Source organism: Adiantum capillus-veneris, chromosome 11 (genome assembly GCF_014529385.1).
Source record: "Adiantum capillus-veneris isolate H3 chromosome 11, ASM1452938v2, whole genome shotgun sequence".
Lineage (NCBI taxonomy): Eukaryota > Viridiplantae > Streptophyta > Polypodiopsida > Polypodiales > Pteridaceae > Adiantum > Adiantum capillus-veneris.
Window position 1 is genome coordinate 116,630,089 of NC_140941.1, and position 72,089 is coordinate 116,702,177.

At 43.4% G+C, this 72,089-nt stretch overlaps 1 protein-coding gene across 5 annotated transcripts; it reads left to right on the forward strand.

Moving 5' to 3' along the window:
• Window positions 1-5,066: 5,066 nt before the first annotated feature.
• LOC147447889 (uncharacterized) lies at window positions 5,067-50,395 on the forward strand. 5 transcript variants are annotated; one of them, XM_086523794.1, is made up of 11 exons: window positions 5,068-5,345; window positions 5,584-6,649; window positions 7,426-7,708; window positions 8,288-8,473; window positions 8,564-8,710; window positions 8,793-9,302; window positions 10,177-12,728; window positions 12,811-12,966; window positions 47,932-48,175; window positions 48,893-49,209; window positions 49,302-50,395. In XM_086523794.1, the coding sequence occupies exons 2-11, from the start codon at window positions 5,628-5,630 to the stop codon at window positions 49,588-49,590; spliced, it is 5,706 nt and encodes a 1,901-aa protein (XP_086379920.1). In that variant the 5' UTR covers window positions 5,068-5,345; window positions 5,584-5,627; the 3' UTR covers window positions 49,591-50,395. The 5 variants fall into 5 exon arrangements, 4 of the variants coding, with proteins under 4 accessions (XP_086379920.1, XP_086379919.1, XP_086379918.1 ...); XM_086523793.1 differs by having other exon boundaries at window positions 5,587-6,649; XM_086523792.1 differs by having other exon boundaries at window positions 5,068-6,649.
• The last annotated feature ends 21,694 nt before the right edge of the window (window positions 50,396-72,089 follow it).

Below are 72,089 nucleotides of genomic sequence, written 5' to 3' on the forward strand. Positions count from 1 at the left end.
AACTCACTCAGATACTGATAGAGATGCTCCATGGTGTAGCATCAGAGGCATACCCCCAGAGCCAGCCTACACGAAGACGATCTGGGAGCATGCCCCATAATAGTTGGTATGATGAGGAATGTAGAGAGACGAGGATAAAATTACAGAGGGAAGTGCTCATGGGTATTACCACACATAGAAAATCACAGATTATCTTTCACCGCCTAGTGCAGCGAAAGAAAAGGGCTTATCTATCTCAGCTAGAGCGGGATCTGTATCAGTTATTTATAAGTCAAGACTCAGGCAAAGCATGGAGGCTATTCCACGAGCATTCACCACCACCAGCGGTCACCTCCATTGAGACATGGGGGGAATATGTCACATCTCTCTACACAACACCTGGGCAACCACCTTTGTTGGACCCACTAAAGACATGCCCGGAGACATGTTCTTTCTTTACTACCGAGAGGGTAAGGAAAGCCATTGACAGGATGAAGACAAGGAGAGCACATGATCATGATGGTCTGGTAGCAGATCACTTCATCCATGCCAGAGATATGCTTGCAGAGCTCTTGGCTGTTGGTCACGCATTAGCTAGGCTGTATGCATCCGTTCTTGAGCAAGAGTTGAGTAGATGGGCATAGGGAGAGGGCATAAGAGCACTAGGGCAAGCAACTTTCAGGAGAGGTTTCTTATCTCTTGACCAAATCCTGACACTTAGAGCTATTATTGAGGAGGGTAGACACCATGGCAAGAGGATCTATTGTAGCTTTGTGGATTTTCGCAAAGCTTTTGACATAGTGCCGAGAGCTAGACTTATACGCAGACTACAGGACATGGGTGTGCCTAAAGAGTTGATATGGGGTATTTTGGCTCTATACAGGACAGTGATGGGGTAGGTACGCACCATTCAAGGAATGTCTGACATGGTCCACTCCACTATTGGAGTAAAGCAGGGATGCTCCCTATCCTCGACTCTTTTTGGGATGTATGTGGATGAGTTTTTGGACTATGTAGAGCGCCAGGGATACAGGGGGGCTCAGCTAGTAGGGAAATGGATTTTGTTATTACTATATGCTGATGATATTGTGCTGATTTCTGACTGTCCAGAGGGGATGCAATGTCATTTGGATGCTGTGCATACATTTGCTCGTGACAGTGGATTGTCTGTCAAACTAGGGAAAATCAAGGTTATGGTGTTTAACACCACACCACAGTGGGTCAGGAAGGTTAGTACCCACATTTACGTATGGCCAGGAGACTTTATGGAGTACATAGATGCATATACTTATCTGGGGGTAGTCTTCGATGGAGCGATGTTTTCACTAAGGAGAGCATCAAAGACTAGACTGACGAGAGCATATGCAGCTTTGGGAGGACTGGAGAGGATGTGTTCGCAGGTTTAGTTTCGGGAACCACGAACAAAGCTCTGGCTTTTTGACACTCTAGTGACTCCAACTATGCTCTATGGAGTTCAGGTAGTATGGGGACCCTCAGTAGACCACCATGGGAGATCACGGAGGACGGCTTTGTGACTAGGCCTGCACACATGGATACACATTTATCTCATGGGATAAGATGCACTATTGTGCAGATATGCACATCCTCACGTCAGCTCAAGATCGAGACTAACTATTTTCGAGGGTGCCGGCAGGGGCCAGGATATGTCACCTATGTAACTTAGAGCCAGAGACAGAGCTACACTACACATGTCATTGCCTGGCGTACTATGAGATACGCGGCCGCTTCGACTGTCTGTTTAGAGAAGGTTTCAGACCTTTTTCTAGAGTCATGAGATACAAGATTTGAGATGTCTCGGATTTTTTGTACTAGAGCTGCACAGACTTGGGGAGAGCTTGCTGAGGACAATATGGGAAAGACGGTCTCAGAGGAGAATCACATATTTCTTTACACGAGCCAGGGGAGAGCCAGAGGAGCAGTCTTTATTACAACAGATCTCAGAGCCCACCCATACTAGAGGTACGCTGCTTGATCGAGCCATTGAGCTAGGTAAATCAAGACGCCCACTACCTCAGGGGGTCTCCCACCACCGACGAAGGCTGCAACAGAAGATACTGATTACTTTAGCTCGACATGCAAGACGCCCAACCAGAGTACTGACCATGGAGGAGGTTTATGAGATCCGACAGTGACCGATGAGAGATTCTCATATGACCCCCCCCCCCCCCCCCCCCCCGTATCTCATCTCAATCCCGAATCAACTTCAGATTTATTTCCTTCCTCCTTAGTGTTTTAGTTTTAGTGTTAGTTCTTTGTAACTTTGTAATTTCCGTACTTAGACATGATATTAGATTCACCAATTGTAAATTTTTGGTCTCATAGGTCATTTTGGCCTTTTGAAGAGGTTAATATAACATTTCATGTCATTTTGTCTCTCTCTCTCTCTCTCTCTCTCTCTCTCTCTCTCTCTCTCTCTCTCTCTCTCTCTCTCTCTCTCTCTCTTCTATCTGTAAGAGAGATCCCTTTTTCAGCCTACCAGATAGCATAAGAAAGGGACGCATAGCGAGGTTGGAAGATGTCGTTATAATTTTTGAGTGAGACTAGCTGGTAGGCCTCGAGATACAACCAAAAATGGTAGTTCTAGAGCACTCATAACAATGATGAGTGGATGATTGTTTGCTTGCCTATGACTCGCGCTACGAAAGCCTCTAGGAGACCAATGGCATGCTAGCGACTACCAATGCCCAAGAAGCTGAGAGCCTGAGAGTGACTCAAATCTTTGCAGGCTAGCTACAACCCACCCCTCTCTCACCATCATTCTATGACCTACACACGAAGTCGATGTATCAAGCTGTGTGTGTGTGTGTGTGTGTGTGTGTGTAATGGTGCAAGTTGATGCTCTTTGCTTGAGCCTCGCAACCACGGGCACCATCAGCTCTCTTCTTTATCTACTAGCAACGTCAATGGGCCCACCTTCCACGCATCACACAGCTCTAGCCCCATCTACTGCTTGCTCTTGGATCCTCCACGATGACTCTATTTGTCGCTTGCTCCTTTTGTGGCTCTCTTGCTTGGGTGACCAGCTTGGTCCAGCTTTGTGAGCCTCCTTCTCTTGACAACCACTTATGTAGATAGTGGCTTCTTCATCGATTATCGGGCCTTGCCTTCCTCGCTCTCATGTTGCGCACAAGGTGGTAATCAATCGTCAGCTATAATATTTCTTAAAATTGTACATAGCTAAATTTTTGTAATGAGTCTCTACAACATCTCTCTCTCTCTCTCATAAAAGCTGGTTGTATATTGTGTAGAAAGACACCAATGGGGATGCTCAAAAGGCCTTTCACCCAGGGGACGTACGAGATGAGGAATACAAAGTGAGCGCTATGCGTACATCACGGTGGCATGTACGAGGGATCCAAAATGAACCATTGGGGTAGTGTGTATACCCATGTGATGTGTCCATATTCTAAAGTCTGAAAAGAATTGAAGAGCTATGGCCTACCTCAACAGAAACACCACCTCTCTCTATATTCAACCATTGTCAAAGGTAGAGGAATAGGAAAAATAAATTGATATGTTGATCTTGACCATGAGATCCTATTTAGCATATAGGCTCTAAAATGGTTTAAACATATGTACACACCTAGGTATGTACACACATATAAACATACTTACGTGCATGCATAGATACGTTCAAAAGAGAAAATAGAGAAATGAGAGAGAGATAATGTGAGTGTCTCTATGTGTGCTCATGAGTGAGCTTGAGAAACCTGTAACTGCTCTCTCTCACGAGCTCACTCTTAGAAAGCCTGCTCAGTATTCAAGAGGTGGGGGACCAACTCCCACTTAATATATTGTATTCATATGGTGCGGTTGTTATTGGTTGGAGGATAAAGATGGATGTGTTGAGTCACCTCCTTGAGTGAGCTCGAGAAACCTATAAGTGCTATCTCCCATGAGCTCACTCTCAAATAGCTTGCTCAATATTCAAGAGGTGGGGGACCAACTCCCACTTAATACACCGTATTCATATGGTGGTTGTTCTTGGCTGGAGGATAGAGATGTATGTGTTGAATCATCCTCCTTTATGTGAGTATTCAAGAGATGTTCGAGAATGTGATGTGTGCCATGGGGAGATGTATAAAGATACACACCTTTTGTAAATAAAGATAGACACACAAGGCGCCTCTGCAGGGTCAGGGTTCAACCCTTGCTGCACGCGTCAACCAATGCTGCCCTCCCTTCTCAACTTTGCTAAAATTGGCAGAGTTGAGAAACACCCTATTCTACCCTTGCCCTCTTCAAACGGCACAACACAATGTTGGTTGCGTTTACATCTCCAAGCCAAAATTAATGATGCACGACAGGGATAAAACCCTCACTGTACACAAGGGGTAGGTTCATACGACTCTAGATCACAGGTTTTCACCTATTTCATCTACCCTCATTCACGATGGGAAACAGAAAGATAGGCCCTCACATTGAAAATTGTCATACCACGATACCTTGTGCAACCAACATACTGCGCTGAAAAAGTACACGACAATGGAGGTGTTCCAAGATGGGGGGTTAGAGGAACCTTCTCTTATTCTTGCCCAAATGTATGTGTGTCATTGTGGACACACACCCCTTGCTACCACTCTGCTTGCACCCAACTTAAGCGACTTCTGGACTCTTAGGAACAATTGTTGACCACGAGCTCACGTGACCCACCTACGGTGGGTCTCGCTCGCTCTTACCAACAGGTCACTTCACGGCTCATTAACAAACACTTTGTGATGGCCAATCCTATCAAGTTTCCTAACTTTACTCATGAGCATATATGAGCATATATAGAAACACTGACACTTTATCTCTCTGATTTCTCTATTCTCGCTTTTGAATGTCTTAGAGAATGTATCTATGTGTGTATGTAAGTATGTGTTTAGATACCTAGAGGGAGTGTCCTTTACATGTGGCGCAAGCTGCAAGATGAAGGCTAAATTCCAAAAATAAGACTAGCTCCTGGACACGAGATGGAGAGAGAGAGAGAGAGAGAGAGAGAGAGAGAGAGAGAAAAGGCTAAATTCCAAAAATAAGACTAGCTCCTGGACACGAGATGGAGAGAGAGAGAGAGAGAGAGAGGGGGGCGTCGGAGGCGGCTGCCTGTACTTGTATATATATGTATCTGTGTGTGTGATGTATGCGAGTAGTCCAAAAAAGGGCCGGGGAAAGGGGCAAAACAAACCGTCACCATTGAAACTTGAAGTCACAGGTTTGTCTGAACGACTGTATCGCGTCACCTTGGCTTGGCCTCATGAGCCAGGATATGAAGCGTTCTACAAGCTTGTGAAAACCCTAGCTGGCTACCTCCCTTTCACTTTCGACTTTGGTGGCCTTACGGTAGCTCCGCTTCACGTGGACCAGTATGCATCTTTTGATACTCTACTTTTAAAGCTCAGGCAGCTATGGTGCTCATGTTTGTTTCTGCGATCATTGTTTCTGCACCTGTGTGTTAGTATGTGTGTCTCAAATGCAAATCGAGCATTTTAGCGAGCAGCTCCTTGCCTCGCCAGTTGGAAGGTTTTTCATGTATGTTGCGTGTATGGTGTCTGCTTGGGTTTCCATTGTGAGTAAAGTTGAATCCTTTCCCAAACCGTTCAGCAGGTCCTTATATACCAGCCTGCAATGCCGCTAATCCTTCCTCCATGGCAATCTTCACAGCACCTCCTGCGTATGCCCACCCCATACAGTTTCGCACCTCTCATGCATCCACAGGGGGGTACCATTATCCACTTGGCAAGCTATTTTGGATCTCTGGTTGTAGACTTATGCAGAATAGCAGAAGCTTGAACTCGCCATGGAGTCCTTGCCATTCAGGCAAAAGGTGCTTGTTCTCTTCTCCGAGGGCGAGCTTCATTTTTGACCCTTCGGGTGGTTACCTTTCAGAAGTTGGGCAAAGCATCATCAGATGTTTTCAAATTGACACTGCCGAGGCCGCCAAGCTGCTTCCTGAATCGGCTTCAGATCAGTCGCACTCTGAGAGCCTCCTACATCATCTTAATGCAATAACCATTGAGGTTTTTTCTGTTGCACTGCTACTAGGCACCTCCATTGGCTACCTAATTTCAAGAATTGGGCAGAAGGAAGCGCCTGGTAGTTGTGAGCCAGCTTCAGAATGGCTCCTGATCATGAATGCCACCCCTTTCAATCGTTTTTTGTTAATGCGATGCCCTTCCATCAAGTTTAAAGATATGGACGTCTACGACGGTCTTTCAAAGAAGCTTACAGCAGAAGGACATCATGTTGTCAAAATACGAAATGCTAGTCTTGGCATAAGTGATCAGGATGCCATTGGTGACTGTAATAGCCCTTCTTTAAAAAAGGAGGCTGAGTGGACTGGTCGTTTCTTGCAAAGTGCCTTCCATCATGATAATTTATCGCAAGGACAAGCTCCCAAGGAATCAAATATAGAAGAACACATGCCAACATACCAGCGGATTTTCTTGCACACTAAGGATGGTGGAGTTTTGGCCATTGATTGGCCTTCTCACTTAGAGTTGTCTGGTGAGCATGGCCTAGATACAACGGTCCTTCTTGTTCCTGGATTATCAAATGGTAGCAAAGAGAAGGGCATTCAAGAATTTGTGCAAAGGTGTGTCAAGCATGGGTACTTCCCAATAGTACTAAACCCAAGGGGCTGTGGAGGATCTCCGTTGACAACACCAAGGTATAAAAGCATCTGATTAGCCTTCAAGACAAAAAAATAAAATCATCATCGTCACATGTTTGTCTCGAGCAAAAAGATAATGTGGATGTAATTTGTTAGCATTTCAGATGAATGCATCAAGTGCGGAAATATTAAATTTTAGGTGGCTACGCTTAAGACTTTAATGTGAGTCAATAATAAAGGGGAGGGCAGTTCAAAAGAGATTGTAGATAATTAGAACCACTAGAAACCATGCACCAGCCATATTATGCTCCTCAAAATAGCATCATGACTGCATATTTCTTTCTTGGAAGAGGGATTATAGAATTTGTATCCCTTTGTGCTTTTAGTATATCCAATAAGTTTTGTCGATTGCATTGGTTTCAACATTAAGCTTCTTTTGCAATCAATTCAGTTGATATTGTGGGAAACTAGCGAATCCCTCCTAGAGTAAAGTTGTTATTCTATGGGCATCTTGGGTAAAGGAATCATTGAGTTTTGTCTCCAAGGGCTAGGGGTCCCTACCCGGCCCACTTTTATACTGGAACACACAAAAACGTCCTAAAGATTTTCTTCGAGAGTCAGGGGAGCATCATGTTTCTACCAATTGTGACTATCAGTGACAAATACATGCTTTCTCGTGGTTTGGATAAATACGTTGTGTAGAACTCACTGGCAGGACAATCCCTGAAGTCCAGTCTACTTAGGCATTAAAAGCTGGATTCAGTCAAAGCTTTGTGCTTTGAATGACATAGTGGTTGCTAATCCTTTCTTCTGTGTAATGTTTTATGATTTAGATTATTCACTGCAGGAGACAGTGATGACGTGCGAATGGCGGTTGAGTTTGTTCTGAAGTCAAGACCGTGGGCTACTGTGATGGCTGTTGGGTGGGGCTATGGTGCGGATATGTTAGTCAAATATTTTGGGGAAGAGGCAGCATCAACACCTGTAACTGCTGCTGTCTGTATTGAGAACACATTTGATCTTGAAGAAGCAACAAAGTTCTCACAGGATGATCGTGTTGAACTATTCAATCAAAAAATGGCGAGCAGCTTTGTCGAGATCTTAAAATCGAATCAGGTTTCAATGTACTGTGTTTCAAATATTACTATGTTTCTGTTTCTGATCATGCATCGCCTGGCTGGATTGTAGTTCTTATAGGTGTTATGATGAGGTCATTTGCATTAATCTGCTGTAGTTAGTGTAAAAGCTGCAAGACTTTATCATTTCAGAATATCTCTTGTCAACACTACCAGCACAAAGGATCACTGACCAAATCTTTGTTGATTAAGACTTAAGTGCCTTTGGTCTCCAATTTTCTTCTAAGGTCTTGTTAATGTCCTTGTAAAAAGAAAACTTTTTGGTTTTGCATGTAAACGCCCAGCTCTTCTCACAACCTAATGAACACTGAGCCCTTCTGAACATGCACAAATAGTAGCACCATCCATCTTAGAATGTTCATGCACTTAAAGTGGATTTGTAGTCTTTATCAAGATCTTGCATGAAAGTGCATCTGTTGTATCCATTAGCTATTTTATGCTCATGCAAATCTTTGTGCTGTTTCAAGTTGCCTATTTGTTTTCAGAGTTTTTTTGGAAAAGTGTTCTCATCAGCTCAGGGTGACTCAATTCTGAAAGTGTGTAAATGACATGAAAGCAGATGGTGTTTGAGGGGAAAGGGAGATATTTTGATGTGCAGAAAGGCTTGTCGGCAAAGACTGTCAGGGATTTCGATGAAGCAATTTCTATTGTTGCAAGGGGTTATAATAACATACAGGAATTTTACAGAGATTCTAGCTTCAAATCATGGATTGCTAAAGTGAAGATACCCATTTTCTGCATTCAGGCAAGCAACCTATCTCTGGGATGTGGTTTTGTGAACAAAAAGCTAACGAAGCAAGTCATTTGTGATCGAGTACATTTATTTGTGTTCCAGGATAATACGAGTATTGGAAAGACTCTCTCTATTCCTCGCCATGTCTTTGAAGAGAATCCTTTCACAACTCTTATTCTCCTGCTCACTAGAAGAGGAGAACCAATTACTCAGACCAATGCTTCTATACATAGCTCTTTGGTGATTGAGGTATTTAGCCAGCTCTCTATGTTCAAAGTCTGTTCTTTTTTGACTCATCAGTAAGTAAAAGAAGAGGATCTCTATGGTTTAGTGGCTTGCAGCTGTTGAGTTGGCTTTCTTAAAAGGTCGTCATCCCTTGCTCCAAGGTATCGATGTTTCATTTAAGTTATTGAAAGAGAGATGGTTCAATGGAGCATCACAAAGCTCTCAAGACAGTGATGTGATGGCAAGGACAGCAAATCAATCCACAAGCTTGGAGAGGACCAATGAAAGTTCGGTTAACTATTTGCCTAGTGTTAACCAAAGACCAGGTTATCCTAGTCGTTGGTACAGAGGTCACAGCACTGATGTAAATGAAGCTTTAAAAGACAGCAAGGCTTTAATTCAAACTTCTGAAGATGGCCATGGATTTGACAATGAAAATTTGGACAGTGGAGAATTTAGTGGAAGTAAAGAAGAACCACATGATAGTGACACAGATGCAAGTGATGGTGAAGATTCTGAGATGGAGCAAGGGCAAGTAAGACAGGCTGCAGAAAGTGTCTTGAAAGTGCTGGATGTTACAATGCCTGGAACACTCTCAGAAAAACAAAAAGAAGAGGTTGTAATTTCAGCTTTTCATATCATGCGATATTTCTGATGTTCTCTTCTTCTTCTTCTTCTCATCATGATGGTGGGCTTGAATGCTTTGTGGAGAAAAAAACCTTCAAGATCTGCAGGGATTTCCAAGCTAAGTCTAAGCATTAGTTTAGGGTAAGAGTTATATGTAAATGGGGTAAAAGAGGAAGCGTGAATACGGGGATCCTCAAAAGAACCACATAGCTTCAACGGATGCAGCACTATGAAGAAAAAAGAGCGGCCAAACCATGGGGATAGTACACAGGCTGAACCCTCATCCACAACTTGAAGAGCAGCCGACAGTGAAGATCTTGGAGAATGAAATCTTCTGACAACTACGCAAAAGAAAGAGGTCCCCCTGTGCAAGCCGACATACCAAAACAAGGAAGCAACACCGACAGGAAAACTAAAACAACCACTCATGCACACAGCACATGCACAAAGAAATCTTTGTAGACAAAGAGGAAGGAGGCACAAACAACAAAGCAATAGAAAATGGAACATGACAGCAATAGCAAAAAAAACAAGAGAGAACTCCTCCATTTCAAAGGAAACATTCCATAGTTTTTTCTGGATGCGTTCGATTGGGGAACCATACTTGCATGCGAGTCCGATTGATGTATGATTGGGTTTTTCGGACTTTACTGTCTTAAGGCTCCAACTTCTACCTTGAGGCTACCGCCTCATTTTGTTCTTTGCCTAGATTCCAAAATTTCTATGCTGTTTTCACTACAATCTATGGTTTTGTGCGCCTTTGTATTCTTTTAAGTGTCATATGTACGCTGTTTTTAGTGTGCCGTATGGAACACTTTGGTTGTTTATATTCTCCCTTAGTGGTTGTTACACGCAACTTACAGGTGCTTGAAGCAGTGGGCAGAGGAGAGACAATAGTTTCTGCTTTACAAGAAGCATGCCCAGAAGATGTGAGAGAGAAGATGGTCACAGCTGTCTCTGCAGCTGTTCAGGCTAGGGGCATTAGTATGAAACTTGCTGGCTTTGGGAAGAAAATGCCTGCTCCAAAAATTCCAGCTGGAATGGTGGAAAATATCGAACGAAAGTTAAGCTCATTAGTGCAAGATAAATCGCCTATTACTCCTGTCCATGACACAGCCAAAATAACATCAGAACCAGTTGCTTCTGGCAGCAATGCATCCGTTGGAAGTGGAGATCAAGGAAATACTTCTAGCCAGAGTGATGAAGCTCAAAATCTGTCACAAGAAGGTTTAAATAACAGGCAACCTGAGTCCTGCACATCTGTTTTACCTGGAGGTCAAACTGAAAATGGTGCAGCCACAGACTCATCTTCCAAGGCCGATTCGGATGTGGACCAGAGGGTTAATCAGGCTCCAATACCTGAAAAGCAGAGGCAAGATGATGTTTCGCCAGTGACTGACAAAGAAACAAACGAGATGGAAGCAGACCCAAATAAAACAAGTGAATCTAATCTGGTGCAAGCAGAGAAGCAAGGTGATACCTCTCCACAGGAACAACAGAAATCTCATGGGCTAGAGCAAAAGCAAGAAAGTTCAGTCGCAGCATTACAAATGAATGAGCCTCAGTTGGAAAAGAAGAATGATACAGCAACAAATTCTAATCTGAATGAGCACAATAAAACCATCCTTGAACAAACAGAAGCTTCACCTCCTCAGACCCCTCCAATCCCTCCAGCTTCTCCTCTCCCTTCTGTTGACATAAGTCGGGCCTTTGAGGCTTTGACAGGTGTTGATGATTCAACACAAATGGCTGTGACTAATGTTTTTGGAGTCATTGAGAATGTTCTAGAGCAGCTGGAAAAGGAGCAGGGCCAAAAGGATGAGCCGTTGCAGCAGGGTCAAAAGGACGAGCAGGTGGAAAAGACTGTACATGAAAGTCCTATGGATGGAAGAGACATGGATACTCAAAAGCAGATTTTCATGAAAGAGCCTCACGGAGATATGGCTGGGCAACTGGGTTTACCTGAGGGTATGCCTAGTCAACAATGCCCTGGGAAAGGTAGTGACAAGTTAAAGGAAGAATTGAGAAACTTACAGAAAGGTACAAGTAGAGACTTTGATACGAAAACAGATGGTAAATGCTTTTCCAATTTGTCTTCTGGATCACATAAAAGTTCCAGTTTAGAGCTTGATGATTCTAATTTAGCATTGGAGTATTTTGAAGATGAGAATATCTGGAAGCTTATTGATGGCTCCTCAGATAGTGAAAGCATCAACAATGGGATGACTGAAGGAACTATGGATGAGCACACAAAATTCAAGAACTCTAAACTTGACGTAGGAACATTTACAGAAGAAAACCAAGAGATTAATCCAGAGTACATCATACTGGATGATGCAGTGAATCACATTCAGGATAATGGCATCTTCTCCAACAGAACTGTCGAGTTTAATGATAAGAATCTGGAGTCTTCGTATCAAGATTTGAATTCAGCAGTAAGACCACCTAGAAATCTTAATGAGATTTCTCCCGTACAGAGGAAAATTCAAGAGCTTGTAACGGATGCTCTGGAGCTTGAGCTTTTGAGACGGTTGGGAAACTCTGAGATGAGGCTTTTGGATAATACACTGGAATGCGATTTAGAGGTCGTTAGTTTGACTGTGGCCAAAACAGCAGGAATAGGTTTGAAGGCTCATCATCTGGATAGTGCTGATGAAGAAGCTATGCAGGACTTGCTGAATGTAACAAATGATGTCGAAGATAAGGTGCATGCTGATACTATAATCAGTGCAATCAACAGACTTTATGGAGAGTTGACTGTCCTTCCTAGTGTCCTTCCAGCTGGGGTTGTACTTGGTATTGTTTTAGCAGCGTTAAACCCTCTAGGAGTTATAGACACAGATCATGTAAATAACAGAAAAACGCTTGTACAAACTCAGCAAGAAGGTTCCAGCTCTAGGAAGAGCTTGTCTCTGGTTCAGGCTAATCAAAATCCCAAATTCCTTGAGAAAAAGATTGGTAGGGATGGTATCACTTCTACCAGACAACTTTTGACTAAACCACAGGAGAAATTAAAAACCAATGAAACAAGTGACAAAGAAGATGCTATAGATAGAGACAGTTGCAGCAAGGATGCAAAGCTTTTGACTGGTGCTGAAACATCTGACAGAAAACTTGTGTCAGCTGAAAAAGCCAATTCTACCAGCAACATGATGGGTACAATGGCAGCTGCTGTGAGTGCTACAGCTGCTTTGGTAGGTGAGGAAAAGTTTTACAATACTCAGGGGAGGAATGAGGGAGGAGGTTCGCAAGTTTTCACTAATGACACGGTGAGAAATTCCAGTGAGAGTACTGATGAACAGTTGGACCAGGATGAGAACAAACCAAGCATGGTAAGCACTTTGGCTGAAAAGGCCATGTCTGTGGCTGCTCCTATGGTACCAACGAAGCAGGATGGTGGTGTTGACCATGAAAGGTACATAAAATTTTCAAGGTGTCCCATATGTCTTTATCTTGTTAGTGACATGCTTTGATCTGTACGTCTGGCCTCTTTTCAGGTTGGTGGAAATACTGGCAGGCATGGGTCAAAAAGGAGGCATTCTGCGGTTTGTTGGGAAGATGGCTCTCTTATGGGGTGGCCTGAGAGGAGCCATGAGTTTGACAGATAGGCTGCTTGGTTTTCTCCATGTTTCAGATCGACCTCTTTATCAAAGGTACAGCATCAGTTCCCTTGTGATTCATGTCAGTTATATCCCTGCAAGCTGCTTTTTAGGCAGGAGGATTTGTTATGGTTGTTTCAGCTCCTTTACCTCAAAGTGGGTCATGCTGATATTTTGCATGTTTCACTATGAAATCAAAGGTAATTTTTAAGTTTTGTGCAAGCTTATGGGGGCTGAAAGAGAATGACACCGAAGTACAATACAGCTGGTCACGACAGCCTTTTAGGAATACCACAGAAAATGTTGCTCAAAAGTAATCCCTGAGCACGGGTTTTTGTATCAGCAAAAACGAGTTACAGCTTTCCTACTCTTGAAGAGCACATACCGCATGCAAGATCAAATCACTTCTTATCATGATTTAATTATATCTTACCAGAGCATGAGAAGATCTTATCATGTCAGGGCTTATGTGTGTTAGTATGCCCCAAGTGCCTGTACAAGTCCGCAAACATGCAAATATACGCTTTTAACAGGTTCCTCATGAGGGCTGGCAAAAGGTTTGCGTGATGAGCATTATCGTTTGCAAGTTGATCTTACTGTCTTTATATAATTCGGTGAAGCACATCCAGAGACCCCTCCTGGTCCACCTCTCTACTCCTGCCTTGCGGGCGAGGGTTCCATTGCAGTTCCTGGGACATTACCCTCCTTCCTGGGGGGTAGACAGAGCTGAGGCTAGTGGCGATGGACATGGGCCTCTACAGATTCGGTTGTACCTCCTCCACATACTTCAGGGGAACACTCCGCAGCTGGTGGGGGGCAAGTCAGCCCCTTTGTCTTTTTACCTTCCCTTCCCAGGGGAGGAAGTTCGGACAGAGGAAGCAGTTTTACAATTTGTTCATCATCACACATCACAGAGGATGACAAAGTGGTTTGATGGGCCAGTGGATGATCTTTTTTGGAGTCAGTTTCCTTCAGCACAGGTGCATTGGAGTGGGTTGATAGTGAGGACTGTTTCTATCTATCGATGGTGCTCTATATGCCTATTAGTTCACCGTTGCCTCCATACTTACCCGTATGGGGCAAAAGGAGGTTTGCCGTGTACTATCTTACAAACACATCATGTTATGCACATGGTACACTGAGATTATAGATTTCCACTAGGGGGGGCGTGGCACACTCTTGCCCCAGATGCTCCAGCTTTTGACTGTTTTGCCTCTGTCATGAGGCCGCGTCACTAGCTTCACAAGTTGATGTATGGTTAGCTATGGCAGCGAACAGATGTTTCATGCTGGATTACATGGTTTCTACGTATCCTAGTTGTGGTGTATTTATGAGGCATGAGACTTTTGGACACAGGCTATGTTATGCATGCCGTGGTATAGTGCTCAGTCAGTCTTATGCAGAGTACACATTGTACAGGATGATTTACAGTGGTTCTATGCATGCAGATTGTGGTTTCTTCCTGGTTTTTGAGCCTTATGGGCTATGTCCCCTGTGGAGATAGTCTTGGAGAGACCACCCTACACATTTAGAGATGTATGCTTTTGGGGTGGTGTAGAGTTCTAGTGATGCTTGTTTATGCTATGGATACACATGTCATGACTTGGGAACACCAATGGGTTGTAGACATCTAGATTGAGAGGGTTTAAAAGGATGCTTTTGAGACGGGACTTACAAAGAAAGGTTGTGGGTGAGGTGGATGTTTTACTCAGTCAGGAACATGAAATTGCTGCACCTTTAGGGAATATCATGAAAGCTGGCTCTCCGACATTTTTTTCTTCCCCCGAGAAAAAGATCCTTCCATAATAAAACTGCCCATAGGGCTACAATCACCCCTACTAGCGAGGTCTATATCAACAGCAAGGGGAGACTCTTCCAATGAAAAAAAAACAAACTATGTACAATGGGGGATAAATCATGAGATGGGAGGAGGAAAGAGCCACAGTGCACCCTAGGGCAAGGTGAAAAAGGGCCCTGTGCGCAAGAGTCGCAGGAAAGCCTCTCTGCGCTCCCGCATGCGGTCGGATTTGCTTTGGAGTCTCTCGAACTGGTCCCTGAGAGAGTGAATCAGCTCCAACCAAAAACCACGAACAGTCTCTGCCAGTGGAACAGGGCGAGCCTCGAAAATGCGGAAGCAGCAGGCCCACCAAATGAACCATAGTGTCAGGCCACAAATGAGCTCCCAACACACCTCTCTCACTGCACCACTCCTTGGGGGTGAGCTCTGTAGCAAGCTGAAGTGTAGGTCGACCCCCTGGATCACTATCATCCTGCTGGTGGAAGCCAACTCAAACTGGAGTGCAGGGCTCGTAAGAGTGGACCAGGCTGTAGCACCCCAAGTGTACTGTCGAGTTGTGGAAAGAGCTCGCATCAGCCGAAGAACCCGAAATTAAACCTGCTGTACTTGAGATTTAGCCCGACAGGATGGGCCCACCGGCGGAGGCAGTTCTTGCGGCGCTCGGACCGGATGTTGCCATTACATCTGTCATTGGAAAACTTCGTTTGCATTTTCAGGGGTATTTAGGGCACGAGGACTTTTACATCATGCCTTTGGAAGGGTGTGACATCCTCCTAGGAATCCCTTGGTGCCACGAACAATGCCGTGGTCGACTATCGGGCCAAGAAAGCGATTGTGACCAATGAGAAGTGTAGGAAAATTGTACTTGATGTAAAATTGAAGGGCGAGCCCTTCCCTATTGTATCTGCTTTGGCTATTTCGAAGTTAATGAAATCCAGCCTCTCTGTTTACTCGATCTATTTGAAAGAATTGAATGATGAACAACGAACCAACATGTCTGAATTGGATGAAGAATGATAAGAATTTCTACACACACATGCTGACTGTTTCTCAGAAGGCCTATGAGGTGAGTTACTTCCATCTCGTCCTGAGGACCTTACCATTGATTTGATCCTTGGAACCATACCACCGAACCGGCCACCTTACCGTGTTAGTTGAGCCCAGAATGAAGAAATCATGAACCAAGTGAAAGACCTTCTTGAAAAGGGTCTCATCCAGCCTAGTACTTCACCTTACTGTTCTCTTGTTTTACTAGTACTAAAGAAAGATGGATTTTGGAGAATGTGCACTGATTATAGAGCTCTCAATAAAATCACCATCAAGAACATATTCTCGATTCCAAGGATCGATGATGTTCTTGACAGATTTCAGGGATCCTCTTGTTTCAGCAGGATTGATTTGAAAAGCGGATATCATCAAATCAGAATGGCTCTAGGAGATGTCTACAAGATAGCCTTTCGGAAAAGTTTTGGTTTATACGAATTCTTGGTGACTTACAAATGCTCCAGCAAATTTCAACTGAATGATGGTTAGGATTTTTAGAGAGCATCGATCTTTTGTGGGCACTTTCGTTGATGACATTATAGTTTTCTTCAAGAATGAAGCATAGCACCGACACCATCTGCTACAGGTCTTTCAAGCATTGCGCGATCATAGATTGGTTATTAATGCCAAAAAGAGCGAGTTTTTCTTATCAAAGATACACTTCTTGGGACACATCGTCTCAGCAGTAGGAGTACAGATAGACCCGACCAAAATTGAGACTATCCGCGATTGGCCTGACTTAAAGAATGTTCATGAAGTTCGAAGCTTTTCCGGTTTGTGCTCTTATTATCGGCGGTTCATTCGGAAGTTTGCAGAGATATCTTCGCCTTTGCACTTATTGACTCAGAATGGAGTCCCTTTCTCATGGGGATTGACAGAGGTGACTGCTTTTCAAACACTCAAGGAAAATTGACTGTTGGACCAGTGTTGGCTTTGCCAGATTTGCAAAAGCCATTCGAAGTTGATTGTGACGCTTGTGGTCTTGATGCAAGAAGGCCGTGTGATTGCTTATGATAGCAGAATGTTTTCAAGGCCAGAATTGGTAGCCCAGATTTATGAGAGAGAGATTTTGGCAGTGATCCATGCTCTTATACAGTGGCGACATTATCTACTCGGAGCGGATTTCATAGTTTTTACATATCATCAGAGTCTACGCTACTTCTTGTCACAGAAGCAACTTTCGGTGTCACGTTTGTGACTTAACTACATTACAATACTTAGTCATTGATGCAGATACGCGAAGTGCCATGCCAAGGAGGACCCCTGCACTTGGATGGTCACACCCCTTCGCCCAAGAGACGTACCTCTTCGCCAAAAGCCACACTCCTTCGACGACTGGTCACACCCCTTCGCCAACAGAGCAATAAAATGTTCCCCTTCTCATTCTGGAGGTAATGACGGGAACAAATTTCTTGGCCCAAAATAGCAGTTTCCTAATTTTTAGGAGATGCTTCTGTTGGGCTCCCACTAATCTTCTAACCATCTATCCCCATTGGGACCGCATCAAAAAATGCAGTGTGGCCCAACTGTCGGATACTTTCCTTTGGTGACCCCACCTTGGTTTATTGAGTTCACTTCCTAGTATCCACCAACTTGCTAAGTGCGACGGGGGGACCTACATGATCTTGAACTGAGCCTAGACATCCTCTTACTATACGAATTCCAGTGCCTACCAACTTCCCGTCTGCGGGTGAAACTACCGTTCACATTGGCCATACAATGTTCGACCATTTGTAACTTCAAAAAGAGGGTCTCAAAAATAAAACAAAAATCATTGGAAAGTAACCAACAACCAAGGTTAGTAGTCGCCACGTCCTCGTCACATAGTTAACAGTTGCCACGTCCTCGTGACATACCCCCCTCTTGAAATCACAAATGTCCTCGATTGCATACCATAAATACACGCCATTGATGATCTTGTGTTGTTAGCACTCTTTTATCATCGCATGTATCCGCAAGAAAGATCGTAACACAGACACACAAATGACTTAATGAGACCTTCATACTTTTGTCATTTCTATCTATTACACTGAATTCATATGTACATTTGATGTGCTAGCCCTATCATTACCCCTCCTTTGCACACGTTGGGTTGGGGCATAAGTAGGTTGTAACCGAAAGGCTTCAAGGTAAAGCTGCAATACATCTGGTGACTGTGACAGTTCATGCTCTTCCATTCACTTTGCATCCATAGGCGGATAGTTCTTGAACTTCACCAAGTAGTGTCTTGCAACCTTTCCTTTAACTTTTCTGTCCTTATGTGCCAAAACTTGCTCAGGTACCAGGATCTCATCAAGTTCCTCAACTTGTGGTTGATCCTCATCTAGCATATCTTCTGGCACATCACCCCGAAGGGTCTTAGAAGACTCACGTGAAACGCATTATGAATCTTTCATGCATCAGGCAATTTCAGCCTGTAAGCCACATCGTTGATCTTCTCAAGCACTTGAAAAGGCCCATAGTAATGCATGTTGAGCTTAGGAAACAACGGTTCCTTTCCCTTCATCTTCTTTAACCTTGCCTTTGTTGGAATTAGGGTTGCAGAGAAATGCACACAACTTGGAGAAGACGAAGGAAGCTCAAGGCACACAATAGAGTGTGTTACTTAGTGTGCAATGGAAAGATAGATAGCCCTAGTGTGGTGCGCGTATATACAATGCTCGGGGGAAAAAACCTCCTAAAGAGGGAAAAAATGCCCCGGCGGTCCTAGTGTGTTCACACACATCACTACCACATGTATATGGTAACAAATCCCCCCTGAGTGATGCGGTGAACGAGAGCTGGCACATGAGTAAAGGGAAGTGCCATGCCCTGAGGACATGATCAGTCCACAAAGGGAGTAAGCCCAAAGCTTTGCAGAAAGCTTTCAAGCTTCTCACGAGACAATGCCTTTGTGAAAAGATCTGCAAGGTTGTCCGGTGTTGGCACATAAGCCAAGCTGATCTCTCCTGTTGAGAGCCTCTCCCTGACATAGTGGTAATGCACCTCAATGTGCTTTGTGCGAGCCTGAAAAACTGGGTTCCTCGCAATTGCCAATGCGCTCTGACTGTTAGTGTAGATAGTGTTGGCAGTGTCCTGTCTAACACCCAAATCAGCCATAAGGTGTCTGAGCCATATACACTCAACCGTAGCTGTGAAGACTGTCCTGTACTCAGCCTCACAACTCGAAGTGGCCACAGTAGGTTGCTTCTTGCTCAACCATGATATGCATGAACTGCCAAGCATGAAAGAAAAACCACTTGTGGACACTTGCGTGTCAAAACAACCAGCCCAATCTGAGTCCGAAAAAGCATGTAAATCTGGCAGCAATGATCCCCCCTTGGGATAAAACAAGCCAAGATGTAAAGTGCCACTAAGGTAGCGAAAAATCCTCTTGATAGCCTGTCAATGCTTAGACCCTGGGCTATGCATAAATCTGCTGACCTGTGAGACTGCAAACTGAATATCTGGCCTCGTGTTGCATACATATATGAGGCAGCCAACAACAGTTTGGTAAAGAGTGACATCAGCAGGATTGCCAGCATCATGTAGACTCAACTTCAAACCTGTTTTAATGGGAGTGGCAATAGGTTTGCAATCCTCAAGTCCAAACTTACATAGCAATGTCTCTATGTAACTTTTTTGACACAAGGCAATACCACCATCACACTGCTTAAACTATATGTCCAAGTAATGATGCAACAGTCCCAAATCTTTCATCTTGAAAGTAGCATTCAAATCAGCCTTAAATTCAGCAATATGTCTCTCATTTGGTCCAGTGATCAGCAAATCATCGACATAAAGAACCACAATGAGAAGTAGATCACCCTCACGCTTTACATACAATGTGCTTTCTGTTGGATTGTTACGAAAGCCTCGTTTGACCAAATGAGTGTCAGCTTTCTCATACCAAGCACGAGGAGATTGCTTCAACCCATACAAAGCCTTCTTACATCTGCACACTTTGTCCTCTTGTCCTTTTATGACAAAACCGCGAGGCTGCGTTACATAAACTTCCTCAAATTTGTCACCATTCAAGAAAGCAGTAACAATGTCTGATTGATGTACATCCCAACCAAAATGAGCTGCCAATGCACATAGAAAACGCACAGTAGTCATACGACAAGTGGGAGCAAAAGTTTCTTCATAATCTATGCCTTTTTGCTATGCATAACCCTTTGCAACAAGTCGAGCCTTATGACGATCGATCTCACCATCCGGCTTGCGTTTCAATTTGTAAACCCACTTCGTACCAATGGCCTTTTTGCCAGGAGGCATATCACATAAAGTCCATGTGTCATTTTCTATAAGTGCATCATATTTTGATTGCCTGGCAGCCATCCAATTTTCTGAATTTTGTGCTTCATTAAAAGACAGAGGTTCCTCAACATCATGTAAGCTAGACACAGCAGCCAAAGCATAACAATCTGATTCATAAGGTGCATGGCGAGAGCCTGAACGAGTACGACTAGACAAAGGTGCATCCAATTTACTATCACGCAATGTATGCACAAGCCATTTTGGCATACCTCTAGCCTGCTCATTTTCACCCCTTTCCTCATCAAGTACATCATGTACATCTGCATCAGTAATAGGCTGATATAACATTTTCAGAAACCCCCATAGGTTGTACATTTGCCTCATTGGAACTTACATTCGTATTTACACCACTGAAAAGAGGCAACAAAGTGTCATAAATGTCCTGTGAGCTTACATTACTGTCTCTAGTACATGATAGCAAGGGTTGAACAGAATCTTCCAAAAACACTACATCCTATGAAACCAGAATACGTTTTGTTTGCGGATGATACAACCTGTAACCTTTGCTTTCAGCACTATAACCAACAAAAATACATTTGACAGCCTTATCATCCAATTTTCTGCGCTGTGTTTGTGGCACCAAAGCATATGCCAAACAACCAAAAAACATGCATGTGCTCAATAGAAGGCTTTCTATCATGCCATGCTTCATATGGAGTAATAGACTGCAAAGCTTTAGTAGGACACCTGCTAAGTCATAAGTGGCACACATGATGGCCTCAAGCCAAAAAGAATGCGGCAAAGCTTGACTTTTGACCATACATCGTGCCATTTCCGTCAGTGACCTGTTTTTCCTCTCAGCAACACCATTTTGCTGAGTTGTATAAGGCACTGTACATTGGTGTTTTATCCCATGACTAGCCAAAAATGCATCAAATCCATGAGACATATACTCCCCCCCTCGATCGGAACGGAGGGTGCCCATCGAACATTTCGGGACATTTTCAACCATAGCCAGAAATTGTTTGAAGCACATAAAAACTTCTACCCATGCATGCCTGGAGTAATCATCAATGAAAGTCACGAAGTACAGGTAATTGCCCAAGGACGGAGTTTGCATGGGCCCACAAACATCACTATACACAAGCTGCAACCTGCATGTGGCCCGAACTGAACCATCCTTTGGAAACTTAGAACGCTGCATCTTACCCAAAATACAGCCTTCACAAACATGTTTGACAGGTGCTTCAAGAGGTGGCAAAGAAGCAACCATATCAGATTTCTGCAAACGTAGTAAACTGGCAAAATTCAAATGACCAAAACGTGCATGCCAAAGTTTGCATCTGAAATAGCCCTTGAATCTGCAACAGCATTTGCAAAATTTTTTCCACACTTGTCATACAACGTGAGTTTATACAGCCCATGGCACAAAAGGCTAGATGCAACAATTTCATCACCAAAACTGAGATCATGAACTGTACATCTGTCATCCACAAATTTGACTACAAGTCCAAGTCTAGTAAGTGCGGACACAGATAAGAGATTCTTCTTGATCCCAGGTACATAAAGTGCATCAACAAGTGTGAAGGAACTGCCATTTGCAGCAGTAAGCACAATCTTTCCAACTCCCTGTACCGGATAAGAGGCATTGTTGGCACAAATGAGGAACAGACTCGAGAGAGGTGAACAATTCACGATGTGAGATAATGTGCTTTGTAGCACCACTGTCGAAATACCACACATATGAATCTGCAGCAACTGACAAGTATGCATCATGGACAACAGGATTGTAAGTACACTCTGCGCTAAAAGCCCATTCTGCATCAACATCAGCAACACAGTCTCCTTTCACAGAAGACTCAACATGGCTGCATTTGTAGTGGAACAAGCATTTGTAGTGGAACCACCCTCTTTACTCTTAGCCTCTTTGATCTTCAACTTATGACACGTCTTGATCAAGTGATCATTAGCTTTACAATAATGGCAACGCATTTTCTTTTTGCCCTTACCACCTATATTGCCAGACGAAGTGCTGCCAGTAGAAGCATTAGGAACAGAAGTTTTGCCACTCGCAGCAGAACCATAAGAAGTGGCTGCATTGCTGTTACCACCCTTTCTTTGAGAAGCAATAAAAGCCCGTTCAACTGTACGTTGTCTAGTCTTGTTTTTTCTGAAAAGTGACTCTTGCAACAACAATGTGCATAATGCATCAAACTTGACAACTTCTGGATTTGCTTGGGTCATAAGTCTCCAAGTACTAGCAAAAGTCTGGTAAGAATCTGGTAAGGCATCAAGAACAGTCTACACAAGGGAACTGTCTGAAAAGACTTCACCTGCGGAAATAAGTTGCTCGATACTAGCAAGGAAAGTGTCCATATCATCTTCCTCATGCATAATCTTTGACTCCAGCTCTTTACGCAGCAAAGCAATTTTAGCCTCATTGTGGCTTGCATAAAGACCTGCTAGAATATTCCAAGCCTGTTTTGCAGATTTTGCTGAACGGATGTAAGGAACAATGGTGTGCTTCACAGACAACGCAATCAATGCATGAGCCTGCGCATCCTTCACATCCCAACGAGCTTGTTCTGCCGTAGCCAAAACAACTCTAATAGCAGCAATCCTTGCAGCAAGACCTTCAACATCCTCAACATCGCCTATATCCTCAGAACCAGGACGTACATCAATGCCTTGCACAATATTCCAGATGCCCTTTGACACAAGAACGTATTGCATTATACAAGCCCACATAGGGTAATTGTCTCCATCCAACCTGTCCTCAGCAGCAAACATCTTGAACACATTTGTGTTGTTGTCAGCCATGGTAAATGCTGCACTTGATGTGAAAACTGCCCGAAAATAGGAGAAACGGAGCGGGAACAACACGTGCTATATAGCACAAACCGTAGAAGACTGTAAGGCACCTGTTATGCAAAAATCGGCATTGACAGAAATTCTGCACAAAATGACGAAATTGCCTGTGTAGACCTGCCTGTAGTGGAAACGGAGGCCAAAATAAGCCCGAATCAGAAATCTGAGCAGACTGAGCTCTACGAGCTCACCCAAAGTATTTGTCGACCTGCGAACGCTTGCCAAACCTCACTGTAATCGAAGAAAGCGAGTAGGCGTGTGCTGGAGCAACTGGCGACTAAGCCTGGGAGGAGGTAACCTGCTCTGATACCAATTGTTGGAATTAGGGTTGCAGAGAAATGCACACAGCTTGGAGAAGACGAAGGAAGCTCAAGGCACACAATAGAGAGTGTGTTACTTAGTGTGCAATGGAAAGATAGATAGCCCTAGAGTGGTGGGCGTATATACAATGCTCGGGGGAAAAAACCTCATAAAGAGGGAAAAAATGGCCCGGCGGGTCCTACTGTGTTCACACACATCACTACCACATGTATATGGTAACAGCCTTTTCGAACCTTAACAAAACCCAATCACCAGGTGATAACAGTAATTCACGACGGTGACGATTAGCAGCCTTTTTCTGCTTTATCTGAGTCTTCTCCAAGGCAACTTTAATTTTCTTATACATTTCATCCTTGTTCTCAACATATCGATTTTCCTTAAAGATCTTGTACTTTGTATGCAAAATGGGAGGATAAGACATGGGAAAGCATTGCTATGGAATTTATCTTTGATCTTCCAAGAACGCCAACAGGGAATGATGGTATATGCACCATTATCTGCAGGTTTAGCAAGCAAGCCCATTTTATCCCTGTCAGGAAGAAGATAAAATCTGATCAGATGGCACGCTTGTTCATGTACAATGTGTTTAAGTACCATTGTATGCCACAATCGCTTGTCAGTAATCGTGATCCTCGTATGACAAGTTTGTTCTGGAGAGGATTGTTTGAGAACATGGGCACTACGCTCAAGTTCTCGTCTTTGTTTCATCCACAAATTGATGGACAGTCAGAAGAGGCTAATTCTACTGTCTTAGATCTGTCGAAATGCTATGTGTTAGATAGTAAGGGCAAGTGGGAACAGTATTTGCCTATGCTTGAGTATACGTACAATATAACGGTGCATTCGTCAACTAGAAAAGCACCTTTTGAGATTGTTGAAGGCGGCAAAAAAGTTCCTCCCATTTTGTATACAAAGGACAAGATCTTTGAGGCATATCAATATGTTAAGAACATGGATGAAATGTATAAGAAAATTAAAGTTGCCTTAGAGAAGACTCAGGCAAAGCAGAAAAAGGTTGTTGATCGTCGCCGTCGTGAATTGTTGTTATCACTTGGTGATTGGGTTCTGTTAAGGTTCGAAAAGGCAAGGTTAAAGAAGATGAAGGGCAAGGAACGGCTGTTTCCTAAGCTCAGCAAACGCTACTATGGGCCTTTTCAAGTGCTTGAGAAGATCAACGATGTGGCTTACAGACTGAAATTGCCTGATGCATGGAAGATTCATAATGCGTTTCACGTGAGTCTTCTAAGACCCTTCGTGGGTGATGTGCCAGAAGATAGGCCAGATGAGGATCAACCACAAGTTGAGGAACTTGATGAGATCCTGGTACCTTAGCAAGTTTTGGCACATAAGGACATAAAAGTTAAAGGAAAGGTTGCAAGATGCTACTTGGTGAAGTTCAAGAACTATCCGCCTATGGATGCAAAGTGGATGGAAGAGCATGAAATGTCACAGTCACCAGATGTATTGCAGCTTACCTTGCCTTTGGGTTACAACCTACTTATGCCCCAACCCAACGTCTGCAAAGGAGGGGTAATGATAGGGCTAGCACATCAAATGTACATATGAATTCAGTGTAATAGATGGAAATGACAAAAGTATGAAGGTATCATTAAGTCATTTGTGTCTATGTGTTACGACCTTTCTTGCGGATACATGGGATGATAAAAGAGTGCTAACAACACAAGATCATCAGTGGTGTGTATTTATGGTATGCAATCGAGGACGTTTGCGATTTCATGTAATGGAATTGGCCTATTTAATTTGAGAGTAGCGGAAATTAATGAGAGTACTTTTGAGAAATGACTTTGTGAGCATAATGGGTGAAGATAATTGAAGATAAGCAACATAATCATAGCAATTAGTTAACTTGGCATGAACAATACTTTTGCAAGAGAGAGAATTTAGAGAACACGACAACAGTTGAGGACCGGATTTATGTGGAGCCGGTCCCCCCTCCAATAGGCATTTGTATTATGATTTCTCCCATTAAGAGAGACTTGTTACAACACAATCTTTGTGTTCCTTGTAACCTAGGTGATGCAATGAAGATGGAAAGCTTCATGCATCACAAACATAACATAAACTTGAAGAAAGCTTTAACTATCCCAAGCCTCAGTCCCAAGACCTCAAACACCTTCGAAAGTGGAGAGAGCTAGCAGGGAATGAGGGTAGGGAAGAGGAAGAAGAAACATTTCGTAGGAGAAAGAATTAGTTCCTCACTTATCATAACTCTTGTTGCTAGCATACATAATAGCATAGTAATTAAGAAGAAGGAGATGGCAAGCTTAAGCATTGAAGCAAGGCTCTTGGTTGGATTTGCACTCCATATCCAAGAGTGTTAGTGTAGGCTCTCAATCTCTACTTGCTTGGAGAAGGCGAGGGAGCTCTTGCACTTTGCATAGCACACAATGAGAGTGTTGGTGAGTGTGTGTGGGTGAGTATACACCCTAAGCAACCCCCTAGCTTGCTTGGGTGGACCCTCCCTTGTAGCTCATGCTTGAAGCTCATTGGACCCCTCCAGGCCTAGCCAATCACAAGCAGCAAGGGTAGCCTTGAGACAAGTGTCCCCCTTTCCCCTTTGAGAGAGAGGGCTAGATAAATGCTAAATCAATTAATTAAATCTCCTAAATTATTATTGGACCCCTTGGGTGGCCAACCAATAGGCTTCAGGCACACCATGAGGTCAACATGAGGAGGAACTTGACAAGTGTCCCTCTTGCTTTCTTTGTACCATGCATGCCTTGTGTGAGTGTGTGGGTGTTCTCTCTCATCCCCCCTCGTGTAGGGCTCGCCCCCTCCTTGTAGGGATTGAATGTTTGACTTTTTGACACCTCAAGCCCCTCATACGTAGGCCTAGTTCCCACCACAAGCTTGGCCGTTAAGCACTTTAAGCTTGGGCTAGGTTCTCACCTTAAGTGCAACCCTAGCATCTCAAGCATGTCAAGCACCTCAAGCATCTCAATAATTAAGCACCTCAATCATCAAGCACCTCAAGCACCTTAGTCATCAAGCATGACAAGCACCTCGAGCTGGGTCGGGTTCCCGCGTCTCAAGCTCAGCCCTAGCTTACCTAAGGTGAAAGGCCTTTTACACACATTATTGGAGGTCTTCAATGAAGCTAACCCTAAGGTCTTATGCTCCATTAGTTAGCCTTGCTCTTTGATAGACCATCTCTCATTTGAGCCCCTTTACCATTGGCCCCGTGTTGAGATAGATCTATAAGCACATGTCTATATCTTAACACTTGTTCCCGTTTATTCTCCCACATTAAGTGATCAATTTAATATGAGAAAATCATTTGGGTTGGTTAGATATTAGATATTAGATTTTATGACATTACCTCTCTCTTGAAATCATAGTCGTCCTGGACTATGAGGTAGAAGAGATAAAGCCTTAGTGATTAGTCAATTTTACTTAGCGGGTAGAGGATTCCTTTTTACCCTACGACATCTTTCCAAGATGGATGACTGGTGCTTGGGAGACATAGCTGCCGCAAGCATGTCTGCTCTTTAGTCCATTTCATTCTCCCAAAGTAGAGCGACAAATTCTACTAGGTGTTTGAGAGACATCATCATCACAAACATGGTTCTAAGCATGCATAATAGTTAAATTTGTGCACAATTAAAAAGAGAACTAGTCTTATAAAACAAAAACATGAGTCATTTAAAAGAAATTTGTACATTTGCTTCATAGTAACAGGGGACGCCCTTTTTCGGGCTTCCCGTCCCCACTTTTCCGTCCCCACTTGCCGTCCCGCTCTCTTTTTTACACTAAAAATCCATTTCAGCCCCGTCCCCCGTCCCCCGTTCCCCCGTCCCGGAATGCGTCCCTTGTGACTATGATTTGCTTACTCTAATGTAGCATTGTAAGCATTGACAAGGTTCATACTATCCTTAAGCTGTATTCCTTGCATCCATCTAGCATCTTCAAAAGGATAATTTTTGAACTTAATATGATACCGTCGGATAATCTTACCATGTCGTAGTACCTTGTCTTCATGCCGAAGGACAGCTTTGGGTTGTAGCACCTCTTCTTGGTCTTCAACTTCGGGAGGGTCTTCAATAATTGGTTCAATTGGTGGCTCTCCTTTGTAGGGCTTAAGTAGGCTTACATGAAAGGCATTGTGTATGAGCCAATGGTTGGGCAACTTGAGTTGATAAGCCGTCTCATTGATGGGCTTCAAGATTTGGAAAGGACCATAGTATCTTTTTGCTAGTTTAGCATAATACTTTTTGATGGCCCGTAGTATTTTTGCCCGTCGTTTGCCTTAATTGAGCCTTAGGAAACTTGAGTAAGACCCAATCATTTTCTTTGAACATTAAGGCTCTTCTGTGCTTATCAGCAGTAGCTTTTTGCCTTTGTTGAGAGATGGATAAAGCCTCCTTAATCTTTTGAAAAGATTCTAGTAGGTCACGGCTATACTTATCCGCGGCAAAGATCTTCCCATGTACTTTGAGTAGCAAGGGACTTTTAGGTGTTCCCTCAATGATCTCAAAAGATGCTTTTCCCGTAGAAGTATGTACAGTATTATTGTAGGCATACTCTACAAGAGGTAAGTACTTTTCCCATTGTGAGCATTGATCTACTTCAGTAACATAAGTCTTGAGTAGATCGAGTATCGTAAGATTGGCTATCTCACTTTGGCCATCCGTTTGTGGGTGATAGGCCGAAGAGAAATTCAATCTTGTTCCTAGATTTTCAAAGAGACCTTTCCAAAAATTATTGATCATTCTAGGATCTCTATCTGACACGATGGATGTGGGTAATCCATGGTGCTTGAAAATCTGAGATATGAATAGAGTTGCCATTTGATGTGCCTTAATAGTCTTTTTGACAGGAATAAAATGTGCTTGCTTGCTAAACCTGTCAACTATTGTCTATATTCCTGTATTCCCATGGATAGACTTGGGTAATCCAAAGATGAAATCCATGGATATACTCTCCTATAGTGAATTTGGGATAGGCAATGGCTGGAGTAATCCAGGTTGCTTCCCTCTATCATACTTGGTCTTTTGGCATACTACACATTTTGAAACATACTCTTGTATGTCCACTTTCATGGTAGGCCAATAGAAGTACGTCTCTGCTCCTCGGAGAGTAGGTTGAATACCTCTATGCCCCGCATATGGAGGAGCATAGGATTCATACATATCTTTATCACGAAGGGAATGGGTAACACATAGCCTATTTCCGTGGAGAAGATAACCATCCTGCAAGGTGAATGGTTCCTCTTTCTTCCCCAATGCAAGGGCTGACATTATGTCTCTAAAGACAGGGTCAGTAACATACTCATCTATCATAGAGGATAGATCATTGTGAGTAGCTATAGACACCGCATTAACTTTGGGTCGTCGTGAAAGTGCATCGGCCACTTGATTGTGCTTACCAGCTATGTGAGCAATATGGAAATTAAATTGCGAAAGAAAATTTGCCCACCTCATTTGTTTGTCGGAAAGCTTGGTTTGCGTCATGAAATACTTGAGACTTTAGTGGTCGGTTCGTAGGATAAATGGAGTCCCCAATAGGTAGTGCTTCCATGTGTCTAGGGCATGTAGAACAGCTAAAAGCTCTTTCTCATAAATGCCCAAGACTCGTTTATCAATATTGAGCCTTCGGCTCTCATATGCTATGGCATGCCCTTCTTGAAGCAAAACTGCTCCAAGGCAATCACCACAAGCATCACATCGGACCTCAAATGGCTTTGAGAGATCCGGAAGCACGAGGATTGGTTGGGAAGTAAGCTTCTCTTTGAGCTTTTCAAAAGCATTTTGCTCCTTAGCAGTCCATACAAACTTAACGTTCTTCTTAGTTAAATCGTGTAGTGGTCCTGCTACTTGAGAGAATTTTGCTATGAAGTGTCTATAGTATGCACCCATACCAACAAAGCTTCTTAGCTCATGTAGATTTCTTGGGTTAGGCCATGCTTTTATTACCTCTAACTTTGATGGATCCATTCGGATACCATCTTTAGAGATAATATGACCTAGGTATTGAATCTCTTGAAGGAAGAATTCGCTTTTCTTTTGGTTGAGAAAAAGCTTATTCTCCCTCAATGCTTGAAAAATCACTTGGAGATGTTGCTTATGTTCCTCCAAAGACTTGGAGTAGATGATGATATCATCAAAGAACACTCCAATGAATTTGCGGTATGGTCTAAAAATTTTCTCCATCAAACGATTGAACGTAGTTGGTGCATTAGTCAAGCCAAAAGGCATGACTAGATATTCATAAAGACCAATTGTTGTGCGAAACGCGGTCTTTAAGATATCTTCATCCACTATCCTTATTTGATGATAGCCACTCTTAAGGTCAATCCTTCTGAAGTAGGTAGAGCCTTGTAGCTTATCAAACAGACCTTCTACCCGAGGTACGGGAAATCTGTTTTTGATAGTGATATGGTTTAGTGCTCGATAGTCCACACACATACGGTATGTACCATCTTTCTTTTGCACTAAAAGGACTGGAGAACAAAAGGGAGAGGAACTAGGCCTCACCATCCCTTTGTCTACGAGCTCTTGTACTTGCCTCATGATCTCCTCTTGTTGAGCTTGTGAGACTCGATAAGGAGGCTTGTTAGGTGGTGAGCTTCCAGGAAGGAGCTCAATGCGATGGTCATCATCCCCTCGTTTTGGAGGTAAGTCCATAGGGATATCATCGATGAACACATCTTGGAATCCTTTTAGAAAATTAGACAAGTCTAACTCTTCTTGATTCCAACCATTTACATTTGATGAAACATTAGTATCTTTTAGAGACTCTTTGACAAAAATCATATACGCAGAAACTGAGATCTTCATTGACTTATCAAAAGCAAGAGGATTTACAAGTGGGATAGTGCGACCACGCTCACTAGCATCTATATACATGTTCTTTCCCCTGTAGGTGAGAAGTAGATTCTCCTTTCAGGGAACTTCATGTTGGCAGCCATGCGACCAAACCATGGTGCCCCTAGGATAACATCCTCATGTTGGAGAGGAGAGACGAAGAAGTCTTCTTTGTCGACATAGCTTTGGACACGAAGCCTCAACTTCCCAATCAAAGGAGTAACAGAGGCTTGTTGTCCCTTGAAAGCTGCATCAGCCACTACTATATCTCCCATCTCAAAATCTTAAATGCCCAACTTGGTGGCCAACTCCGTTGATATGAAGTTGAGAGTAGAGCCAGGGTCAAACAAGATGAAGGCATCATGCTCTCTTACCTTTCCCCAAGCATAGGAAAGTGATGATCCTTTGCAATGAGCATCCTGTTTTGGAGCTTCGATGGTGGAAGCCCTAGGAGTCTCATTGCGAGTATTCTGCTTGGGGCAAGAACGATAGCCATGTCCTTGCTCCCCACACTTGAAACACTTATGTTCCTTGCGAAAAGCCTCAAGCTCTTCAGGGGAGAGTTTGTTTTTACCTTTGTAAACTCCCTTCTCCTTGGACCGATTGTTGTTGTTGTTGGAATTGACTTGGGAAGTATTTTGAACATTGGTTTTCCCCTTTTGCATCATTTTTGTCTTTGTTTTCCATGGGTTTGGCATTACGTCTAGCCCCTTGATGGAAATTGATGCGTGAAGCAACCATGGTGTGATGGATTACTTCGCTAATAGTACCAGGCCGTTGAGAGTTGATGTATTCCGCCATCTCTTCAGGTAATCCCGCACAGAATTGCTGCCTTTGATCGGCAAAGTCTATCTTTTGAATGACAGTAGCCTTGAGATGTAAATCCCAAAACTTGTCTACATATTTGTGGATAGACTCATGGGAGAGGAGCTTCAAGCTGCGCCATTCGGTAAGCACTTTGTCTTTTGCATCGCATGGAAGGAATTGCTTCATGATGGAAACTCGTAGAGTTTTCCATGTCTTTGGGGCTTCACCATTGCCACGAAGGCTAGCCCACCATTGAAGAGCTGATTTTTGGAAGTGCATAGCTACATGGCGTAGCTTGGAGAACTCTGTGAAGCCCTCGTCTCCAAAGGCCGCATCAAATTGCTAGATGAAGGCCAACACTTTGTCGGTAGCACCAAAGGTGCCATCATAGGTGAGAAAAAAGATACTCTTTCCTCCCTCCTTGAACTTATTTAGCTTTTGTGACCTTCACCATGAAAGAAATGATTTGTGATGTCCTCCCCTCTTGTATTCTCTAGGAGAATAGCCATAACTTTCGTCGGAAGAGGAGGAAGGTGAAGAAGAAGGAGAAGAGGGTGACCTCTTCCTAGCCCTTTTCTTCCTTTGTTTCCTCTCTTGCCTTTCAGAGTGATGAGGAGAAGGACTATGTGTTGATCTTTTCCTCTTGGGAGGAGTGGGCGATCGTCTAGACCGCCGTCTTTGTGGAGCCACATCTTCAGGGGAACTTAAACTTTCATTGCTTTCTTGCTCTTTGGATTCCTCCTCTCGAATGGGAGGAAGTCTTCTTTTGGGGGTCTCTTCAAGAGGCCTCCTAAGCTCTCTCTCCTCTTGGAGAGGAAGGGAAATTCCATAAGCACGAATTTGTGGAGTAACTTCGGCTTGCAAAGCAGGGTTGCCCATAGCTTGCTGCAACCTAGTGACGAGATAATTCACAAACATGGGAGAATCATCATTAGCACCTTCATGTGCAAAATCAAAGCTATCAATGTTCATTCTACTCTCTTGATTATTGTCAGTCATGATAACAAAATTTATGTATGTACTTAGTGTATGCTTTGGCACTTCAAAACCTTAGTTGCCACTCCTCTTAGCCTTTGAAAATTGGCTCTTAAGTATCTACACCCATGGTTCGAAGTGGTTAATTATAGAGAGTAGAGGAGTAGGTCTAACATAGCAGAGTTGCCAAGGGCTAGCTCCTTTCGGACTTCTTATGGCTCAATAATGGTAAAGCCGTAGGCAAGTCTAAAAAGACTCCATTATTAAGTCGAAAGCTCCCGAGGTGTGCACCATCCCCCACATAGGGGGCTCAACAAAACCGATAATAGATCCCAGTTCCACTTACCCTAATATAATTAACAACATCAACCATTTATAGGCTACTTAAGGACCTCTCTTCTTAAGCAAGAAAAAAGAAACCAAATGCTCTGATACCAATGTAACGGAATTGGGCTATTTAATTTGAGAGTAGCGGAAATTAATGAGAGTACTTTTGAGAAATGACTTTGTGAGCATAGCGGGCGAACATAATTGAAGATAGCAACATAATCATAGCAATTAGTTAACTTGGTATGAACAATACTTTTGCAAGAGAGAGAATTTAGAGAATATGACAACAGTTGAGGACCAGATTTATGTGGAGCCGGCCCCCCCTCCAATAGGCATTTGTATTATGATTTCTCCTATTAAGACAGACTTGTTACAATACAATCTTTGTGTTCCTTGTGACCTAGGTGATGCAATGAAGATGGAAAGCTTCATGCATCACAAACATAACATAAACTTGAAGAAAGCTTTAACTATCCCAAGCCTCAGTCCCAAGACCTCAAACACCTTCGAAGGTGGAGAGAGCTAGCAGGGAATGAGGGTAGGGAAGAGGAAGAAGAAACATTTCGTAGGAGAAAGAATTAGTTCCTCACTTATCATAACTCTTGTTGCTAGCATACATAATAGCATAGTAATTAAGAAGAAGGAGATGGCAAGCTTAAGCATTGAAGCAAGGCTCTTGGTTGGATTTGCACTCCATATCCAAGAGTGTTAGTGTAGGCTCTCAACCTCTACTTGCTTGGAGAAGGCGAGGGAGCTCTTGCACTTTGCATAGCACACAATGAGAGTGTTGGTGAGTGTGTGTGGGTGAGTATACACCCTAAGCAACCCCCTAGCTTGCTTGGGTCGACCCCCCCTTGTAGCTCATTCTTGAAGCTCATTGGACCCCTCCAGGCCTAGCCAATCACAAGCAAGAGGCATTACAAGCAGCAAGGGTAGCCTTGAGACAAGTGTCCCCCTTTCCCCTTTGAGAGAGAGGGCTAGATAAATGCTAAATCAATTAATTAAATCTCCTAAATTATTATTGGACCCCTTGGGTGGCCAACCAATAGGCTTCAGGCACACCATGAGGTCAACATGAGGAGGAACTTGACAAGTGTCCCTCTTGCTTTCTTTGTACCATGCATGCCTTGTGTGAGTGTGTGGGTGTTCTCTCTCATCCCCCCTCATGTAGGGCTCGCCCCCTCCTTGTAGGGATTGAATGTTTGACTTTTTGACACCTCAAGCCCCTCATACATAGGCCTAGTTCCCACCACAAGCTTGGCCGTTAAGCACTTTAAGCTTGGGCTAGGTTCTCACCTTAAGTGCAACCCTAGCATCTCAAGCATGTCAAGCACCTCAAGCATCTCAATAATTAAGCACCTCAATCATCAAGCACCTCAAGCACCTTAGTCATCAAGCATGACAAGCACCTCGACCTGGGTCGGGTTCTCGCGTCTCAAGCTCAGCCCTAGCTTACCTAAGGTGAAAGGCCTTTTACACACATTATTGGAGGTCTTCAATGAAGCTAACCCTAAGGTCTTATGCTCCATTAGTTAGCCTTGCTCTTTGATAGACCATCTCTCATTTGAGCCCCTTTACCATTGGCCCCGTGTTGAGATAGATCTATAAGCACATGTCTATATCTTAACACTTGTTCCCGTTTATTCTCCCACATTAAGTGATCAATTTAATATGAGAAAATCATTTGGGTTGGTTAGATATTAGATATTAGATTTTATGACATTTCAAGAGGGGGTTACGTCACGAGGACGTGGCAACTGTTAACTATGTCACGAGGATGTGGCAACTATTAACCTTAGTTGTTGGTTTCTTTCCAATGATTTTTGTTTTATTTTTGAGAACCTCTTTTTGAAGTTGCAAAAGGTCAGACATTGTATGTCCAATGTGAATGGTAGTTTCACCCGCAGAAGGGAAGTTGGTAGGCACTGGAATTCGTATAGTAAGAGGATGTCTAGGCTCAGTTCAAGATCATGTAGGTCCCCGCGTCGCACTTAGCAAGTTGGTGGATACTAGGAAGTGAACTTAATAAAGGCATAAATCCAAGGTGGCGTCACTAAAGGAAAGTACCCGATAGTTGGGCCACATTGCATTTTTGGATGCGGTCCCAATAGGGATAGATGGTTAGAAGACTAGTGGGAGCCCAACGGAAGCATCTCTTAAAGATTAGGGAACTGCTATTTTGGGCCATGAAATCTGTTCACGTCATTACCTCGAGAATGACAAGGAGAACATTTTATTGCTCTGCTGCCAAGTAAATAGACGTGCTGGTTGATATATTTTTAGTGGGGAAGCCCAAACTCGGAAAGTGGATGAGGTGTCCCTCTGTGAGCAAATCTGCCACTTCTGGAGGCTAGGGCGAGCTGTTTTCAGCAAGAGGGGGCGCCATTTTCAGCTTTTGTCACAGGTTAAGAGCTATGGAGTGCATGCTTTCCACTCTATGTACATTGTGGTGCTAGGAGTGATGACCTGCACACTACACATTGCTCTCTCTCTCTCTCTCTCTCTCTCTCTCTCTCTCTCTCTCTCTCTCTCTCTCTCTCCCCTACGTGCAGTTATGTGATGCCCCACGAGAGGGCTCTTCATTTGACTGATGTACAGCTGTGTGGTTTCATGCTTTTGTGCCGAGGCAAGAGCCTCTTTGAGCAGGAACAGAAGTAGCTAATTGCTACTCCAAAGCAGGCACTAGTGAGGGTCATAACCTCACCAAACAGGTGCGTTTTGAGCACTGTGGAAGCGTTGTTTTTGGACTGTTTTGCAGCTGCAATGATGCCAGAATCATTGGGAACCGTGCCCCACTGTTAGACGACAGTTCGGGGGCTGTTTAGGGCTGAAAAAAGATGAAAAACCAGTAATTACAGCGTGCTATAATTACTGTTTTTGCGCAGGAAACAGGGGGTTTATGCTATTGGAAACGAGTCAAAGCTTGGGAAACTGTTCAGGGCAAGGTGTGGGGCCGTTATGTTGCCGAAGTTTTGCTTGCACAGGTGTCATCTAGTTGGATGCAGGTGTAGGTCTCACGGACTCTGGTTTTGTTGCTTATTCCTCATTCCTGAAAAGTAATAAAGAAATAACGAAAGGGGTGCCAACCTTTGGGGCCTACAGGTGTCGCTGTGTGCTTGGGAGCGCTCTAGCTGCCAAGCCGTGCTATGTCTTGAAGTGTAATTCCCAGTTACAGGTTCCTTTTTAAGTCACTGCTTTGTGTCGTTAAAGTTCAAGTGTTAAAGATCGGGTGAAAGCCAAAGTCTACCGCCCTACGGGCCGGTTTCACGGACAGCCTTGCTTCACCCCGATAGCGGAGTGAACCAATGTAGATAGCCCTTCTGGAGTGCATACATGTCCCACTACTGACCTGTATAATGCCACGATTCCCCAAACCAGCTCTGTGGGTACTCCCATCTCCTGTAGTTTGCGCATCAATCTAGCTCTGGGCACTATGTCAAAAGCTTTGCAGAAATCCACAAAGCTACAATAGATCTGTCTCCCATGTGATCTTCCCTCCTCGATAATGGCTCTTATTGCTCAGCCACTAAGCCATCATGGTCATATGCTCTCCCAGATCTTATCCTATCAATGGCCTTCTTCACCATCTCAACAGTGAAAAAAGCACACGCGTGTGGGCATGGCTCGGAGGGATTGGGAGAGGTGGCTGTTTAGGAACTGTGTACAAAGCTGATGCATACTGGCCCGAAGCCTCTGTAGAAGTAATGGCAAGAGGGGGGAATGCTCATGAAAGAGTCGCCATGCCTCACTTGAGTCCTAACTCAAGAATAGCTGATATAGATCCTGCTCTAGCCGAGCCAAAAAAGCCCTCTTCTTCCGCCGCACTAGGCATCAGAAGGCAATCTGAGACTGTTTCTGAGTGAGGTCCCCCAAAAGCACCTCCCTCTGATGTCTGGCTCTCATCTCGCGGCACTTCTCATCGTTTTGAGCCATGCTCCCAGAGCGTCGTCTCTGCTCAGGCTGGGTGTGGGTATGCGTGTGTTGCTGCATCATGTAGAGTCTATGTCAGTACAGTAGTAAGCTCCTCTAGGGGTAGCCAGGGCTCCTCAGTGCACAAGCATCTGTAGATCCCGTCTATGTAGATAGAGTCTGTCTCCCGCGTAAAGGTGTAGCGAGTAAGGGCTGTTTCTCGTGGCATGTGTGCTACACTAAACTAGAAACAAGTGGTCATCGAGACAAGGGCATGATCTATTGCCACCCCAACAGGTCTGGGCCCAATTGTGAGGTCTTGGATACTAGAGATAAAGCTCGGCTGTGCCATGACATAATCCATTGTGCTGGCTCCATCTATGTGTGGAAAGCATGTAAAACCTCCTGCAAAACAGGAAATCCTTGTAGGCCATTCAAGATGGCCAGACCATGTGCTCGCGTCTATCAAGTACTGTCCATACTCAGTATGATCCACATCCTGTGATAGTCTAGATAGGCCCATCTCTGCAGTATCCAGCTCCCTCAGGGCAGTCCTAGCATTGAATGATAATGTCACCATCTTGTGAGAACTCCCATATGTCATCATCCAAAATAGAAAAGTCCTCTAGGTGGTGCATACTGATGTAACGGAGGAAAGTAGCAAATAGCAATGTAGAGATATCTACATGTCTCTGTCCTCAGTCTCACCCACATGTGCCTAGCATGCTCATCCCTGCGAGCTATATGTACCAATGGCTGCAACTCCTCCCCGAATAGAACTGCCACTCCCCTCGAGCCCCGTCCTCTGCGCTCTGATCAAGTCTCGTGTTTGTTGGCTGTCTCCCATCTGTATCCGCTGACATGTGGCATAGACTGCCCAAGGGCTTGGTGTGTCTCAGAGGAGAAGATGATGTCCCTCCCAGGGAAACTATCCTCGAAGGCACCCACATCAAGGCGTAGGGATCCATTACAGTTCCAAGTAGCAACTTCGAGTGTGGACCCATAGGTCTCGCACTGTCATGCAGAGCGTCGTTCCAATATCATCACTCTTCCGTCCCGCTAATATCCGGCATTACCTCCTGCATATGGGCAATTTGCGAGAGGGTGAGGTCATCTCCGAGGAAGATGCCCGTCTTCTTAAGAGTCGGTCTCTTCTTCAGAAAGTCTTTCTTTGTTTCCATGGAGGGGAAACGAAATATAAGTGCCCTTTCTTTCGAGGTTTCCCCATTGCTGCCATTTTTCTTATTGCCCACTCTCCAGGCTCTTGTATGCATCAGCTCATTAACCCCCATCATAGCCATAAGTTCTTTTACTTCCTCTTCCACATTATTTTGTCTTTAAGGCCACAGATTCTCACATGTAAGGCACGCACACGTCTTGTTTGCTCCTCTTCCTAGTGTCAAGTTAATAATGGTAGGAGTTGACGTTGTTTCTTTGCCTTTCCCTTTCTTGGCAACCTCGATCCATTTCTCGGCCTCGTCCACTTTCTGTTGGGTCTTTGTGATATTATCCACCCAAGAAGTTGTCATTTCTTTGTGTTGTTCCTCCCCCTCTTTGATGGCCCGCACTTGCTCTTTGATCGTGTGGAGTTCTTCAATTACTGAGGGTTGAAGCTCTTCCTCTTCAAGTGTGTTTCGTGATTGCACCTCTGCCAGCTCCTCCTTGAGTAATCCAATCTCTGTCTCTTGGGCAGTCACACAACTTTCAAGTCTGTGTATCTTTCTTTCCTGGGTCGACACGCGCTCTCCGAGCGCATTTATTGTGCCTAGGAGATTGCGATTAATGTGTGTGTGTGTGTGTGTGTGTGAGAGAGAGAGAGAGAGAGAGAGAGAGAGAGAGAGAGAGAGAGAGAGAGAGAGAGAGAGAGAGAGAGAGAGAGAGAGAGAGAGAGAGAGAGAGAGAGAGAGAGAGAGAGAGAGAGAGAGAGAGAGAGAGAGAGAGAGAGAGAGAGAGAGAGAGAGAGAGAGGGAGGGAGGGAGGGAGGGAGGGAGGGAGGGAGGGAGGGAGGGAGGGAGGGAGGGAGGGAGAGAGAGAGAGAGAGAGAGAGAGAGAGAGAGAGAGAGAGAGAGAGAGAGAGAGAGAGAGAGAGAGAATGAAATGAAATGTTATATTAACGTCTTCAAAAGGTCAAAGTGACCCATGAGACCAGTTACAATGTGGTGGATGTGATACAAAGTCAGAGTAACAAAATGACAAAATAAAATATTATGGAATCCTAGACTGCTGGGTGCGGACTAAGCAGCTAAAACAGCTAGCTGGGATAGGTAGATCATAGGAGATCTAGCATCGGTCGTTGGCGGATCTCATCAATCTCCTCCATGGTCAGTAGTCTGACTGGGTGTTGTGCATGTCGAGCCAAAGTGACCTGGATCCTCTGATGCAGCCTCTGTCGATGTTGTGTAGTCCTCCGCAGTCGTGGGCGTCTGGATCTCCCCAGCTCAGTCGCTCGTTCGATCAATATGCCTCTGGTATAAAGCGACGAGCTCTGCTGTGGTAGTAACTCCTTCGGGTGTCCAGTGGCAGCTCTAAAGAAGTCTGTGGTCTGTCTCTGAGACTGGCTAATCTTTCCTCTCTTCAAGCTCTCCTCTGTCTACGCAGCTCGAGCAAAAACAAACCCAGGCATCTCTGATCCTCGTACCGCATGACTCTAGAGAATGGTCCAAAGCCCTCTCTGAACAAGCAATGGAAGCGGCCTCGTATCTCGTAGTAGACGGGGCAGTGGCATGTGTAGTGCAACTCTGTCTCAGGCTCGATGTCACACAGGGGACATGTCCTGGCCTCTGCTGGTACTCCGCTGTATCTCCTAGTCTCGATCCGCAGCTGGTGTGAAGATGTGCGTATCTGGCCAATAGCACATTGTACCCCCTGAGACAGGTGAGTGTCCATGTATCTGGGCCTCGTCAAAAAACCATCCTCCGTAAGCTGGAGGAGATGCTCTCTGTAGAAAGCCATCTTCGTGCCTAGCTCCTGTACTGGCTGTATCCATGTCCTCTTGGTGTCTAGCTGGGTCAAGTCCTGGTGAATGAGCCTGGTGATCTCGGACTGTGTAAGAGTCAGAGAAGGCACATCCAGTGAGTACTGGAAAGGAGGCAATCTGTCTATGCTGAACCCATGCGCCTGAAACCATGACGTCATCTCCCCAGGCCAGCATGTTGTATCTCCCTGCACGGCTAACTGTCGAGAGGACTCAAGTGCAAGGTGTGCATATCTGTCTCTGGGGAGTTCCCACATGCGGTGTATGAAGGAGACCGATCTTGTGAGCGCCCCAACCACAAGTGGGGAGGCAACTAGCTCTGCTCGTATAATAGCACGTGGTACTGAAGTCTTGGCCCTAATGAGCCGCGAGATCATAGAGACCAGAGGCTTCTCCATGTCCCCCCATCCATCACTTCGGCCTGTCCTCCTGTGATGGTCCAGTGAAGGTCCCCAAATCTCAGCTCCATAGAGCAATATTGAAGCCACCAAAGTGTCAAAGAGCCAGAGCTTGGTCCGAGGCTCCTGAAACTGGACCTGTGAACACATCCTTTCCAATTTACCCAATGCTGCATGGGCTCTGGTCAATCGAGTCTCTGCTGCCCTCCTCAGTGAAAATGCTGGCCCATTGAAAACCACTCCAAGGTAAGTGTAAGCATCTGTATACTCCACCTTCTCTTGTCCGTATGTGAAAGTGGGCGCTGACCTCCTGATCCACTGTGGGGTGGTATTAAATACCATGACCTTGGTTTTACCAACGTTGGCGGACAAACCACTTTCTTGGGCAAACCTATGCAAAGCATCCAGGTGACGTTGCATCCCCTCCGGAGAGTCAGAGATCAAAACAATATCATCAGCATATAACAATAGTGGAATCCATGTCCCCGCCAGCTGTGCACCTCTATCACCATCTCTCTCAATGTACTCAGAAACCTCATCTACATACATACCAAATAGAGTAGGAGAGAGCGGGCAGCCCTGCTTCATCCCAACAATGGAGTAAACCGGTGTGGATAGACCCTCTGGGGTGCGTACATGCCCCACTACTGACCTATATAATGCCATGGCCCCCCAAATGAGCTCTGTGGGTACTCCCATCTGCTGTAATCTGCGCATCAATCTCGCTCTGGGCACTGTGTCAAATGCTTTAAGGAAATCCACAAAGCTGCAATAGATCCGTCTCCCACGCGATCTACCCTCCTCAATGATGGCTCTGAGTGTCAAGATATGGTCAAGAGTAGAAAAACCCCTCCTGAAACCTGCCTGCCCGGCTGCGCGCATCCCCTCCCTCTCTGCCCATCTACTCAGCTGCGGTTGCTCAAGAATAGATGCGTACAACCGTGCCATTGTGTGTCCAATCATGATGGTGCGATAGTCCCAGGCTCCATAGGGTCTCCCGACTTGAAGATAGGTACAATAGTAGATAGGCTCCAGGTATCAGGCAAGCCCTCACACATGGCACGGTTAAACATAACTGCTAGAAGCTCTGCTAGTAAATCTCTGGCATGCATGAAATGCTCAGCCACTAAGCCATCATGATCATATGCTCTCCCAGTCTTCATCCTGTCAATGGCCTTCCTCACCATCTCAGCGGGTGAAAAAAACACATGTATGCGGGCATGGATCGGGGGGGTTGCTCAAGAACTGTGTACAAAGATGATGCATACTGGCCCCACGCCTCTGTAGAAGTGATGGCAGGGGGGGGGGGTGTTCATGAAAGAGCCTCCACGCCTCACGTGAGTCCTGACTCAAGAATAGCTGGTATAGATCTTGCTCTAGGCGAGCTAGGAATGCCCTCTTCTTCCGCCGCACTAGGCGTCGGAAGTCAATCTGTGACTGCCTATGAGTGATGTTCCCCAAAAGCACCTCCCTCTGAAGTCTAGTTCTAGTGTCCCGGCATTCCTCATCATACAAACTGTTCTGGGACATGCTCCCTGAACGGCGTCTCTGCTCAGGCTGGGTATGGGGGTATGCCTCTGCTGCTGCATCATGTAGTGTCTGTGTCAGTATAGTAGTAAGCTCCTCCAGAGGTCGCCCTGGTTCCTCTGTGCACAGGCGTCTGTAGATCCCATCTATGTATACAGAGTCCGTCTCCCGCGTGAAGGTGTAGCGAGTAGGGGGTGCTGCCCGTAGCCTGTGTGCTACACTAAACTGAAAAGAAATGGTCAGCGATATAAGAGCATGATCCACTGCCACACCAACAGGTGAGCATGATCCACTGCCACACCAATAGGTCTGGGTCCAACCGTGAGGTCCTGAATACTAGAGATGAGGCTTGGTTGTGCCATGACATAGTCCACTGTGCTGGCTCCATGTCTGTGTGGGAAGCATGTGAAACCTCCCGAACCAGGAAACCTCTGTAGGCTATTCAAGATGGCCAGTCCATTTGCGGTGCCCATGTCTATCAGGTGTCATCCATACTCAGTATATTCCGCATCGTGTGATAGTCTGGACATGCCCGTCTCTACAGCATCTAGCTCTCTCATCATCTCCTTTGAAGTATCATAAAACACTGTCTGGTGATGGGCAGTCCTAGCATTGAAGTCCCCTAGAATGATAATGTCACCATCTCTAGAGAACTTCCATATGTCATCATCCAAAATAGAAAAGGGGGATTGTCCTCTGGGTGATGCATAGCCCGACGTACTCGGGGGAAAGTAGCAAATAGCAATGTAGAGATATCTGCCTGTCTCTGCTTTCAATCTCACCCACATGTACCTGGCCTGCTCATCCCTGCGGGCTATATGTATCAATGGCTGCAAATCCTCTAAATAACACTACCACTCCCCCCGAGCCCCGTCCTTTGTGTTCTGAGCGTGTCTCCTGTCTGTAAGCTGTTTCCTATCTGTATCCACTGATGTGAGGCATGGATTGCCCAAGGGCCTAGTGTGTCTCAGAGTAGAAGATGATGTCTCTCCCAGTAAAGCTATCCTCAAAATCACCCACATCAAGACGCATGGATCCGTTACAGTTCCAGGCAGCCACTTTGAGTGTGGTCCCATAAGTCTCGCACCGTCATGTGGAGCGTCGCTCCAATATTACTACTCTTCCATCTCGGTAAAAGGCAATCTTGCCTTTTCCCCTTGCTGCTCTAATCTCCGGCATTACTTCTTGCATATGAGCGATCTGCGAGAGGGTAAGATCATCCCCGAGAAAAATGCCCGTCTCTTTAAGAGTTGGCCTTTTCTTCAAGAAGGACTTTTTCACTTCCATGGAGGGAAAACGGAGGATGAGTGCCCTTTCTTTCGAGGTTTCCCCACTGCTTCCATCTTTTTTTATGTTGCCCACACTCCAAGCTCTTGTGTGCGTCGGCTCATGAACCCCCATCAAGGCCATGAATTCTTTTACCTCTTCGTCCACATTGCCTTTGTCTTTAAGACCGCAAATTCTCACATGTAAAGCGCGCACACGTCTTCTTTGCTCCTCCTCTAGTGTCTGATTAATGATAGTGGGTGTGGACGTGGACGATATCTCCTTGCCTTTTCCTTTCTTGGCCACCTCGATCCATTTCTCGGCTTCATCCGCCTTCTGCTGAGTTTTGGTAAGAATATCCACCCAAGAAGTCGTCATCTCTTTGTGTTGCTCTTCTTCCTCTTTGATGGCCCGTACTTGCTCCTTGATAGTGTTGATTTCTTTGATTACTGAGGGTTGCAATTCGCCCTCTTCCAGTGTGCTGCTTGATCGTGCTTCTACGAGATCTTTCTTGAGTGACGCAATCTCTTCGTCCTGAATCGTCACTCGGTCTTCCAGTCCGTTTATCTTGCTTTCTTGGATCAGGAAGCGTCCTTCCATCATTTTTATTGTGCCCAATAGATTGCGGTTCATCTTGGTAATAGTCTCCGTCAGTTCCTCTTTGCACTTTTAAATGGCATTCTCTAGGGGGTCGGCTTTATCACTCAGCTTCCTCATGCTTAATCACTATCCGGAAAAGAGCCACTAAGCGTACATATGCATCCACACTATGCATACATTGTCTCCCGCATCAAGCATACATCCGCATCAAGCATTCTACTGCGGGTAAAGGTACAACCACAGCCCACTGCGGGCGTCAGCCTTAAAACCAAAATAAGGGGGGGCCTTGCGTCCAATGTCCTGGTCTGCTCCTGTTCTAGCACCTGTAGGAGAATTGGCCTTTCTGATTTTTGTGATTTTTCTTTTGCTTTTCGGTGGGCAGTGCTTTCCGCTGGGAAAATCAAATTAAAGCAAAGCAGAGCAAAGCAATGCCATGCAATTTTCAATTAATTTGTGTTTTGATGCCATGGGCGAGGGCGACCTTAAACCGGGCAAGGGCAAGGATGAGGAACACGGGGGGGGGGGGGGGGGGGGGGGGGGGGGGGGGGGGGGGAGAGAGAGAGAGAGAGAGAGAGAGAGAGAGAGAGATGAAATGAAATGAAATGTTGTATTAACGTCTTCAAAAGGCCAGAGTGACCTATGAGACCAAACTGATACAAAAGTGGTGAATCTGTTACAATGTCTGGAAAAGTGTGAAAGTGTGAAAATAAATGCGAAAAACTAAATACAGATAAATGAAATGATATATTAACGTCTACAAAAGGCCAAAATGACCTATGAGACCAACTGATTACAATGATGAGTCTAGTACCAAGTCTGGGTACAAACAAAGAAAACTACAAACAAAGAACTGATCTAGGAGTGCTACCGACTCCTATTGTATCATGCCACAATGGTACAGAATGGGGATAAGTGTCACCATGATATAATATGCAGTAGCATGAGGCCTATCCTGATCAACACTCTGGGTGTTGTGCTAGAATCCTATGGATCCTCTGTCGCAATCTCCGTCGGTGCTGCGTGGCTCCCCTCCTAAGTCGCGGTCGTCTCGATCTCCCCAACTCTATAGCTTGGTCAGAGAGAGAGAGAGAGAGAGAGAGAGAGAGAGAGAGAGAGAGAGAGAGAGAGAGAGAGAGAGAGAGAGAGAGAGAGAGAGAGAGAGAGAGAGAGAGAGAGAGAGAGAGAGAGAGAGAGAGAGAGAGAGAGAGAGAGAGAGAGAGAGAGAGAGAGAGAGAAAGAAAGAAAGAAAGATTTTTAACGTCTATGTCAGGCCGAAATCGGCCTATGAGACAAATCAAATGTACATGGTGTGTATGTCATCCGTCTATCGGAAAGACAAATGAAACAAAACTGATACAAAACTGAACTGAATGTAGGTAGTGGGGTATCTGAGGAGGGATGGAGCTCTATCTCTAGGGGTATATGCATGTCTATATGCTCAAGGTAGTACAATCATGAGAATGCATCAAGCTATCTAGCTCCATCCTGTACTAATGGGGGGATGTAAGATGTGGTACATGGGCGGGTCTGGTGCCAAGGCTGCCCGGATGAAAGCTGTCGGGTCGGCCCTCATCTGGGCCACTCGCTCCTCAGTGGCACGGCGCTCCCGGGCTCGGATCCCCTCGATCTGTCGGTGGTGGGAGCGCGCGCCCCTGTAGCCTGTGACTCGTGGTCGTCGTCTAGCTCGGCTCACCTCCGCCTGTGGGAGTGTCACTCCCCTCTGAGTGTCTGGTGGGGGAGGGGCGGTAATCCTCTGAAAGAAGTCTGTGAGCTGCGACTGTCTCCCCTCTGTCTGTGTAGCTGTGTGTGGCTGTAGTAGTGTGTCCCGATGGCTCTGTATCTCTAGTAAGAACCGTCCGAGGTGTCTCTGATCCCGAGAGTCCATGATCTCTCGGAGAGTGGGCTGTCCTCTGAATAGGGCCTCATACCTGCCTCTGATCTCAGTGTATGCTCTGCATCTACATACAAAGTGCTCCTCACTCTCCACCTCCTCTGTGCAGGCTCTGCAGACGCGCTCCTCCCTGGGGACACCAGTATGTCTCCCGATCTCAATCTCTAACCTGTGTGAAGCCACTCTCAGCTGACCAATCGCCACCCGTGAGCTATGTGACATATATGTGTCCATGTGGCGTGGTCTCTGTATGAACCCCCCAGACAATATGGTGAGAAACTGGTCTCTGTAATCTGACATCCTCGTCCCCAAGCCAGGTGACTCCCAGACTCTCCTAGTGTATAGCTGCCACAGATCCTGTCTCAGTACCAAGTTCCTCTCACTGCGAGAGAGGTGAACATATGGTGAGTGGGGGTCGTACTGGAAAGGTGGTAGGCTCTCCATGTCAAGACCGTGTCCCTCAAACCATGCTCTGACCTGTGAGTACCATGCTCTCTCATGCCCACTCTCTGATAGCTGTATAGCTGCCTCAAATGCTCTACGAGTAAGTCTGTCAGGAGGTAGCTCTCTCATCCTCTGGATGAAGCAGACTGTCTGGAATAGTGCCTCTACCACCATGGGTGGTGTGGCGAGCTCGGCTCTAATAATGTCATGTGGCACTGTCTTCTTGCTGCGGAGCAAGCGTGAGATCATACATATCTGTGGCCTCTCAAGCTGTGTCCACTGGTCAGCTGTCAATCCCGGTGCCCATACTGCCGCCGAGTACATCAAGGCCGGGGTGACTAAGGTGTCGAAAAGCCACCCCTTCGTGCGGGGTTCCTGAAAGTGTGCCTGGTGGCATCTCCGCTCTAGCATGGCCAGAGCTGCATATCCTCGGGTGAGCCTGTCAGCAGCAGCCTGCCTCATAGTGAAGGGTCCTGGTAGGCTGGTGAATGTGATGCCAAGGTAGACATAGGAGGTGACTACATCAACCTGTGCTCCTGCTGCTGTGAAGGTGGCAGCGCTGCTCACTGCACTGGATGTGTGAAAGATTATAACCTTGGTTTTGCCAAGGTTTACAGTGAACCCCCTGTGTGTGCTGAATTCGTTAAAGGCCTCAAGATGGCGTTGCAGGCCCTCGGGTGACTCTGAAATCAACACAATATCATCAGCATATAACATGGTGTGGACCGGAGTACCTGCCAAGTTGCTCCCCTCTCCCCCTGCTCGCAGTATGTAGTCGGAGATCTCGTCGATGTAGAGCCCAAAGAGTGTCGGGGAGAGTGGGCATCCTTGCTTAACACCAATGGTGCTAGCAATGGTCTCTGAAAAACCGCCTGGGCAACGAACTCGACCCGTCACCTTCTCGTAGAGAGCATATATGGCCCAAATCATCTCTGTTGGTACCCCAATGCTGTGAAGGCGCTGGAAGAGTCTCTCGCGTGGGACTGTGTCAAAGGCCTTGCGGAAATCCACAAAGCAGCAGTAAAGCCTCTTCTTCCGCACCTTTGCCCCATCAATGAGGCAGCGCAGAACGAAGATGTGATCAGTGGTGGAGAAAGCTCGTCTGAAACCTGCCTGGCCTGGAGCTCGTAAACCCTCGATCTCTGCGTAGTAGCTGAGCTGTGCCTCAAGTACTGCTCCATATAGCTTGGCCATCGTGTGGCCAATCATGATAGTCCTGTAGTTCCCTGGATCCAGGGTGTCGCCAGATTTGTGGATAGGCACTATGGTGTGCTGTGTCCACTCCTCTGGGAAGCCCTCCCCTATAGAGAGAGAGAGAGAGAGAGAGAGAGAGAGAGAGAGAGAGAGAGAGAGAGAGAGAGAGAGAGGTGTTTACGCTCCCTAATATAACTCGCTCACACACAATGCACCCACACTGTTGGTTACCATGTGCTTCGCATGTGCTCACACAGCTGTTGTGACCAAAGTTTGATTCGGGATTGGCTTGTGGGTGCTGCGGTGTTGGTGCAGCATGCAGTTGCAGCCAGCAGATACAACACAATGGACACAGCTATTGCCGCGGATGAAAGTGCTGCTACTTCTTTGCAACAGCACTTTGCTAGTGGTGTGGGGCCGGCTCTGCTGCTTCTTTGCAAAGCTGTGCCTGTCCACCGCCGCTTCGCAGTGTATTTATCCATCATCCACCACCACACATCTTGTCATCACAGCTTCTGCCCACCATCCACATTGCACCGGTTCGGGCTTTTGGGTGTTTAGCTTAGAGAGGAATCTTGCACCAGCTTTATGGTTTCTTCAGTATTGGTGAGGATCTGGATTCTGAATCAGAAGATACGGGAGCAAAATTATACTCTCTCACCGAAGAGTTTTAGGTCACATGTTTGGATGCTCGTATTCTAGGATCAGGATCAGGGAATGGCTATCTGCTTTGACCATCAGAGGGAATGGGTGGATAGATGACACTTCTTGGTCGCGGAGCCCTTATCACTATTTCTTCTCTAGAGGGGCGAGCCCCAATTCTGATAGCTCGCTTTACTCTTCCTGTTTAGGATAGCTGATCATTTTGGTAATGTGTCAGGATTTTGACTTTGTTGCTTTGAAGGAATAGATGTCAGGTGCCCACGTTCCCATCGACATTAGCTTTGCGCTAGAGTTTAGGTTGCCAAATATTGTTGAGGCAGATGGGATCTATCTTTGGCACACTTTTTATGTGTTTGGTGCAGTGTGGTCGCAATACCCTTGTCCTTGGCCATGCCATGTGGATCTCAGTTCAGATGGGTGATGCTTTTGTGAGATTTATGTTATTATATGCTTAGGAATTCCTTTTTTTAGCAGAAGATTACGGTGTAATGCCTATTGTTGATGGACGGATCATTGGTTGGGAATTAAACAATGTTGAGTGACCTGGATACCTGTGCTTTCGACCTTTTTTTGTGGGTTGGGGACGTTGTCAACAGCCAGCAAGTAGGGGGCAAGCTGCTGCTGACTGAAGACACTTGACAATATAGAAACTTAGGGGCTGAGATCTTCCTTTTGCCACAAAAGTAGGAGCATGGTTCAGTTAAGTTTTGAAGGTTAAGAGCCTTCGCGTTTTGAAACTCATTGTAGCTGATATTATCTGTATGGTCTCACTTCTTGTTTGTTCAAAATGCAGCTGAATTACAAATCTTACTATATTCTGAGCATGTCTTCACTGATGTTGGATGCTTTGCTTGGTGGGTTTATAACTTTAGAAGTACTGATCAAGATTTTTAGTTAAGTGAGATCAGGAATTGGTTATAACCTTCTCTCAGCTTTTTCAATTCCAGGATTACAGGATTTATGGTTATGGTGCTGCTGCTTTGGTCACCGGTTCTTGTGCCATTACTCCCAACACTTCTGCAGCAATGGGCATCTCGATCTCAGAATGGTATTGCAAGCACAGCTGCATTGATCGGGTTGTACTGTGCTGTTGTAATTCTTATCAGTATTTGGGGGAGAAAGATTCGTGGTTACAAGGATCCTCTTCACCAGTATGGTGTAAACCTGCAACCACAATCCTATGCAAGACAGGTTTGGCATGAAACACTCGAGAAGTTTGTGCATGAGTATAGCAGTGATCTTATTTATGTTTCTCTATTCAACTTACCATTCTTATCCCATGCATTATTTAACCTACTCCATGAGCTTCCCACACTCTGAGGGTAAGTGCAACATGCATGTGGCAGAAAAAAGTTGTCTGGGAAGGGTTGTCTGTCTAGGTTTGCTCTTCTTTACTCCTTTACTTGACCTAGCTGGAAACCAGACTTATCTGAAACTGGGTTGTAGCTTTCCAATATGGACAGGTTGCAATGTCTGCAATTGATACTTGAAGTATGTTCAAGGGGTCCACAACATCCTTGACATGGACCTTTGTGTTCCTTTCATCTGCAGAGACTTCTGCTTGCTCTTCCTTTCTTTTAACTGTGAACCAGTTAACCAATTCCACTCAAAGAAAATATCACTTCGCAGTATGTAGTCTTGTTGTCAGTTTACGATGTCATAATATCTTTGAAGGCACTTCATAGTTTTACGTTTGTCATATATATGCATGAACACATCACCAGAGTTTCCATTAGTGTTCGGTGTCATTACTTATGTTGGTCAAAGACAAATTGACTGAGCTCTTTACATTTACAACACCAATAGATGGAGTACTGTCAAACTCTTAAATATTTGCAGTTTTATGTTTCATAACCCGCTTGAAATCTTATCTTAGTCTTCTATTGATGACAATGTTTCCTGCCGCAGCTCCTGGCTGTACTGAGTGGACTTGTTGTAGGCCTATCTCTAGTGGCTTCAGTATATCTGTTGGGTGTAGCATTGCAATTAATACAATTCGACTGGACTTCGACTTTACTCTTGAACACCTCAAAAAATCACTTATGGACTATAGTCTGTGGTTTGAGGATTTTCAAATTAATGATACAATGTTTTGGCATAAGCCTTGTGGTCTCATTTGTGGAAGAGCTATTTTTCCGGTCGTGGCTTCAGAAAGAAATTTCAGCAGATCTCGGCTTCCACAAGGCAGCACTAATATCAGGACTTGCGTTTTCAATTACACACAGGTATTTAAAAGCATCCTGATAAAATCGAATACAAGTTGGATTTGCCAGTGATCTTAGCAGAAGTATAAGATGATTCTGTTCTGCATTTTCAGGTCTCTTCCACTCATGCCAGGACTATGGCTTTTATCCTATATATTAACAGGAGCAAAGGTGCGATGCAGTGGCAATCTTAACGTAGCGATAGGCATCCATGCAGGATTGATGGCAGGAACACAACTTGTTAGCATGTATGGGCAAGTAAAATATGGTGCTAATGCATCATTATGGTTTATTGGCCATCAAAACGCTGATCCATTCACCGGGCTGATTGGCCTATCAATATTAGGAGTGCTAGCACTGCTTCTATACCCTTGGGGCTATAATGAGAAGGAAAGAAATTGATGTTCTTGGAGTGAATTGCAGTGAGGCAATCAAAATTCCAAAAGAGTAGTGAAGCATCAGAAGATTTTCATTCAGAGGTCACACTGAATTGTAATTGCTCAAATTCAGCTGCAGCATATATGTCAAAGAACACAAATAAAACAACCATTTATCAATAAAACAACCATTTATTGACCCGAATGTCTCATAACTATTACCTGTAGATATGTCCGGCAGTAATTTCTAAAGCGTACTTGGTGGTGATTTCTAAAGCTTACTTTATCGACCCAAAAGGGCTTATTCACAAGAGGCTGTTCTTTGGAGAGTGACAGGTGTTCTGCAAAATTAACAAGTTCGGCCACAAGAACGATCCTTTTGCTGCGTATTCTGATTTTTCTGGAGAGAGCTTGATCTCATTTTAGAGCTAATCAAGCAAGGGAGCTCACCAGGAAAGAGAGAGTCATATAATACTTGTGTACATAGAGAGACTGCTTTGGATGTCTACTACTATGCATTAAGGTTTGGCTCTTTCGAAAATGAAGGTGGCTGCAGAAGCTTCATTGCTATTCCAAATAGTCAATTTACCTGTACTAAATTGTTACATATGTGTACAGTGTTGAAGAAAGTTTTCCCTCGATTATTGTAACATCCTTTAATTTCTGGGTGAGTAAATTATGCCTCTGGCATTTAAATTCACTGCCAGAGACTATTCAGGAGTTGCATTATTTTTGGCGCATGCTTTGGTCTCCTTGCCTCGTGCATCATTAATTTTTGTAGGAGAAATTGTGCCACCCTCTGCAAATTCAGATCAAAATCACTTCTCCTATCTTCGTGGCTTCAAAAGACACCTCAATACTGATAATCACATCCCTTGGCGGTTGTGTGCCAGCATACCCATTAAATGTTTTTTAACACCGTTTCCTGGTTAAAGGGTACAACACTAGAGAAAGCTCTTACTCGGGCTTTTCTTATTCATATTAGTTTTCATCACGTCACCAATTACAGGTTGTATATACTAGCATTGACTGCAACTTCATTTTTTCCCGTAGCAACGCAAAACGCGGGCGATGCACTTTGAACCATCTTCTCCTTGGCTGGGGGTTAAACACGTCACCATTGGGGTAACTGCAGAGGTTGAGTTTCTTTCCCGCTAAAACTATTATACTCTTTATTGCCAGCTTGTGTGGACAAAGAAGCGGAGGCAGCTTCCAACCATTGAAGGTTGCCGTCGGGCTCGTCTGAAGTTGACCTAAGTTTGCCTCCCAAAGGACAAACTCTTAGCGGTTAGTACTCTTCTTCTCGTTGGCTGAATGTATTTTGTTCTTTTCTTCAACTCAAAAAGTTTTGATTGGTTGAACTAGTGATTCACTGAAGAGATATAATAGGATTGGAAGTAGAGGGTCTAAATGATTATAAATTGAGGGTATATTAATATTCCTTGAAATTCACATTTTAAACATTCTCTAGTCTGTTTGTAATAGTGAGATTTATACATGGCAACAAGATTTCAATTTGAATCTAACAATAGATACACATCATGCAAATAAATGCATCTATGTAGGAAGGCCATTTGCAGTGGACAAAGCCCTTGCCAGTTTAAGTATTTTTTATTATCCTTTGCAATCCGAGCTAATTGCGGCATCCACAAAGCATTAATATGATCTTCCTTTCTGTTAGGGGGCAATCAATCTTGACCATTCATTTAGTTGCCATTAAAAGTCATAACCTAGCACTTGTTGTTGAAGATTAATGGAGTTACAACACCCAAGGACCAGTCTATTAATCTGGGATCCCAGGAAGAACAAACTTCTTTGGTGACAGTCGGAACAAAGAGGGACTTGGCATAGACAAAGGCTATAACATCTGAACCAGCATAAAAAAAGCAAAAATGGATGAAGGAATTTTGGGACCAATTAAAGGCTTGTAGCAAGCAAGATATTCCTACAACTATTCATAAAACAATAGAGTTCGTGGATGCTAAATCCCTAGGGATTTTAGTAGACAAAGTTATTGTGCTACCAAGCACCCCACCAGAGACTACAATTGAAGTGCCAAAGAGCTCTCATCAAGCTACAACCTTTGAACAAACTATTGTAGTGACTTCTTTGATAGTTGCGTGATTTCTTATAACTCGGCGCCCATAATTAAAAGATATACTCAAGCCAACCAAATTAAGACAACACATATTTAGACCATTGAACCACTTGCAGAAAAATTGTGCCATACTCAGAGGCTAGTCTTTGGCCCCTCTCCCCTGAACCTTGACGGTTGGGAAAGGTCCTTTATCAATGATCCATTCCATAGTCACTATTCCCGCACGACTCTCGGCTCCCCGATTGTTGCCATGCAGTTGGAGTGATTACGAGGAAGGGTCAGTAAGGACCTTTCCCTACCCCTTCTTAACTCTCCCTCATTTGTAAGCTCAGGGGCATAGTTGGGTTGCCCATGGAAATCCCTCCTTATGTGGAACCAATTATAATTATGCTAATCACAATTGCCACTTGAAGACTAGGAGGGAAGGCTACTAAGAATGATTCAACTTACCAATCTCAACTCTTTTAATTAGCAATGAGTTGGGAGTGAGTCTCTTATTGAGGTTCTTGTTAGGACACCATCATATTCTTCTCATTTTATGTCCTGTTGTGTTTATGTGCCCTTGAGACTTCTCATGAGAACGTTCTTGTTTGTAGTAATACATATGGATATGGACAATTTCCCTTTAGTGCTTTTCCTTGAAATTTGACAGCTCTATTAAACCTTGGTTGGACTTTGCTACACAATTTATATGTCTCCTCTTGCATTTGTTAATTAATGAGCTTTTTGGTGAAAACACACGAAGTTCTCTCTCTCTCTCTCAAACTTGGAGTATGTCCACGATTGTGCCTATTTTCAAGTTAGGAGATCCCATGATTCCCGGGAATTAATGCACCATCATGGTTGGTCACACATTAGCTAGGCTGTATGCATCCATTCTTGAACAAGAGCTAAGTAGATGGGCAGAGCGAGAGGGCATAAGAGCACCAGGGCAAGCAGGTTTCAGGAGAGGTTTCTCCACTCTTGACCAGATTCTGACATGTAGAGCTATTATTGAGGAGGGTAGACACCATGGCAAGAGGATGTACTGTAGCTTTGTGGATTTCCGCAAAGCTTTTGACATAGTGCCAAGAGCCAGACCTATACGCAGATTACAGGACATGGGTGTGCCTATAGAGTTGATTTGGGGGATTCTGGCTCTATACAGGACAGTGATGGGGCGGGTACGGACCACTGAGGGAATGTCGGACATGGTCCTCTCTAATATTGGAGTAAAGCAGGGATGCCCCCTATCCCCGACTCTTTTTGGGATGTATGTGGATGAGTTTTCGGACTATGTAGAGCGTTAGGGGGACAGGGGGGCTCAGCTAGCAGGGAAATGGATTCCGCTGTTACTATATGGTGATGATATTGTGCTGATTTCTGACTCACCAGGGGGGATGCAGCGTCACTTGGATGCTTTGCATACATTTGCTCGTGACAGTGGATTGTCTGTCAATCTGGGGAAAACCAAGGTTATGGTGTTCAACACCACACCACAGTGGGTCAGGAGGTCGGCACCCACATTTATGTATGGCAAGGAGACTGTGGAGTACACAGATGCATATACTTATCTTGGGGTAGTCTTTGGTGGACCGATGTTTTCACTAAGGAGAGCATCAGAGACTAGGCTGACGAGAGCATATGCAGCGTTGGGAGGACTGGAGAGGATGTGTTCGCAGGTTCAGTTTCAAGAACCGCGAACAAAGCTTTGGCTTTTTGACAGTGTAGTGACTCCAGCTATGCTCTATGGAGTTCAAGTATGGTGACCCTCAATAGACCACCATGGGTACTTATCCAAGAACCCTATAGTATATGTGGTAACATTGGATGCATTGATGCAAAAAAAGTAGTTTAGCCTCCTCACTCATCTCTTTTTTCTTGTAGCCTAGAGGGATTAGTTTCAAGGTCTATCACTAGTCAAAAACTACACATAGAACATTGATACAAGGTTCCACCACATGTGAAACCTATCATCTCTATTAGCATGGATGGTTTGATATCAAGGTTCACTGTGTGTCCTACCTATACTCTATTGTAGCATAGAGATTCTGGTTTGGTGGTACTACACTTGTCCAAACTTGGCTTGTTGTTGATATCTGGAGGTAATCAAGGGTCCTCCACTTGTCCAAGTTAGGCATATAAAACAATTGCAAGGTCCACCATGTGTACAATATATGATTGATTATAGCATGCATGGTCTTATTTCATGGGCAACCATCTTCTCTCCAACATGTGTCCAACCTCGGCTCCATTGAAGCATGGAGAGAAGCAAGGTCCACCACTTATCAAAGCTATTATTTTCTCCCAATGCTTTCAAAACCCATAATACGTTGTACATGGGGGGGATTCTTGTTTCAAGGTCCACCACTTGGCTAAGATTGGATCCATTGAAACATAAAGAGAAGCAAGCTCTACCATTTGTCCAAGCTAGGTGCCATTGAAACATGAAAACCCCATAATATGTTGTATACGGGGGGTTTTTTCACGGTCTACCACTTGTCTAAGCTATGGTCCATTGGAACATGGAGAGAATCAAAGCTTCACCACTTTTCTAAGCTAGGATAAACATGGAGAGAAGCAAGCTCCGTTGTTTGTCTAAGCTAGGCTCCATTGGAACATGGAGAAAACAAGCTCCACCACTTGCCTATTATTGCATAGAGATTTTGGTTTGAAGGTCCACCACTTGTCCAACCTTGCCTTCATGTATGGAGATAATAAAGAGTGCAATGCTTCTCTAAGCTAGGGACATAAAAGAGTTTCAAGGTCCACTACATATACGATCTATGATGGGTTGTAGCATGGGAGGTTTCATTTTAAGGTTGACCACTTCTCCAGCTCCGCTTGTCCAACCTCAGATCCATTGAAGAATGGAGAATAAAGGTGTACCAACTCTCCAAAATAGGCAAGAAAATCTCTATAAAACCCATGAATTGTTAATATATGCTATGCTGTGGAGTTTTGTTTGAAGGTCCACTCCTTATCCAAGCTACAATCCATTGAAGCATGGAAATAAGTAAGATATATCTATAGTCCAAGATAGGATCCATTGAAACATAGAGAGAATCAAGGTCCACCACTTGTCCAAGCTATGCATGGGTAATCGATATAAGGACCACTACGTTTTCACCTATACTATGCTCTATCATGGATGGTTTCATACACTACCAATTTTCCAACCTATTTAGTATAGGTTGTATTATGAGGGTTTGGTTTCAAGGTACTTCACTTGTCTAAGGTGGGTTCCATTGAACCATGGAGAGAAACAATGTCTACCACTTGTTCGAAATATGCTCCTTTAAAACATAAAAGCAAGGTCCACCACTTGTCCAAGCTAATGTTTCTCTCCATTGAAGCATGGAGAGAAACAAGGTCTACCACCTGTCCAAAATATGCTCCATTGAAACATAAAAGCAAGGTCCACCACTTGTCCAAGCTAATATAACAAATGGGTGTTGGTTACAAGGTTAACCACATTTTTCTAAACTAGTCTCCATGCAAGGTCCACCACATGTCCAAGCTATATGATCTTGGTTTGAAGGTCTACCACACCTCTTGAAATTAGGATCCATGTAAGGTCCACCTTTTGTCAAGCTATGCCTTTAGTGAGTACTAAAACTAAGTAAATTGCAGTACTTAAATACCTTTCCAAGCTCATTAAGATTTTGGTCTCTAAGGCCACCACCACATGTCTAATCTATGCTCTAATTGATTACTTATGCTAGTTCTCAAAGTCCAAACATAAGCTCCCTTCTAGCAAGGTTAGTTTAAATTTAGGCTCCAGCACCTGTTTAAGCTAGGTTCAATTTATGAAGCATCACCATTTAACCATGCTACGATCTAATGTATCATATCAAGGGGGTATTGATAAAAGGTCCAAAACTTATTGAGTTCAAGCTCTTAAGTAATTAAGTCTTTGTGGGTATTAAATGTTATAGTTTTAGTCTAAAGATCCACCATTCAAAAACTCAAGTAATTTATTATTTACATTCAAACCTTGAATGCTTGAGATAAAAAATACAAACTCAATCAATACTATATAAAGAAAAATCTAACATTAAGAGTATCAAATCAGTAACAAGAAACACTAACATACACAAGAAACTCAAAACATACGTGTCTCCATTTCCAAAAAGTCCTCCATTGACAAAGGATGTTGTTGTTGTTCTTCTTCTTCTCTTTGTGGAGAGCACTCCTCTGTAACAGGCACAATGTCATCTGATTGCGAAGTGGATTGTTGAAGTCCAGCCCATTTTTCTATATCTTCACGAGACTTAGCAAAGTCTAGCAGCATGGTCTCCACGTTTTTTGCCTCCTCCACACTATCAATTAAGCATATAACTTCTTTTTTCTGTTGTATTCCTTCTTGTGCAACCAAGGAGCCATCACCAAAAACATCAACAAGCTTGCGGTCTTCAAAACAATATGTACGAATGTAGTGCTTGACCAAAGCTCTTTTTTTGGCCTCCAAATATTGCAAATCTGACATATCGTTATCTGCTACTTGAAGAAGAGAACAATCAATTGGCATGGGATGTTCCTCTGATCTTCTTCTCAGGTCTTCAAATGCATTGCCTTGTCCCAAGAAGGCAATAACTGTTAGTAATTGAATTGCTCCTTTGCAAGGAGCTGATGGAAAATGATGCAATGCACCACAACAATGGTAGCTCAGATTATCTCCCATGGCGTGAAAGGCACATTGCAATTTTGTGAAGTTAGTGAAATCCACAAATGCAAGAAAGACAAATCCAGGATCTGTTGACCCTCCAGCAATAGCCAAGATCCCATCCAAAGTATTGTTAAATGTCTCCTCACTCCACTTCAAATTGCCTCCAACGTTTTTTTTCATATCTAAAACACATAAGCCAATAGGCACTTTATTATTGAAGTGGCGCATCAAGTAGAGATTGCCTTCCATTTGTAGGCTCACCACATAGATTGACCATGGCAAATATCTAGGCTCAGTTTTCTCCTTTTGAAGGTGAATTGCCCATTGCATGTATTTTATTGCTCCATCTGGAAAAGCCATTTTCTTTGTTCCACGCGTCAAACTAGATTTGATCCATTCCTCGCATAGCATTAAAATTGTTTTATAAACAACATCATTGATGTTATACATTTTGACCACCTCCTCCCAGTCTTTACATGGTGAAGACTCATTCAAATTGTTGAAGCCTTCAAGAAGTGCATCTTGAATCAATTTGTCTTGCTTCAACTACTTGATTCGATCATACATGTCAGTTGCATCACCATCCTTTGCACTCTTTGACAGTAAAATCTTCTCATCTCTAATCTCTTCTTGAATAGTCTTTACCTCTGATTCCTCAAGGCCACAAAGGTATTTAAATACAGTTGTTGGGGGTTTCTTATTCTCCTCTTCTAGCTTTTCAATGATTTCTATCCAGCAATCATAAACTAAATCAGAGTACGTGACCATGTGTGCCTGTTTAGCAATCCAACTTGTTGTTGCACTCATTCTTGCCAATCGAAGAAAAGCCTAAAAATAAATAGAGAAATAATTAAACTATTGAGCAAGATTTGTTAATTAAACACTATCAAAAAGACAAAGAAAATAACTTACATCCCATCCGGCACGAGATACATGTCCCTCTGCAATTCCACTTGCTGCCTTTGGTGGTCGTCTTGAGAAGATCCATTGACTCCGTAAATGTCTCAATATTTGGCTGTAAGGTTGCTTGACATACAATGCCTGAGCCTCCTCATTTGCAATGGCAGATATAGCAGTTGCAACAAATGGAGGAGAATTCACAACAATGCGAGCCTTTCTAAATTTATACACGCTAATCAGTCTTTCAAATATCTCTTTGTTATTTTGTTCATTGTGAAGCAAAACTTTTGCAGCATAGATTGAATGCTGCCCATCAAGAATCCAATAATGATAATCTTTAATTTTTTGCTCCTCTACCTCTTCTACTGCCAAAGGAGTCCCCTTCTTTGATTTTGCATTTTGAACAGGCATCAAATATGCACATGCTACAGGCTTGGTCGTACTCCGTGAAAATCCAAATAACACACGTTCAGCGTGTTTTTTATCCATAATACGTGCATTATAGTGATCAGGAGCAAGCCAACAATTTTGAATAGGGATATCAAATTCCCTATATTGGAAAGAAAAATAATTTATGTACTTATTCATTCCACCTGTATCTTTTTCTTGTCCTTTCATGGCCTCAACTTCTAAAACATCTGGATCCACAATTCTCATCTTTGACATTGAACCCTCTGTTGATGAGGATGCCAAAGATGCCTTGTCTACATTCAAAATGGAACTAGTTCGCTTAGCTGCTACTTTTTGCACTTTTGCTTGCTTCTTTGTGGATGGTGGTCGTGAAGCTTTCACCTTTTTTCATTGTAGTGTGGCAATGATGGAGCTTTGAAGTTGATCTGTTGTGATGTTTGGATTTGATTCTGCAAACTTCCATCCTCGAGAAAACATTCTCTTCTTTGTTTCTAGACATGCGCTCCAATGCATATGCTCCTGGAGATAGTTGAAATTCTAGATTCATTGGAACTAGAATGTCAATGCATTCCACCTCCGGATGACTATCAACTACAGAGACAGATGCTTCCACAACTTGTCCAACATCTTCAAACAAGCTGTCATTCTCCTTTTTGGCAAATAGATGCACCTTATGAAATTGTGCACCCTCTATACCATGTATATCCAAATACCATTTCCTAAGATCATTGCAAGTATAGTCAACTGAGACAGCAACCCTTGCAACCTGTTTTTTTGGAGCCATCTTTCCTGAAACAAAAAAAACCAAATGTTATTTTAGCATATACTTTTTTGTAATGAATTAAGTTTGTGTGAATACAAGGTCCACCACTTGTTCAAGTTAGATCTAAGCAAGTATACATAGTAATCTTTTAAGCTAGTAAACTAAGGGAAGGGAGAAGTAAGGTCCACCACTTGTCCAAGCTCAGCTCTAGACAACATGGAGAGATTCGAGGTCTATTAATTGTCTAATATAGGCTAACTATATTGAAACATAGAGAGAAGCAAAGGTCCACCACTTGTCCAATCTAGGGTCCATTGAAACATGGAGAGAAGGATGCTCCACCATTTGTTCAAAATAGGCTCCCTTGAAACATGAAGAGAAGCAATATGCACCATGTCTTCGAGATGCTAGGCTCCATTGAAATACCTTAAACCCACAATCTTTTGTATATGTGGGGTTTAAATTCAAGGTCCACCACTTGTCCAACCTATTCTCCCTAGTAGCATGAGTGGTTTGGTCTCAAGATTCACCACTTTTTCACTCTATGTCATTATATTAAGAAGATATGGGTGTTAAGGTCCACCACTTGTCCAACCTATAAGGCTATATCTAAAATGGTATTATTTACCACCACTTGGAATGCACATGATAGGTTTTACATAGGGGTTTGGTTCCAAGGTCCACCACTTGTCCAAGCTAACTCTATTGAAACATAGAGAGAATCAAAGGTCCACACCTTGTCCAAGCTAGGCTCCATTGAAACATGGAGAGAAGGATGCTCCACCATTTGTCCAAGCCAGGTTCGATTGAAACATGAAGAGAAGCAAGCTGCACCATGTCTCCAAAATGCTAGGCTCCATTGAAATATCTTAAACCCATGATATTTCGTACATGGGGGGTTTACATTCAAGGTCCACCACTTATCCAACCTATTATCACTAGTAGCATGAGTGGTTTGGTCTCAAGATTCACCACTTTTCCACTCTATGTCATTATATTAAGAATGTCTGGGTGTTAAGGTCCACCACTTGTCCAACCTATAAGGCTATATCTTAAAGGGTATTCTTTCTGACCACTTGGAATGACCATGATAGGTTTTACATGGGGGTTTGGTTCCAAGGTCCACCACTTGTCCAAGATAACTCTATTGAAACATAGAGATCAGCAAAGGTCCACCACTTGTCCAAGCTAGGGTCCATTGAAACATGGAGAGAAGGATGCTCCACCATTTGTCCAAGATAGGCTCCATTGAAACATGAAGAGAAGCAAGCTGCACCATGTCTCCAAGATGCTAAGATCCATTGAAATACCTTAAACCCACGATATTTTGTACAGGGGGAGTTTACATTCAAGGTCCACCACTTGTCCAACTTATTATCTCTAGTAGCATGGGTGGTTTGGTCTCAAGATTCACCACTTTTTCACTCTATGTCATTATATTAAGAATATCTGGGTGTTAAGGTCCACCACTTGTCCAACCTATAAGGGTATATCTTAAAGAGTATTATTTCTCACCACTTGAAATGCTCATGATATGTTTTACATGGGGGTTTGGTTCCAAGGTCCACCACTTGTCCAAGCTAACTCTATTGAAACATAGAGAGAAACAAAGGTCCACCACTTGTCCAAGCTAGGCTCCATTGAAACATGGAGAGAAGGATGCTCTACCATTTGTCGAAGCTAACTCTATTGAAACATGGGGGGTTTACATTCAAGGTCCACCACTTGTCCAACCTATTAACGCTAGTAGCATGAGTGGTTTGGTCTCAAGATTCACCAATTTTTCACTCTATGTCATTATATTAAGAATATCTGGGTGTTAAGGTCCACCACTTGTCCAACCTATAAGGCTATATCTTAAGGGTTATTCTTTCTCACCACTTGGAGTGACCATGATAGGTTTTACATGGGGGTTTGGTTCCAAGGTCTACCACTTGTCCAAGATAACTCTATTGAAACATAGAGAGAAGCAAAGGTCCACCACTTGTCCAAGCTAGGGTCCATTGAAACATGGAGAGAAGGATGCTCCACCATTTGTCCAAGATACGCTTCATTGAAACATGAAGAGAAGCAAGCTACACCATGTCTCCAAGATGCTAAGCTCCATTGAAATACCTTAAACCCATGATATTTCGTACATGGGGGGTTTACATTCAAGGTCCACCACTTGTCCAACCTATTATCTCTAGTAGCATGAGTGGTTTGGTCTCAAGATTCACCACTTTTTCACTCTATGTCATTATATTAAGAATATCTGGGTGCTAAGGTCCACCACTTGTCCAACCTATAAAGATATATCTTAAACTTTATTCTTTCTCACCACTTGGAGTTACCATGATAGGCTTTACATGGGAGTTTGGTTACAAGGCCCACCACTTGTCCAAGCTAACTCTATTGAAAGTGGTGGACCCCCATGATAGGTTTTACATGGGGGTTTGGTTCCAAGGTCCACCACTTGTCTAAGCTAACTCTATTGAATCATAGAGATCAGCAAAGGTCCACCACTTGTCCAAGCTAGGGTCCATTGAAACATGGAGAGAAGGATGCTCCACTATTTGTCCAAGATAGACTCCATTGAAACATGAAGAGAAGCAAGCTGCACCATGTCTCCAAGATGCTAGGCTTCATCGAAATACCTTAAACCCACGATATTTTGTACATGGGGGGTTTACATTCAAGGGCCACCACCTGTCCAAGCTATTATCGCTAGTAGCATGAGTGGTTTTGTCTCAAGATTCATCACTTTTCCACTCTATGTCATTATATTAAGAATATGTGGGTGTTAAGGTCCACCACTTGTCCAACTTATAAGTCTATATCTTAAAGGTTATTCTTTCTTACCACTTGGAGTGACCATGATAGGTTTTACATGGGGATTTGGTTCCAAGGTCCACCACTTGTCTAAGCTAACTCTATTGAAACAGAGAGAGAAGAAAAGGTCCACCACTTGTCCAAGCTAGGCTCCATTGAAACATGGAGAGAAGGATGCTCCATGATTTGTCCAAGATAGGCTCCATTGAAACATGACGAGAAGCAAGCTGCACCATGTCTCCAAGATGCTAGGCTCCATCGAAAAATATTAAACCCACGATATGTCGTAGATGAGGGGTTTACATTCAAGGTCCAATACTTGTCCAAGCTATTATTGGTAGTAGCCTGAGTGGTTTGATCTCAAGATTCACCACTTTTCCACTCTATGCCATTATATTAAGAATATCTGGGTGTTAAGGTCCACCACTTGTCCAACCTATAAGGATATATCATTAAGGTTATTCTTTCTCACCACTTGGAGTGACCATGATAGGTTTTACATGGGGGTTTGGTTCCAAGGTCCACCACTTGTCCAAGCTAACTCTATTGAAACATAGAGAGAAACAAAGGTCCACCACTTGTCCAAGCTAGGCTCCATTGAAACATGGAGAGAACGATGCTCCACCATTTGTCGAAGCTAAGTCTATTGAAACATGGGGGGTTTACGTTCAAGGTCCACCACTTGTCCAAGCTATTATCGCTAGTAGCATGAGTGGTTTTGTCTCAAGATTCACCACTTTTTCACTCTATGTCATTATATTAAGAATATTTGGGTGTTAAGGTCCACCACTTGTCCAACCTATAAGGCTATATCTTAAAGGTTATTCTTTCTCACCACTTGGAGTGACCATGATAGGTTTTACATGGGGGTTTGGTTCAAAGGTCCACCACTTGAATCATAGAGAGAAGCAAAGGTCCACCACTTGTCCAAGCTAGGCTCCATTGAAACATGGAGAGAAGGATGCTCCACCATTTGTCCAAGATAAGCTCCATTGAAACATGAAGAGAAGCAAGCTGCACCATGTCTCCAAGATGCTAGGCTCCATCAAAATACCTTAAACCCACGATATTTCGTAGATGGGGGGATTACTTTTAAGGTCCACCACTTGTCCAAGCTATTATCGCTAGTAGCATGGTTTGGTCTCAAGATTCACCAGTTTTTCACTCTATGTCATTACATTAAGAATATCTTGGTGTTAAGGTCCACCACTTGTCCAACCTATAAGGCTATATCTTAAATGATATTTTTTCTCACCACTTGGAATGTGCATGATATGTTTTACATAGGGTTTTGTTCCAAGGTCCACCACTTGTCCAAGCTAGATCTATTACATATATATTATACATACAATATTCAACTAGATTCCCTACCTATCATGTCCAGTAGCATGGATGCTCTAGCTTTAAGGTCCACCACTTGTCCAACTTATACTCTCTTATGTAAGGGAGATCTCGCTATAAATTCAAAACCTTCTTGCCTAAATTTTAAATTCAAAATCTGATCGTCTAAATTTAAAATATCCCTCCCAAATTTTAAACATCCCGCCTAAATTTTAAAATATCCCGCCTAAATTTTAAAATTCAAACTTTTTTATAAAAATTTAAATTTTACCACTTAAATTTAAAATATTCCACGCGAAATTGATTTTAAATTCAAGTTTACCACAAAAAGATATCATTATACCACCTAAATTCAAATATGCAAACCTCAAATCATTATATTGTACATAAATTCAAACAAATTCAAATTAACAAGCCTAAACTGATATTAGTTTGCATAGATATGAATTTATCACACCTAAATTATGTCACCATGTTAGAGAGAGTGGTTAGAGAATTTGAACAAGGTCCACCACTTGTCCAACCTAGATACCAAGAAGGATTGAGTGTACAAGGTATTGTTTGGAGGTCCTTATAGTCCACTGGTCTCAAGGTCCACCACTTGTGGTAAGGGTCACCAAAAAGTGTATATATTCATCTAAAGAAATACACGTATTATTGGTCTACATGTCCTAGTTTCAACCATTTATGTCCATTAGGTGTATCACTAAACAACACTACTATTTTTGAGGGACATAAGTTACAATCATATCTACAAATGGATTAGAGGAAAATCAGCTCAGCATACATCCAGAACTCGCTACAAGAATCGACTTTAACAGATCATGCAAGTAAGTCTTCCATTCAAGTTTACTAGTATTACAATGTGTTAGTTATTTGTGATATTTATGTATGTATATATACTATGTGTGCATATCGTAATTAAGTGTAATTGTGTATCTGCATTATGTATGAGTATTACAATGAAATAACACAAATATACATACATACACATAGATAACACGTCTCGCACACATACATGAGCATGTATTTTTAAGAGAGAGATAGCAAGATACAGAGATAGATAGATAGATAGAGAGAGAAATACCTGTTTTCTAGAGAGAGGAGAGAGAAAGATAACAGATTTCACTGTGTTTATGTATGTGGAAGAGAGGAAGACGATGTATGGGAATATGTGCACGTATTTTCTAGAGAGAGACAACAAGATAACAGATTTCACTGTGGTTATGTATGTGGAAGTGAGGAAGACGATGTGTGGGAATATGTGCATGTATTTTCAAGAGAGAGACAACAAGATAACAGATTTCACTGTGGTTATGTATGTGGAAGAGAGGAAGACGATGTGTGGGAATATGTGTATGTGTGCGGGGATATTTTTAAACTACGTATCTCTGTCTTTTGACGAGAGAGTGTGTGTGCAAGAAGAGTTACAGAGAACCATCTTCTCTATATGGAGAAAGACAGAGAGTGAGAGAGAGAGAAATACCTATTTTTTCTCTATTCGTGAGGTGTGCAATGTCTCCTGAGAAGAAGCTATGCCCGATCCTGCCCTTCTGGAAAGCGTTGCGTACGCTGCTGTTTCTTTATCTTATGCGCGAACTTTCAATCCTGTGCGCTCCACCTGTGTGTTGTGTACGATGCCGGGCTTGCTCCTCTACGTGCACGTATACTCCAATTGTGTGCGATCTGTGTGTGCTTTCTGTGTGTTTGCTGCTCGCCTGCTTTCTCTGTGTGCGTTGCTCGTGAGCTCTCTCTGTGCCTAATCTTGATAGGGTTTATTAGAATGCCACGTATGCTACAAGTCCATGTTTTATCATAGGATTAAAAAAAACAAAAGCAATATAAAACATTAACCAATTCACACAGCCAAAATTAAAGAAATCATGGTTGAAAATATGCAAAACATGCGTAACTCTGCCGCCCTTGACCCCGCCCGGGGCGTTGCCCCGGACCCCGCTCAGAAAAATATCCCAAAATCAGCCTCCCAAGCCCTGCCATCGAGAGCGCTATATTCCACATCCCCATCAAGAGCGCTACCCCCAAACCTCACGTGGAAGCGCTGCCTTGTCACCCCATTGTGGTATTGCCCTAAGACCCCGCATGTGGAGTGCTAAATGGGAACATTCTTCATTAGTGAAATTTTGAACATAAATTATATTTAGCATATACTTAAATATAATACAAATATTAACATATTAACTATACTACTAATTTACTATAGCAGTTCTAGATTATGTCCCATACTATATTTAAGGTGCCAAAGGTTTGGCCTTATGGTCCTAGATTTAGCCAAGTGGTCAACACATATAGGACCAAGTGCACACTGTGCCACAAAACTTGGCCACCACTTCACTTGCCAAAGTTTAGGCCACATGGTCAATCCTAAGTTTCCAATGTTCTTATTATGTCACCTTTTGCCTCGTGGAAAACCTAAGCTTGTTTTCACATACTCAGGCACTTCAAGCCATAATAAATTTTCATTACTCTTCGGCAATCCTTTTGTTCAAGTCTTTGAAAAAACATTGTTTAAGGCCACCCTAAACCATTTTCATTTAGGGGTGTCTAAAACTAGCTTTTTGGCAATTTGAGAAGAAAATGGTCAAAGTTTTATACTTTGTTTTAACCACTGGACCAATTCAAATATTGGAAAGCAAGGTCTTGTAATACTTTTCTTTGGACATCACACATTAAAACTAGGTCCCTCACTTGTCCAAGCTATGCTCTAATACAATAAAGGGATTTTGGTTTCAAGATGCACCACTTTCCCAACCTTGATTCCCTTAAAGAAGCTAGCTCTACTTAGACATTTAATAGCAAGGTCCTGTAGCAGTTCACATTGAACATATTCCATGGTAGCTAGGTCCACCACTTATCTAAGCTATGCTCTAATACAGTAAGGGGGTTTTGGTTTCAAGATCCACAACTTGTCCAAACTTGATTTGTGAAGCAAGGTCCTATAATAGTTTGCTTTGGACATTCACCATTACAACTAAGTCCACCACTTCTCCAAGCTATGTTCTAATACACTAAGGAGGTTTTGGTTTGAAGGAGAACCACTTGTACGACTTTGTTTTTGGAAGTAAGGTCTTTACATAGTTCACCTTGGACCTTGGACATTGGATACTACAACTAAGCCCACCACTTGTCCAAGCTATCCTCTATATATAGCCAAAGGGTTTGGGTTTCAAGATTCACCACTTTTCCAACCTTTCTTCCATTAAAGAAAGGAGGGGCATTATAACTAGGTCCACCAATTGTCCAAGATATGCTCTGATATAGAAAGGGGATTTTGGTTTCAATAATCCACCACCTGTTCAACCTTGCAAGACTCAAGGGATACTTGGACATTGGAAAGCATAGTCCTATAGTAGTTGATAGGTGGCAGTGGGTATAACAACTAGGTCCAACCTATGCTCTCATATAGCAAAGAGGCTTTGGTTTCAAGGTCCACCACTTGTCCAACCTTGCTTCCATTAAAGAAATGAGGGGCTACGTAAACATTGGCAAGTAAGGTAGAAAGGTCCTAAGGTATTTCACCTTGGATATTAGGCATTATAACCAGGTCCACCACTTGTCAAAGCTATGCTCTGATATAGAAAGGGGATTTTCGTTTCAAGGTCCACCACGTGTTCAACCTTGCAAGACTCAAGGGATACTTGGACATTGGAAAGCATAGTCCTATAGTAGTTGATAGGTGGCAGTGGGTATTACAACTAGGTCCAATCAATGCTCTCATATAGCAAAGAGGCTTTGGTTTCAAGATCCACCACTTGTCCAAACTTGCTTCCATTAAAGAAATGAGGGGCTACGTAAACATTGGCAAGCAAGGTAGCAAGGTCCTAGGGTATTTCACCTTGGATATTGGGCATTATAACTAGGTCCACCACTTGTCCAAGCTATGCCTGATATAGAAAGGGGATTTTCGTTTCAAGGTCCACCACGTGTTCAACCTTGAAAGCCTCAAGGGATACTTGGACATTGGAAAGCATAGTCCTATAGTAGTTGATAGGTGGCAGTGGGTATTACAACTAGGTCCACCACTTGTCCAACCTATGCTCTAATATAGCAAGGATGCTTTGGTTTCAAGATCCACCATAATTTCCAACCTTGCTTCCATTAATATAGCAAGGAGGATTTGGTCTCAAGGTTCACCACTTGTCCAACCTATGCAAACCTTTTCCATGTTGTAGCATAATTTTTTGTTTGAAGAGTATTTTTCTATAACTATGGATTTAACAATGTAATCTTTTTCACTTATAGGATGGACTTTGAATCTGGGTAGAAAGTACATATGATACTTGACAATGAAATTGTTGGTATTGGTTGTGTGTGTAGAACAGATCCAGATTCCACTTGTGGTGGTACAAAGATAGGGCAAGGAAATGTCTCCATACTAGTGGAGGAATGCTTGAAGGATGTGGTCCTACCTTTTCCTACAATGGATACTTCATCTCTCCAAGGCTCATTATGGAGTGTTGTTCGATGGTCAAAGCTTCTTTTGCAATCTTTTGTATTAAATGGGAAATTAATTGATCCACAGGAAAGCTACAATGGTGATGAAGAACATGATCATTCTGATCCTCTAGTTACAGATGCAATACCTATGACAAGCCCAGAATTTGAAGCAATGATTCGAGAGTCTTGGAGAAATCAGAGGGTCCTTTTAAAAGATGACACAATGATGCAAACCATGAATGAAGGGACCATCTTATATGTATTTCCACATGATTATGTCAACTTTTAGGAACTTGGCCCTGATTGTGTGGGTGTGGGTATTAAAAGAGAAAATGCAAGCATTGATGATGTGGTTGAAGTGGGTAGCATCACTTTGCTAAAGTGGCCCATCAAGCAGACAACAATGTTGAATGGGAGCCCATTACAACGATTTGTTCTTGTTGATGGCATGCATGCTACATATGAGGATGTATCCAACGATGACAATGTTGGAAAAAAAATTGATGGGAGTAATGTTGTCCAGTTGTCAAGGAAGAGACGATACACTTTCATGAACAGGACTCAAAAATCAAAAGCAGCACCAGCTTCAACTTTTTACCTTTCAAACAAATCAATTCAAAGGGTATCATGCATTGATTGTTGTGCACAAAAATGTTGCCAGTTTGCAGATCGTGATATGGTGACAAGGTTACGACAAAAGTTTTGGGGAGAGTCTCAAAAATCACGCACTAATTATGTTTATGATGTTCTTTATATATGTTATCAGAAAGATGAGAAGTCACGATTCCAATTCATGCTAAATGGCTCTATTGTTTGTTGTAGAGCATGGTATGAGCTACATGGAATACCAAAGACATCATTTTATCGATACAAGGAGAACTTTGAAAATGGTGTGCGCCAATATGTACATGGGAACACATGTACATTGAGAAGGGGACTTCAACATACTAGTTTAGCAAGAGCACTACTAAATGAGTTTGTGGAAAACAACTCTGAGAAGATGCCACATAGAAGTAGAACACTGCTAGATGGCTCAAGAGAGACTCAATTGGTGATTCCATCAACATACAAACAAGTGGATATTTTATGTGAAATCAACACGACACTTGACCAAATGGGCTATGAGAAGAAGCTATCCCAATCTTCTTTTGATAGAATTTGGAACAAAGAGTACCCACATGTCACTTTAACAAAGACGAGTGAGTTCTCTAAGTGCAATATTTGTAGCTCAATCAAGGCAAGGTTAGAAGCTAAACCTTCTCTTGAAGAGAGAGCTCTTCTCTTGAGGGAGAGAGAAGTTCACATGGCACAACAAAAGAGTTGCAGAAGCCTATATTATGCATGGCACACGTATTCAGAAACTCAACCACAAAAATATGTATGCATAATCCATGATAAGATGGATCAAAAGAAGACTGCCATTTCTAGATTACGCATTGTTCCCAAGGGTGTGGATTCAGGATATAATCTGCAGGTGGCATTGATTGGCATGATCACCCATGGACATGGAGAAGGTCATTACGGCACTTTGTCTTGAATGGTTTGTGGCCAGCTGATCCAAATCTTACAATTGGCTCAATTGCTAATTGTTTACATAACCTAGAGAGGATAGATAAGCATCCTCTTGGTGATCTAGTAACAAATGGACTTCCAAGGAGCAATATTTCACTACTGCATGCTTTGAACTCAAGGGATGCTTTGGACTACCATAACTTGAGTGATGGAAAAGAGCCCATTGTGCAGTCGTCAGAAATTGCAGAAGAGGAATTGGGGTCAACATTTCGCAGATTGCTAGAGAACTTGTTGCTACAATTGGATAATTGTGCAGGGGAAAACAAAAATCGATACTTATTTGCCTATTTGTCAATGCTTGTTGCAAGGGGTGTTTTCAAAACCATCCAGCTGGGATTTTTAATGGTTGGGCATACACATGAGGACATAGACGCCATGTTTAGTAGGTTTTCAGAGAAGCTGAGAGTTACACAAACCTATACTTTGCCACATTTGATGGATACATTATGAAACAGCTCATCTTCATCTCCAACTCCATTTTTTCTCACAAAGATCCCCAATTTCAAGCAATATTGTGATGGCTATCTTTGTGATGGACAAGACATACTTGTTGGACATTCCAAACCGCTTCAGTTCAGGTTCTTTATGCAAGATGAGACACCAATGATGCAATATAAGGCACATGTAGGTGTATCAAGTTGGAGTGGAAGTATTCGCCTTTGGAAAACAGACACAGAAGGCAAGCCAATGTTACCACATGGAGATCCACCTCTAGTACAAATGGCGGAGTATGTCAAGGCCCACGAAGAAGTCATTTTGGGGCTAAAGAACTATATAAAATTTTGGAAAAATTTAGGGAATGGTTCAAGTATTCCGCGATATTATAGACCCGTGATAGATTATTGGAGTAAAGTAATTGAAGAGATTGGAAAAGCAATCATATTAGAGGGAGTCTTGTATGAAATGTTTTGGCCAAAAACTCAAGAATATTCTCACCTACAAAGCACTACAATGAATTTGCAACAAGGAGCAGAAAGATTCCTAGGCCTTGAAGAGTTGAACGATCATTTTTGTGGGCATCAACGAGATAGGCCAAGGGAAGAGTTTGACCCTATGTCTGATGTGCACCAAGGTGACTTTCTTATGCTTGTTCCGAGTGACACAGAAATCTATCCAGTGTGGCTTGCAATGGCTTTATCTGACATTGATAATGAGCCTACATCACCAAACTACAGAAAACTCTTGATTCAATATTGGGCACCTTGGGCGAGAAAAAGTGGGATGACAGATACTCAAGCTTACAGTAATTGTTGGAAGGGTTATTGGGCTGTCAACTATAAGGACCCACAAGTGTGGGAAACTGTAGATGCAATTGTTTGGTCCTGGAGACCCAACAAAGAAGGACCATTTTCTAGAATAAAGATTCCAAAAAGGCATGCTATAAAAGCCAAAGAAGGCCTCACTCGTGCAAATCAACCACACTTGGATCAAAGTTCAGATATGGTATCAAATGTGGAGTAGAATTATGTGGAGCTTCTATTGTGACTATACTAGTCAGTTTGTAAACAAAATCTTCTTTGTATCTTCCTTTGTTTTATGTAATTTATAGTTATTATTCAAATCCATGTGTTGTACATATTCTTGACTTTTGGTGTTTATCAACACCACAATCCTATGAGATTTTCACTTTATTTACTAACCACACACCTCAATTTTTCCCACTTTAAGTGGAAAATTCCTAAATTACATGAATTTAGTTGATTTGGAGATTCCCATAATGTGAGATTTTTACCAAAATACCTAATATGGTCTTATTTCCTTAATGGTTGATTTAGTTGTTATTCCTAATCCCCTATGCCTCAATAACAAGAAAGATAAATTTGCAGAAAGGATATCATCAATTGTAAGTTTAGCTAACTGATGTACCTAAAACTGCTTTTTGAGGAATGTTTGGACATTATGAGTTTTTTGTTATGCCTTTTGGCTTAACCAAAATGCTAGCTAATTTCATGATGCTCATGGATAATGTTTTGAAACCATATCTGGATAAGTATGTCATTGTTTTTCTTGATGACGTGCTCGCGTATAGTGCATGAGAGGAAGAGAACTTACAACAATTGAAGCAGGCATTTGAGATGCTACGACAACACAAATTATATGCTTAAAAATCCAAGTGTGATTTTTTGAAGCAAAAACTCGCTATTTGGGGCATGTAATCTCTACTAATATTAAGCCAATGGTAGGACCGTGCAGCAGGCCAAGGGCTAGGGACTAAATGGGTTAGTACGGCTAGGAGCAGAGGGCCAGGCATGAGTTAAGGGGACCTACTTGCAAGGGCCAAGGGCTATAAGTAGGGAGGTTGGGAGGAGAACCACATGCCAATCCATCCTTTGGCCTTTCACTGGTATCAGAGCACAGGGGAGAAGGGGAGAGGGACAACTATGGAGGAGGGGAAAGGGAGGGATGCATAAGCTCGCATGTTCTCTCTCTCTCACTCTATCTCTCATGGAAGCTCGCATCGTTTCTCTCTTGTTCTTGGTTGATTCATGGGACACCACCCTTGCAGAGCCGTTGACAAAGGAACGGCACCACGGGTAACATCCCTTGAGAGGGGGAAAGCCAAAAGTTGGACCTGTTCCAAACGACGCGGGCTTGCTGTCTACAAGGTTGCAGGGCTTGGAGTAGCAGTTCTCAACACATGCGCGACACATGGTGAGCATCACCTTGCTCGCTTGCTCTCGCTTTCTCTGTCAATGTGAAGGTGGCCCGCCATGGCTCATCGTAGAGTTTTTATTTCATACACGGGCACCCAACCTTTGGGTTTTTCAATTAAACCCTAAGTAAGGGTGCATGCCCACCCCGGGCACACACCCCTCAAGATCTCAACATCTTGCTTCGCCAAGCTTGGAGATCTGTGGCCGTTGAGCGTCCGAGTTTCATGAAGCACGTGCCAGCAGCAAGAGCTTCATTTGATCGTGGTAGCCTTCCAAGGCATGCTCCTATGATGGAATTAACGGATGGAGTGAGGGTATAAGACCATAAGCATGCAAGGGCATAAAGACTTCCATAATTGTGCCATGCAAGGGTATGTAGGCAAGCATGATGCATATCAAGAAAAGCTATGGAAGCATAATCTCATCAAGCAAAGGTGTTGTCAAGGGAAAATTGAAGTAGCTCGACGTACGATGAACGGCTTCTAATAGATGGGAAAAAGGACAGGCCGTATGGCCGACACGACAAGTTGCTCGAGAGCATTTAGGAGGTAAGCAATATATTTCATTGTTTCTTGTTATTTTCCTCAAGAATATTTGTTCATTTTTTGAATTGCAAGAGTATGTTCTTATATTAATCTCGGCCATGGTGCCTCAAGAGATTACCTACGGGTCCAGTATGACCAAGTTCAACGTATTACGTCCAATTTTGGTCAGCCATTACCATGATTAGGACTAAGGAGCACAGCTCCGATAGAGATAACCTCTACAAGGGTTTCTACAAAGCACGGTTGTCTAGTAGTAGAGGCAACTCAAGCATGGCTTGTGCCTTATAAGGCAATGGTGATTGGCAAGCCCGATCATTAATTCAATT

Bases quoted from the DNA above. Each gene is read 5' to 3' on its own strand.
- LOC147447889 (XM_086523792.1), top strand. From the start codon at position 5,628: ATGGCAATCTTCACAGCACCTCCTGCGTATGCCCACCCCATACAGTTT. The intron at 7,709-8,287 runs GTTTCAATGTAC...ACATGAAAGCAG, and splicing joins AGATCTTAAAATCGAATCAG to ATGGTGTTTGAGGGGAAAGG. The intron at 49,210-49,301 runs GTATTTAAAAGC...CTGCATTTTCAG, and splicing joins GCGTTTTCAATTACACACAG to GTCTCTTCCACTCATGCCAG.